The sequence below is a fragment of the Esox lucius genome, chromosome 12, assembly GCF_011004845.1.
Source record: "Esox lucius isolate fEsoLuc1 chromosome 12, fEsoLuc1.pri, whole genome shotgun sequence".
NCBI classification, from domain to species: domain Eukaryota; kingdom Metazoa; phylum Chordata; class Actinopteri; order Esociformes; family Esocidae; genus Esox; species Esox lucius.
Window position 1 is genome coordinate 900,701 of NC_047580.1, and position 72,089 is coordinate 972,789.

Genomic DNA, 72,089 nt, shown 5'->3' on the forward strand with positions numbered 1-72,089 from the left:
TTTTAGGATTTATAACCTTATATAAGATTTGCCACAACTATGTCAAATTCAACTGTGGCCACATTGTTTGAGTTTTTTTTCCAACTTTTTTCCAGACTTTTAGAGATAATGGTCCAGAGATCCTTTACAGCAAACAGCATGCCTATCCATTCAATGGTCTCGGAGGTGACCCATAAAGTCATTCTATACTTGACTTCTGCAGTCCATTTGTGGCAGAGATGTTAATGGGCATGATTAGTTTGGTAGCTGTCGGATATTCCCATGTGGATGTATGGCCTTATATAGTCATAGACCCGCCCACATCAATTTCTGTCGCTGATTTCAGCCATATTATTAAGATACCAACTTTCCGTAAATAACTTAAAAATATTATGGTTCAAAGGTCCATCACACCCAATAGCATGCAAATCTGTTCAGCAGTCTCAGAGATGTCGTTAATGAGTTTTTCACAGATGTCAAAATGGAGGCCATATTGTTTGAGATATCAACTTTTCCTAAATAACTTTTAAAGACAATGGTCCAGTGGTCCTTTACATCGATTGTCAACCAAATCTGTTCAGCGGTTTCGGAGGAGATGTCGTTTAAGTGTGTTTTAATTAACAGCAAAATCGTGAGAAACATCCGTAATATATATAGCGCCCCTTAGAGGTATTTCTGTATGAGACTTTTTCTGTCTATTCCTGACAGACACATGTACGAGTATGTTTCGTTTGGTAGCTGTTTGATTTTCCATTTGGGAATAATGGACTTCTAAAATCATAGACCCACCCAGCTCAATTTCATTAGCTGATTTCTGCCATACTATTTGAGATATCAACTTTCCTTATATAACTTTTAAAGATCATGGTTCGAAAGTCCTTCACACCAAAGGGGATGCAAATCCGTTCAGCGGTCTTGGAGAAGATGTCATTAACAAGTTTTTCACAAAATTCAAAATGAGGGAAAATCCAAGGGGCAAATTTGAAAGTCCCCAGAAACGTTTTGGTCAGCATGAGAAGGGGTATATCTGGAACTTGTTTGCGTGTCTCTATGACATTCGGTTCATGAGATCTGAGCTTCACTTTATCCATTTTCAACTTTTTCCACCATGAAGAGTATGGGTACCATGATGGGTTTGGCGCATTTTGAACCAGAGGGGATCGAGCTATGGACCTCTGAAAATGGCCCTGGAGAATAATAATAATAATAATAAAACAAACATAAGAGGGTTCCAGCAACTTTGTTGCTTGGCCCCCTAATGAACCGGAGCAAACACAATAGGGTTTCACCAGAGAACTGCTGAAACCCTAATAATGAAGTGGAACAAACACAATAGGGTTTCACCAGTTAACTGCTGAAAACTGTGATGGCAATTTCATCGATCAGAACTTTTAAAGGAGTAAGGACACAGACAAAATTCTCTTACACAATCAACAGTTTATTTGCAAATAGAGAGAGGTGTCAAACCCTTACAAAAATAATTATCAGAGGAGTTTCTAACTTAATACATGAACAGTTCGTATTTATTACAGTTAAAAGGGGTGTGTTAAGATGTTGCCCATCTTGTCAATAAAACACATTCCCTTTGTTCTGTCAATACCTAGGCTTCACACAAGGGGCAAGCTGTCCTTCCCTACATGGGTAACCTCTTGAACTCTAAAGAGCTCTTACAGCATCCGGACAGACAATAGATGCCCTGATGAGTTATACAGATGGGCAGATTTACGAGTAACCCTTTAATCTGCTGATACCAGTCAATGATGCCCCCTAGGCATATACCAGATCCCCCTCTTTTCTCATCCAAACATGGGTACCTTTAACTAGTAACCCATTTATACATGTATAGGACCAAGTATACATCAGTTCAAGAATTTCCACAACAATCCATCGTCTTGATACCAAATCAACCCTTGGTATCAATCCTTAAACAGTTTACTCATTAGGATGTAGACTGCAACAAAACAGTACTCTTTAACAACATGACCCTGTCAATATCATTACCCTGAAATGTCTGGATCCTCATTTACATGCCTCTAGACCAGGGGTGTCAAACTGGTTCCACAGAGGGCCGAGTGTCTGCAGGTTTTTGGTTTTTCCTATAAATTGGTTCCCAGTTCAGACCTACACAACCAGGTGAGGGTAGAAACTAACCAATTAGTGACCTAATTAATCAATCAAGTACAAGGAGAGAGCAAAAACCTGCAGACACTCGGCCCTCCGTGGAACCGGTTTGACACCTCTGCTCTAGACCATTACCTTCGTATTAACTCCAAGACCACATTATCTTTACACAGAACTATAACATAGTACAGCAAAACCTTTTATATTAAAATCATTGGTCAAAGGAAATGAATTCAAGTGACACATATATTGACAGTATGGGGTTTGTAGCATCGAAACGTGGGTGTGTGTAAACACCTATCACCGAATACATCCTTCAATTTGTTACTGGTACAAAGTCTTCTCATGCCAATTACTCGATTCACTGAAAAGTCCTCTCGTGGTTCTAATTTGATGTACTTCCAAAGTCATCACAAATGTTCTGCTCCTCCAAACGTACAGTCAGTTATAAACCATTTATTGGCAGACCATTGTAACAGAATGTGAAAGTCAGATGTATATTCCAAGGTGTTGTCCTTCATAGCTCAAATGCAGGTTACCAAGACACAGCTCTAGTTGTCTTCATTCTAACTGCTTAATCAGCCAGGTCAGGAGAATCTGTGTACTCTCCTTTGTAAATGCCAAAATGACCAGTTTTAGCTTCAGGCCGGGTCAGAAGTGATGGTTACTAGCACCAGAAAACTCACTTTTCTCTCAGTGACTTCAATTCACTGTGCCTTATCTTTAAACATCGAAGCCCTCCTGTAGCATGTGTCATCGTCCCCAGGTTCCTCTCTCAGCTACCTGGACAGCAGATGAGATGTACCTGGCATGGACCCAATCAGCATGGCATGATGTCATGCAGTTGGTCTTCTGCGCCCCAATAAATGTCCAGAACCGGAGCTTTTCTTAGCCTCCATCCTCTCAGTTGGAGGTTGCCTTCTCCACCTCATGGCAGAATCATCAGGACTAGAATTAGTCCAGCTCACAGTTGTCCTTTAAGCCAAACTCAGTCTCTGGGCTCCAACCAGTCCTCTATCACTGAATTGCTTTCAAGTGTCCTGTACCTGTCACTGAATTCTCCTTGAAAAGATTAGTTGCAACTGCACAGTACACAACCAGAAATATGTCCATTACATTAGCATGTTGCTTATTGTTAATGCATTAGAACCCAGTCCTACCAAACACTTAAACCTATATTACCAATGTCTTTCTGCTTCCTATGTCTAAATAGAATAAAACAGTTGTAAACAGTAACAGTATAGTTAAAACATTAACATTTCTGGTGCTTCTGTTCTGCTACTGTAGCAAAATGTAGCAAAATAACAATTTCAATTATTTTCTATAGTTGGTTTAACAACCAACAGATAACAAAACTACAAAAAGAACAGAAGAACACAATTTTAAATTTCTGTTCCAATTACTCATCATCAGTTAAGATTATATTGAAGTATCATTCTCAAAGAGTAGTTCATGAACAATTCTCAGTTCACCTAACCAGATCTCAGTTGATATATAATTACATCTGATTGTGTTGAATCGGAACTACAATCAAATTCACTATTGTTTCACATAAATGATCAAATACCTTATTGCAAATCAAAACATTTCACACCATCTTGACGGTCAGCTAACATAACTGTTATTTAGCCTAATTTCTCTACAAGATGAAACTAAGTGTGAATTTCTCTAAGACTCTTCTTATTATCCTAGCACATCAAAGACACTCTATAATCCTGTCATAAATCATGACCCCCCCCCCCCCCTTTCATGCCCTATCACCCCAGAGCTCACCCTGGAGTGGGTGGGCTGATTTACTGACCTAAGGATAACGAACCCTAGTCTTGAAGAATGGACCCCTTATCAATTAGGGGACATATTGCTGTTATCTTGAGAAAACTAGATAAAATTGCTTATCTTATCAACACAGTTACAGCAGGGAGAAAAACTCTCAAGAAAAGCCAAGTTAACAGAAAACAGATGCATGATGTCACGAAAATCAAGGTACAATCAGTAAATGATCCCAAGGACACTAAATCTAGAGCTCTAAACACTGTAACATCAAACCACCCCATTTGTCAGTTTACCAATTTAGAATGTAAACTCCAGTAACGAGTATCAGGCAAAGGTCTTAAAACACAAGTAATATCCCACAAAGTAAATAATTTAACCAAACCCAATTCAACATTTAAAATAGGACGCCTAATTTTACGGGCTTCGGCCATTTTGGGGAATAAACGGGCTTTGGCTAATTTGCCCTCCGTTGCAGGCCATGACTATATTGGATGCAAATCCAGTCGACATGAGAAACAGTGTGTGTTCTCAATGTTAAAGACCATTGACATGTGGTTCGTCATTGTACTCCATACAAGGAGAGAGACACACAATATTTAAACCCATTATAATGAAACCACAAGATCATATTTTACCAAATTAGAAAAGCATCATTGTACCAATTTCCAATCTATCCCTCTAATAAAATTTAGGACATTATTCCCATATATAATCCTAAATTATCAGGCGAATACCACCATGTGTGCCAGTCACCAGCACAACACTAGAAAACAGATTTCAATTTCTCGGATTCGGCACTAAGGTAAAGGCCGAAAGAGTGGGCCCCGCCAAAGAATCACAACAACGACGCAATGAGTGCGTTCACCCAAGTTTACGCAAAACTAAGCAAATTCAAAACTTCCAGGTTTACAACAATCTTGGTAGACGAGATCAAATATTCCATCTAGGAATACACAATGCAGCCAATCGAAACCCTTGTGCACAGGGAATACCAAAATGGACAAATGCATTTACTAGTTCGACCATAACCAGATATATTCACAAATGCCCTGGACTGGGGCCATGACCGTATACGGAATCGGTGCGAGCAAATATACAGCAATAAGGCACAACCATAACTGCATATTTTAACGATAAGGTCCAACCTCAACTGCAGATTTTGACTATAAGGTCTAATCTTAACTGCATATTTTAACGATAAGGTCCAACCTCAACTGCAGATTTTGACTATAAGGTCCAACCGTATATGCATATTTTCCAGCAGTCCAACTGCCGCAGTCCCTACTGCTTAAAATCCTGTACGAAACGCCCCACAATAGGCTAACTGCATGTGAATTGTTGTCAGGACATGGAACAAAAACAACTTTTTCCTAACTACAGTTGCTATAACTGAAATACCCTAAGAATAACTTATAGTTACCAAACTTTCTCAAATCCATCAATCTTGACATTCTGAAACCAACCACCTAGTTTACTAAAGCCTAAGGTATAAATCCTGTATAATCTAAATATGTCAGAGAAACACATGCTCATCTTAGCTAGTGTGTGATCCTGTGCACCTACTTAATTCTTCTCTGCATGCTCGGGGTCATGTCAGTGAAATCAGTTATTATTAATCGCTGATATGACTGGTCAAAAGACCAATGAAAAACACCGGAATAAATGCAGTGAGAGTAACCTGATTTTAAATTAGCGGTAAGGCTCAATTAGTTTTTTCTGCAATTTAAACCTGCTGCCAATTCAGTATTCATGAGAAATATTCCAAATATACCAAACTTCCATAAGATGACTACAAAAATACCGTACAATTTGACGTCATATTATGGTGATGATGTGACATCTATAATCACAGTCTTGAAGTGGACATGTGTTGTTCTGGTCTCGGTCTCGACTCGGACTCGATTTGCTTCGGTCTTGGTCTTGCTTTAGGTGGTCTCGAACACAGCTCTGCTAATTGCTAATTCATGCTAATTGCGCAAATTAGCATATGTTAAATCGATAAAGGTTTCCTAATTTGAAGTAAGGATGGCCTAAACTGGGGTAAAAATGTTGGTTTCGTGTCTGGTTCAAAAGATACAGCCTTATAGTAAATGAACGGTAATCACGCAAATTAGCATATGTAAAATAAATTACAGTTTCTTAATTTGCATTAGGGATAGCTTAAACGTGTAAAACAAAGTTGGTTTTGTGTCTGTAGCACGAACGGTTCAACAGAAACAGCCTAATAGATAATTAATGCTAATTACGCAAATTGCATACATAAAATGAATTATCATGTCATTATATGTACAGGGGATAGCTAAACTGGTGAAACAATGTTGGTTTCATGTCTGTAGCTTGAACGGTTTGAAAGATACAGCCTAATTGCTAATTAATTCTAATTAGACAAGTTAGCATATGTAAAATCAATAAACATTTAAATATTTGAAGTAGGGATAGCCTAAACTGGTGTAACAAAGTTGGTTTAGTGAATGTAGGTTGAACGGTTTAAAAGATACAACCTAACAGTTAAATAACTAAGTACGCTAATTTGCATTTGTAAAATCTATTTCCGTTTCATAATTTGCAGTGGTGATAGCCTAAACGTGTAAAACAAAGTTGGTTTCATGTCTGTAACTCAAATGGTTCAAAAGATACAGCGTAATTGTTAATTAACGGTAAATACACTTATTAGCGTACGTAAATTCAATAAAGGTTTAGTCATATGAACTCGGGATTGTGTAAACTTTTGAATGAGAGTCAGTTTTTTTTCTGTAGCTCGAAAAGGTTCAAAAGATATAGCCTAAAACAAATTAATGCTGAATACTCTAATCAGCATAGGTAATCATACAGTCTAATAGTTAATCAACACTAATTGTGCTAACAAGTTGGTTTCATGTCTGTTGCTCGAACGGTTCAAAATATACAGCCTAGTAGTTAATATTAACTAATAACGCTAATTAGCATATGTAAAATTGCTAACTGTTTCTTAATTTGCAATGGGGATTGTTGTGTGCCTATCTTAATACTGAATTAGATAGTGCATTCTGAATTTAATCACCACATGGAGCTTCTTCGTTTACTTTCTTTATTGTCCGAACACGACTATTACAGCCACATGCCGTCAGGCAATTCCCTTACGTTACTCTGTCGTTACGTCCTGTTTATTAGACCTCTCTAATCCAATACGTGACCTCTCTAATCCAATACATGACATCCCTCCTTTTCTTAAAAGAACTAAAACATCTACTTCAATCAGCTCTGTACTGTCGTACATAAGTGGTTGGTAACTTATTGCTTCCTTTTCTACATTAGCTCTTGTCTTAACAGCTACCTTACAACTTGTGTCTTTTCAACAACATACAACTATTTCACAATATATCCCCACAGTGTATATCTCACTTTAACACAAAATCACAAAGTCTGTCAGGTGCCCTTTTGACCCTCTGAGGTCTGGAGTTTCAATCTCCTGAGGTAGTGACATTAGTCTGTGCATGCATGTCTGGATCAAGTCCACTGTCCTCAGCTCCCGGTTTGTCGTCCTGTGTACTGTGCATTTTCTTAGGCTTGTTTATCTCATATCTTTTCACATGTGTGGTGTTCCTCCAATAACATGCTCCTGTTAGAGATTCAACCACAACTTGATTTCTCGTTTTAATCACAACTTTATGTGGTGTTGCTTTGAATGGCGTGGTAAACTTGTCTATTTTGTCCTGCTGTATGAATACTGTGTCTCCAATGTCCACTTTTGAGTATTGAGCTTTCCTTCGTTCATCAGCATATAGTTTTGCTTTCCTTTCTGCATCTCTGTCGTGTACCTCCAGTTCTGTTGTGCTTGATTTAAAGAGCAACTGAGCAGGGCTTTTTCCTGTGGTGGCATGTTCTGTGCTCCGGTACACAGTCACATACATTCCTAGTTCACGTTTCCAGTCTAGTCTTTCAAGCAATCTTGATTCTTTTCATCAGCGATGCATTTTGGCGCTCCACTTCTCCATTTGCTTGAGTCCATTTTGGTGTCATCCTCACGTGTTTGATTCCATTATTTTCACAGTGTTTCCTGAATAAGTCAGATTTGAACTGTGGTCCATTGTCCGATTTGCAGGTAACAGATAGTCTATGTCTGCTGAAGATTGACTCGAGACTTTCAATGATTTTCTCTGTAGTTGTAGAGGTCAGAACATCATACTCATAATAGCGACTGTAATAATCTACTGCTACAAGTATGTAGTGATTGGTTGGTAGTGGTCCTAGCAAATCTATAGCAAGATCCTGCCAGGGATGGTCTGGTAGTGGTGTTGTTCTCAATGGTTCTAGTGGGTCGGGTTTGGCTACAACTTGGCATCCATGACAAGTCTTACAATATTTCTAGGCTTCTTTATCCATGCCAGGCCACCAAACCTTGGTTCTAAGGTATTGTTTGGTTCCCACTATTGCCAAGTGTCCTTCATGAGCTAGTTCAAGTGCTTGTGCATGTACAGGTGCTGGTCATAAAATTAGAATATAATCAAAAAGTTGATTTATTTCAGTAATTCCATTCAGAGAGTGAAACTTGTATAATGTATACATTCATTCCACACAGACTGATATATTTTGAGTGTTTATTTATTTTAATTTTGATGATTATAACTGACAACTAATGAAAACCCCAAATTCAGTATCTCAGAAAATTTGAATATTGTGAATAGGTTCAATATTGAAGACACCTGGTGCCACACTCTAATCAGCTAATTAACTCAAAACACCTGCAAAGGCCTTTAAATAGTCTCTCAGTCTAGTTCTGTAGGCTACACAATCATGGGGAAGACTGCTGACTTGACAGCTGTCCAAAAGACGATCATTGACACCTTGCACAAGGAGGGCAAGACACAAAAGGTCATTGCTAACAAGGCTGGCTTTTCACAGAGCTCTGTGTCCAAGCACATTAATAGAGAGGCGAAGGGAAGGAAAAGATGTGGTAGAAAAATAGTGTACAAGCAGTAGGGATAACCGCACCCTGGAGAGGATTGTGAAACAAAACCCATTCAAAAATGTGGGGGAGATTCACAAAGAGTGGAATGCAGCTGGAGTCAGTGCTTCAAGAACCACCACGCACAGACGTATGCAAGACATGTGTTTCAGCTGTCGCATTCCTTGTGTCAAGCCACTCTTGAACAAGACACAGCGTCAGAAGTGTCTCGCCTGGGCTAAAGACAAAAAGGACTGGACTGCTGCTGAGTGGTCCAAAGTTATGTTCTCTGTTGAAAGTAAATTTAGCATTTCCTTTGGAAATCAAGGTCCCAGAGTCTGGAGGAAGAGAGGAGAGGCACAGAATCCACGTTGCTTGAAGTCCAGTGTAAAGTTTCCACAGTCAGTGATGGTTTGGGGGGCCATGTCATCTGCTGGTGTTGGTCCTCTGTGTTTTCTGAGGTCCAAGGTCAACGCATCCATCTACCAACGCATCCGTCTACCATTCCTTTCTCTGACAGAAGTATCCCCATGAATGTCCATGTTGAACTGACATTCAGTGTTAGTCCACATTCTGATAGTCTCTTCATGACAGTGTGCAGGCACTTGTCACGTGTTTCCTGGTCTGGTGCGTGTACTATCACATCATCTGAAATGTTTTCCACACCCTCAATGTCAGCTATGTTGGTATTGTTCACTGGCTGACGAATATCAGTCTCTTATACCTGTATACTCCGTTGTGTACTGTAAATGTAGTTCTCTCATGACTCTGGAGTTAGTTCTAATTGATGATAGCCCCATTTCAGGTCTAGCTTGCTAAATATAGCGGTGCCATTAATGCCTTGGAGTATCTCATCCACAGTAGGCATAGGATATCGTTCCCTCACGATAGCCTCATTAATCCTTTCTCATATCTAAACACATCCTGATATCCCTGTCAGGTTTTGGGAGTATCACCAATTGGTTTATGCAGGGGGTGGGGCCTTCAACACATTCTACAATGTCCAAGTCCATCAGTTCTTTTATCTTTTTCTCTACAGCCTCCTGGAGGTTGTATGGTATACGTCTGAGTGGCTGCGCCACAGGTTATACCTTTGGGTCGATGTATAGGCTAATCTGCTTAGTGTTCAATTTTTCTACTCCCTTGAACACATTTGGATATTGCTGCTGGAGTGTGTGTTTGATGTCTGTAACAGATGCAACATTTTCACCTATTTTCCACACACCTAGCTTCATGGCTGTTCTTTTCCCCAAGAGTGGTTCACCGTTGCCTTTTATCACAATGAATTCTGCCTTATCAGTCCTATTACCGATTGTGATTTCACACTTAAATGCCCCCTTAGCTGACAATGACTGGCTGGACATTTCTCTGCTCTTTTGGCAAATTTCTGTTATGCCTTCAGTCTGTCCCATACGTTTTCTCACATCACATTACTTGTAGTAGCTCTCTGACATTTCATCCTCTTACAATAAATGCAAACTATTTTTGGTCTACCTCAACACTGTACCACATTTTCCTTCTTTGGTCCTTTTGTGCGGCACATTTTCGAGAAATGGTCTTTTCCATTACAGTTGTGACATGTCTGTCCACGTGCAGGGCATTTGGGATCTTTTCCCATGTGATCAGTTTATCCACATCTGTAAAAAAAAATCCAGTTTAGTCATCATCTTTATCTCTCATTTTTCCTCTTGTTTTCATGTATTTTCCTCATTTTTGTTTGACATGATGAACAGTTTGTCTGCCCCTGTTGTCCATTCAGAGACATAGTCACCATCTGCTCCTCATAGTTAGGAGGCCAGTTCAAAAGTGCGGGCCAGCGTCAGTCAATGACCTTCCTCAAGTAATTTTCTGCGCATATAGTCTGATGTACATTTACTCAGGATTGCGTCCCTTATCTGGTTATCTGTAACAACTCGAAAATCACAGTCTCTCGCCTTTTGCCCAAGACGTCTAGAAAATTGTTGCACAGTCTCACCTTGTTTCTGACACAACTTGTGAAACATCTGGTGGGCAAATGCTGTATTGACTCTGGGAATGAAGTATGTACAGTGGGGAGAATAAGTATTTGATACACTGACGATTTTGCAGGTTTTCCCACTTACACAGCATGTAGCAGTCTGTCATTTTTATCATAGGTACTCTTCTGTGAGTGAAGGAATCTAAAACAAAAATCCAGAAAATTACATTGTATGATTTTTAAGTAATTAACTTGCATTTTATTGCATGACATAAGTATTTGATACATCAGAAAAGCAGACTTAATATTTGGTACAGAAAGCTTTGTTTGCACACACTGCAGCAGGGATTTTGACCCACTCCTTCATACAGACCTTTTCCAGATCCTTCAGGTTTTGGGTCTGTCGCTGGGCAATATGGACTTTCATCTCCCTCCAAAGAATTTCTATTGGGTTCAGGTCTGGAGACTGGCTAGGCCACTCCAGGACCTTGAGATGCTTCTTACGGAGCCACTCCTTAGTTGCCCTGGCTGTGTGTTTCAGGTCGTTGTCATGCTGGAAGAACCAACCACAGGGTTGTTGGCCAAGATCTCGTGATACCTGGCCCCATCCATCCTCCCCTCAATACGGTGCAGTCGTCCTGTCCACTTTGCAGAAAAGCATCCCCAAAGAATCATGTTTCCACCTCCATGATTCACGGTTGGGATGGTGTTCTTGGGGTTGTACTCATCCTTCTTCTTCCTCCAAACAGAGCAAGTGGAGTTCAGACCAAAAAGCTCTATTTTTGTCTCATCAGACCACATGACCTTCTCCCATTCCTCCTCTGCATCATCCAGATGGTCATTGGCAAACTTCAGACGGGCCTGGACATGCGCATGCTTGTGCAGGGGGACCTTGCATGCGCTGCAGGATTTTAATCTATGACGGCGTAGTGTGTTACAAATGGTTTTCTTTGAGACTGTGGTCCCAGCTCTCTTCAGGTCATTGACCAGGTTCCTCATGATCATTGATGCCCCATGAGGGAGATTGCATGGAGCCCCAGACCGAGGGAGATTGACCGTCATCTTGAACTTCTTCCATTTTCTAATAATTGCGCCAACAGTTGTTGCCTTCTCACCAAGCTGCTTGCCTATTGTCCTGTAGCCCATCCCAGTTTTGTGCAGGTCTATAATTTTATCCCTGATGTCCTTACACAGCTCTCTGGTATTGGCCATTGTGGAGAGGTTGGAGTCTGTTTGATTGAGTGTGTGGACAGGTGTCTTTTATACAGGTAACGAGTTCAAACAGGTGCAGTTAATACAGGTAATGAGTGGAGAACAGGAGGCTTCTTAAAGAAAAACTAACAGGTCTGTGAGAACTAGAATTCCTACTGGTTGGTAGGTGATCAAATACTTATGTCATGCAATAAAATGCTAATTAATTATTTAAAAATCATACAATGGGATTTTCTCTCACAATTGAAGTGTACCTATGATAAGAATTACAGACCTCTACAAGCTTTGTAAGTAGGAAAACCTGTAAAATCGGCAGTGTATCAAATACAGTGGGGAGAATCAAATACAAACCCGATTACAAAAAAGTTGGGACACTGTACAAATTGTGAGTAAAAAAGGAATGGAATAATTTACAAATCTCATAAACTTATATTTAATTCACAATAGAATATAGATAACATTTTGAATGTAGAAAGTGAGACATTTTGTAAAGTCATGCCAAATATTGGCTCATTTCAGATTTTATGAGAGCTACACTTTCCAAGAAAGTTGGGACAGGTAGCAATAAGAGGCCGGAAAAGTTAAATGTACAGATAAAGAACAGCTGGAGGACCCATTTGCAAATTATTATGTCATTTGGCAACATGATTGGGTATAAAAAGAGCCTCTCAGAGTGGCAATGTCTCTCAGAAGTCAAGATGGGCAGAGGATCACCTATTCCCCCAATGCTGCGGTGAAAAATAGTGAAGCAATATCAGAAAGGAGTTTCTCAGAGAAAAATTGCAAAGAGTTTGAAGTTATCATCATCTACAGTGCATAATATCATCCAAAGATTCAGAGAATCTGGAACAATCTATGTGCGTAAGGGTCAAGGCCAGAAAACCATACTGGATGCCCTTGATCTTCAGGCCCTCAGACGGCACTGCATCACATACAGGGATGATACTGTAATGGAAATCACAACATGGGCTCAGGAATACTTCCAGAAAACATTGTCGGTGAACACAATCCACCGTGCCATTCGCCGTTGCCGGCTAAAACTCTATAGGTCAAAAAAGAAGCCATAAACAGGATCCAGAAGTGCAGGCGTTTTCTCTGAGCCAAGGATCATTTAAAATGTACTGTGGCAAAGTGGAAAAGTGTTCTGTGGTCAGACTAATCAAAATTTGAAGTTCATTTTGGAAAACTGGGACGCCATGTCATCTGGACTAAAGAGGACAAGGACAACCCAAGTTGTTATCAACGTTCAGTTCAGAAGCCTGCATCTCTGATGGTATGGGGTTGCATGAGTGCGTGTGGCATGGGCAGCCTACACATCTGGAAAGGCACCATCAATGCTGACAGTTATATCCAAGTTCTAGAACAACATATGCTCCCATCCAGACGTCGTCTCTTTCAGGGAAGACCTTGCATTTTCCAACATGACAATGCCAGATCACATACTGCATCAATTACAATGTCATGGCTGCATAGAAGGAGGATCCGGGTACTGAAATGGCCAGCCTGCAGTCCAGATCTATCATAGAAAACATTTGGCGCATCATAAAGAGGAAGGTGCGACAAAGAAGACCTAAGACAGTTGAGCAACTAGAAGCCTGTATTGTACAAGAATGGGACAACATTCCTATTCATAAACTTGAGCAACTTGTCTCCTCAGTCCCCAGGCATTTGCAGTCTTTTATAAAAAGAAGAGGGGATGCCACACAGTGGTAAACATGACCTTGTCCCAACTTTTTTGAGATGTGTTGATGCCTTGAAATTTAAAATCAACTTATTTTTCCCTTAAAGTGATTCATTTTCTCAGTTTAAACATTTGATATGTCATCTATGTTGTATTCTGAATAAAATATTGAAATTTGAAACTTCCACATCATTGCATTCTGTTTTTATTCACAATTGTACAGTGTCCCAACTTTTTTGGAATCGGGTTTGTAGTTCTCCCCACTGTATTCAGTGCTCCCACCGTGGCTGTGTAGTCTGTTGCTTCTCCAGTGTGCGGTAAAGTCAAAAATATATCCTGAACATCTGTTCCAGCAAGGTGCAAAAGTAGAGCCAGTCTCCTCTGTTTTGTGACATCTGTTGCATCATCATTAATAGTTAGTCCTTTTCCATCCACATAACTTAAATTATGTCAGCCCCCGCACCCATCTTGGTCCTAGCGTAGCATGTAACATGCGAACAGCTGAAGTCCCAACTTTTCTATGCTAGCGTTAGCTCACTCACGTTCACTTGGCTGCACTTTTTATTTTTTCTTCAAAAGTCCGACATCCTCGTCACCATTGTTGTGTACCTATCTTAATACTGAATTAGATAGTGCATTCTGAATGTAATCACCAGTGAACTGCTGAATCCCTAATAATATTAATAATACTAACAATAACAACAGGGTTTCTCCTACCGGTGAACCCCTAATAATAATTTTTATAATAATACTAACAATTACAATAGGGTTTCTCCTATCAGAGAACCCCTCAATATGCAGTATTAAAGAAAATCTATTTACCTTAAATGTACCATAACAGCATCTGTAAATAAAATGTATCTATGATTTCCAGCCCACCCCCTGATTAATCTACATTGCACAATGGAATTATATAAAATATTGAATGACACCACTTCAAACCAGATAACAGTCTTGAGAAATTTACAACTTTATTGAACTGTATATTTTGAACACATGGTAGAATGAACATAATTTTACAACAAGTAAATACTGTGTATGTATACTTTTCCAGACATGAATTGTAATAAGTATGTGGACTCCATTATAGCAATTTATATTTTGCAGTGATTTGGAAGATAATGGCTGACAAACAGAGCAAGGTGAAAGCTTTTGAACAAGTTTGAATCCTGTCATGCAATACTGCGTATAACTTTGGTATTAGGCCAAAGCTAATGGCAGCTAATGGTAAAGCTCTTTCACAATACACAGTCAAGCGTGCATTTATAGCAGTTTTTGATATATATTTTACTTATCCAGTCAAAATGTAATCGAATGTCAATTGTTATTTTACCAACAATACAGTTTATCTTATACCACCAAATTAGGAGTAAATAAATATATAATTAACCTACACAACCAAATGCTGTAATTAAACCTGTGGTTTATATACTTTGAACTCTTAAATTGAATTCCTCTTCATCGATGCATATGATCCTACAGTCATGCCTTTCATCTAGATTTGACAAAACTGCTAAAGTTGTGAAATTACAAGTCAGTCAATCAAAATAATCTCTCTACATATCTAGATCTGTCTCACAGGTCAACCTCACAATTCCGTACATTGATCTAATGTACATATGTATTAATCAATTACTACTCAAAATGGCATTATTTCTGGATATGTGTTTGCAGTAATGTGTTGGCAATCATCATAATTTCTCAAAGACTGAACAAAAATAGGTAAAAAAATGTATTGGCCAATGACTGGAAATATTGTATGCTTTTTTCAATTAAATTGTTAGACAAAAATGATCTAAAACCATTTGCATGAATTCTCTTGCAATTATCAAAGCGTTGTTGCTGTATTTAGACAAGACCTGGAAGACTGTGTTGCTAGCCAGATGGGTGCTCTCAACAGTCAGTCACTTGATAATTTACACTGTACTCCATTCCAAACTCTTGCTTCGATGGGAAGATTCTATTGATGCAATCTAAATGACTTTGGATGATATTCATATTCTATATCCCATGTGTTTTAGACAGTGGATGTAGCCTATCAACCAAAAACATTCTCTTTACAAAACATCTTTATCTTTTACATCCACAATGGTATTCCTGAAAACAGGATTCATCACCTAAGTGAGCCAGGTCAAGTTGTACCAATTGCGCTACAAGTAAATTTTTTATGTATTTGTTCTTGATATTAGGGTCTGCAGTCTTTCATGATGTTCCTAGCAGCAGATAAATTATACATTATTGATAAATGTCAAAGGTTTCAAGATTATTCCTAATTCTAAAAGATTTCAACTAAAGCTGTAACTTCCTGCTCTGCCACACTCCCTCCCAATCCTCTCCACTCACCGGATTATTCAAATTTGTAGAAGCCTGGATACTGTTAACTAAACAATCAGCACAATGGCTTGTTATATTAATTTTAAGAATTCATTTTTGAAAGTGATCTTACATTCTGGTATTTAACCATACAGTGGGTATGGAAAGTATTCAGACCCCTTTACATTTTTCACTCTTTTTGTTTCATTGCAGCCTTTTGCTAAAATCAAAAAAGTTCATTTTATTTCTCATTAATGTACACTCAGCACCCCATCAGAAAACAACAGAAATGTAGAATTTTTTGCAAATGTATTAAAAAACAAAAACTGAAATATCACATGGTCATAAGTATTCAGACCCTTTGCTGTGACACTCACATGCTGTCCATTTCTTCTGATCCTCCTTGAGATGGTTCTACTCCTTCATTGGAGTTCTGCTGTGTTTAATTAAACTGATTGGACTTGATTAGGAAAGGCACACACCTGTCTATATAAGACCTTACAGCTCACAGTGCATGTCACAGCAAATGAGAATCATGAGGTCGAAGGAACTACCCGAGGAGCTCAGAGACAGAATTGTGGCAAGGCACAGATCTGGCCAAGGTTACAAAATAATTCCTGCAGCACTCAAGGTTCCTAAGTGCACAGTGGCCTCCATAATCCTTAAATAGAAGACGTTTGGGATGACCAGAACTCTTCCTAGACCTGGCCGTCCAGCCCAACTGAGCAATCATGGGAGAAGAGCCTTGGTGAGAGAGGTAAAGAAGAACCCAAAGATCACTGTGGCTGAGCTCCAGAGATGCAGTAGGGAGATGGGAGAAAGTTCCACAAAGTCAACTATCACTGCAGCCCTCCACCAGTTGGGGCTTTATGGCAGAGTGGCCCGACGGAAGCCTCTCCTCAGTGCAAGACATATGAAAGCCTTCCTAGAGTTTGCCAAAAAACACATGAAGGACACCCAGACTATGAGAAATAAGATTCTCTGGTCTGATGAGACCAAGATTGAACTTTTTGGCGTTAACTCTAAGCAGTATTTGAGGAGAAAACCAGGCACTGCTCATCACCTGCCCAATACAATCCCAACAGTGAAACATGGTGGTGGCAGCATCATGCTATGGGGGTGTTTTTCAGCTGCAGGGACAGGATGACTGGTTGCAATTGAAGGAAATATGAATGCAGCCAAGTACAGAGATATCCTGGAAGAAAACCTCATCCAGAGTGCTCAGGACCTCAGACTGGGCCGAAGGTTCACCTTCCAACAAGACAATGACCCTAAGCACACAGCTAAAATAACAAAGGAGTGGCTTCGGAACAACTCTGTGACCATTCTTGACTGGCCCAGCCAGAGCCCTGACCTAAACCCAATTGAGCATCTCTGGAGAGACCTGAAAATGGCTGTCCACCAACGTTCACCATCCAACCTGACGGAACTCGAGAGGATCTGCAAGGAAGAATGGCAGAGCATCCCCAAATCCAGGTGTGAAAAACTTGTTGCATCATTCCCAAGAAGACTCATGGCTGTACTAGCTCAAAAGGGTGCTTCTTATGACCATGTGATATTTCAGTTTTTCTTTTTTAATACATTTGCAAACATTTCTGCATTTCTGTTTTTTTCTGTCAAGATTGGGTGCTGAGTGTACATTAATGAGAAATAAAATGAACTTTTTAGATTTTAGCAAATGGCTGCAATGAAACAAAGAGTGAAAAATGTAAAGGGGTCTGAATACTTTCCATACCCACTGTACATGTTTGAACCGGTTTGGGCAACTGTACAACAGATTTGAAGGACAGAGGTAGCTGGATATTGTGATTTTTTTCCTGCCTGGTGAAACACGTTCAGTATCAACTGAAGAATGTATTTACTAATCATATTTGGACTATAGCAGTTTAACAAGATCAATGAGGCAAATAAGTAAGTTAATGCTATTCATTAGTTAATGCTATTGCTAGTAGTTACTGTCAATTTAATGGCAAATGGAGAGTTGAGAAAGCATGAATTCTCAGCTATTTCTACTGGTAAACATGGGGTTTATGTTCCATTTGGGGTCACTTCAAAATGTCCTTGTTTTCCATGAAAACATACATAAAATGAGTCTGAATAGGAAATATAGCAAAATTAATAGGAAATATAGTCACTGACAAGGTTAGAAATAATTATTTTTAATGGAAAGACCTTTGTGCATTCTAGCTGACAATTTGCAGATTTTTAATGAAGAGATTTCACCCCATGCTTCCTGAAGCACAAATAAAAACAAAACAAGAATACACTGACGAGTTTCAGGATAAAGTTCTGTTTCTGGCCATTTTGAGCCTGTAATTGAACCCAATTGCTGATGCTTCAGATACTCAACTATTCTAAAAAAAAAAAGGCCAGTTTTATTGCTTACAGTTTTAAGCTGTGCTAACATAATGGCAAAATTATTTTCTAATGATCACATAGCCTTTTGAAATGATAAACAAAGCAAACACAACGTGCCATTGGAACACAGGACTGACGGTTGCTGATAATGGGCCTCTGTACGCCTATGTAGATATCACATTTTCAGCTGTTTCCAGCTACAAAAGTCATTTACAACATTAACAATGTCTACACCGTATTTCATCAATTTGATGTTATTTTAACAAGAATGTGCTTTTCTGTTGAAAAACAAGGACATTTCTTAGTTGGTCTGTCCTTGCAGAAAATCCTGGAAGAAAATATCTGAGAGTAAATTCAAAAGTGACATGGCATTATTTAACTATCCAATAGGACTACACAAATGTGGGTGATTATTCATCATATTACTTTATTGCACCGCTTATGATTTTTGTCAAACCTATAACCTAAATTGTATCAGCCTACATTATGACACTATTACAATGGTACTGTAGGTCCATTGCATAGCCAATACAGGAATGTTTTATTGTGTTTTATGTGTTTGTTTTATTCAATTCATGAAGTGTTTTTCATAACACTTGTATTCTATAGTTGTAACTCAATAGTAGCAAAAACCATCCTGGCGTCTGGTAAAACTAAATATAATTAGATACAAATTCTTCTGAAGAAAACATCTACATGATTATTGCAGGCAGAAACAATAATTTCTTGTTCCAAACCACTAAAATAGTGTGCTACATGTTTTACTTGTTGTGATGGACATGATGCACATCAAAAAGGTTTGTCATTGTAATGAGGACCGTATAAATGTTGAGAGCACGTGCAAGTTGTCGGATCAACTAATTGGTGCTTCACTTAATGTAATGATTTAATCAAGAACCAGCTCTTCTGTAACAAAAACTCGCTATTCCCTCATCTGGATATTTTCAGGGAGAACCTGAGTTTTGCTGGATATGTTCAGGGAACTCTGAATACAGGTGCTGGTCATACAATTTTAATATAATCAAAAAGTTTATTTATTTCAGTACTTCCATTCAAAAAGTGAAACTTGTATAATGTATACATTCATTCCACACACACTGATATATTTCAAGTGTTTTTTTCTTTACATTTTTATGATTATAACTGACAACTAATGAAAACCCCAAATTCAGTATCTTAGAAAATTTGAATATTGTGAAAAGGTTCAATACTCAAGACACCAGGGCCCGGTTTTTCAAAAGTTATCCACTAGGATTTTGGATAACGGATTGGATCAAATCTTGAAAATGGGTTTTTCAAAAGAAAAAACGGATTACATAATCGGATTAGATCCCGTAATCCAATCTTGGTTTTGATCCGGATCAAACCTTTAGTTTGGGTTTTTCAGAACTTTTTTGTAGGATTTGGATCACTTTGATCCAGAAAATCTAGATTAAACTGATCCCATCAGAAGGGTGGATTCAGGGTGGATTTCATGCCCAAAATGTAATGAAAACATTAAAAATGTATCAAATAATACTATATTTGGATCATGCAGTATCTTACAAGATATCCTATTTATTCATAAGGTTTTAATTTTATATTTTCATCCGTCAGGCTACAGTGATTAGCTAGGCTTTAACGTATTCAGCCTTTCAGTATAGGCCTACAGCAAAGTAGAAAGAGTTTGGCCTCATAAAATAATCCCCCAAACAGTTGTCAAAATTGACCAAAAACAAAAAAAATATATTCTGTCACTTATTGATATATATATATATATATATATATATATATATTCATCATAATCGAAAATAGTTTCGTTTTTAGAATATTTATTAGTGATGCATGCAATGATTACAGAATAACCAAAAAAATGCAAAGAATGACAATCACCGATTTTTGAAATCCAAAACAAATCCAAATCAGAAATAGCGTCCCTTGTTGCAGGTCCTGTTTGCTCGTTCTGGCAGAATGCAGGAGGTTGGTTAGGGTCTCCAAGGGGCTCAGGTGCATCATTGTCAGCACACAGAGGGACATTGCGCTTAGTAGCGATGTTGTGCAGTACAATACAGGCAAGGGTTATGTTGCATGCTTTCTGTGGTTCCGCTCTCAGGTAGTTAAGGCATGCAAAGCGCCTCTTAAGAACTCCATTTAAACGCTCAATTGCACATCTTGCTCTGCAATGAGCAGTGTTGAAGCGTGCCTGCGCCGGTGTATTTGCTGTTAGAAAAGGAGTCATCAGCCATGGTAGGAGTGGGTAGGCACTGTCTCCTAATATTATGCCATCCGGTTGGTTGGTTTGGAGGTCTCTATATAGAGCGCTCTCCCTCAGGATGCGTGCATCATGGACAGACCCAGGCCACTTGACAAAGCAGTTGGTGATGATGAGGTCAGGATCACACACAAGTTGGACATTGATGCTGTGCCTCCCCTTTCTGTTTATAAACTCCCATTCATTCTCACAAGGTGCTTGTATATGCACGTGTGCAGTCGAATGCTCCAATAGTATTGGGCATATTCCCCAAAAGAAAAAAGCTGCGCTTGGCCTGGGCAATCTGGTTGTCCTTTGAAAAAGAAACAAATTCATTGACCAGGCTGGCCAGTGCGATTGACACATCTCTCACCACATCACACACAGCTGATTTCACCACTCCCATATAGTCACCAACAACTTGATAGAAAGTCCCACATGCATAAAATTGGAGAGCAATGAGGATCTGGTCTTCCACAGACAGGCCGTGACTCCTTTGGGTTCTGTGTTGAAGTTTTGGCCTGAGAAGGTTCACAAGGTACTCTATATCAGCCTTCCCAAAGCGAAACCGGACATACAGCTCCTCAGTGGTGTATTGCTCCAGTGGCTTGGTACGTTCAACATACACCCTTTGACGGTATCCTCTCCTGGCAAAGTGGTGGTGGCGGTGGACAACACCTGCCATCTCACTGTCTCTCTGTGAATCCTCTGAGGAAGGCTGATTTATATGGCTGTGTAGTTGGTCGTTTCAAACACACCTATTACAACTGATTGGTTTAGGTTTGTGTTCAATTGAGGCAATTGGACCCAAGGCCTATAATTGATGAACAATGTTCACTATAGTAAAGCAACGGAACCATGGACTCAAGAAGCTGTAACTTCACTGCTGCTGAAACCAATGCACTACTAGAGGGTGTTCGGTGCCATTATGGAACAATAGTGGGAAGTTTTAATTCTGCTAAGGATACCAACAAAAAGAAAAATGATGTTTGGACTTCAATCACAGAAAATGTGAATTCCATAGGGTCTGGCCAGAGGAGGACCACAGACCAAATCAAATTGCGGTGGAAGAATCTTAAGGCCAGGGCAACAAAGGACCATGCTGAAGCCAAAAACCCACAAACAGGCAACAAGCCATTTAAGAGGGGAGATTACACAGATGTGGTCCTCGACATCATTGGAGGTGAGAAGTCGCAAGCTCTCCATGGTATTCAAGGTGTTGTAGGGGATGGCGAGCCTTGGATTAAGGAGGAGGAGAATCTGCCAGTTCCTCCTGAGGCTGATCCAGAGACAGTATTTATATTGGATCTCAGCTCTGTTCCTGAGGAAGAAGCTGGATCCCCATTGGTTGAGCCAGTGGTAGTTGCCACAGGATCTCAGAGGAAAGGCTTGAAGCGCCCTTCATCAAACAAAGATGATGATTACAAGCCACTTCTGCAAAAAGAGTCTGAAAGGGCAGAAGCACAGCTTCGTCTGGCAGAGGAACAACTGACTCTGACCAAACTGCAGCAAACCAAGGCCAGACTTGAGATCCGCCTCCTAAAGGCTACGCTCAGACAAGCTGGTCTCTCCACATCAGATGAGGAAGTCTGAAATTATTGTGGAGTATTTGACATTAAGTATTTTTTTCAAAATTCAATACATCTATACTTGAAACTGGTTATTAATATCCTCAATGTACAGTGTTTGTGTTGTAGGTCTCAGATGAGCGGACTGCTGGAAGAGGATGGGGTGGGGTTTTTCTTGTTTTTAGTTTTTTTTAAATGTGTGTGTTTTCATTTGAAATATAAATAAACTTATATTGACCCCACACTGGCTATTCTACTTGTTTTCTTTACATATCTATAGTTCTACATTGTGATTTCCTATCCTGTTTGAGCACTGGTTATCCAGATTTGGTGATCCTGAAAAGTTCCTATCCGGATCAGATTGATCCAATCCGATGTTGCTTTGAATAACTGCCTCAAAAGTAAGCTGGATTACGTGATCACGGATCGCAAAAAAAAGGATTACTAAATCCGGATTTTATCCGGATTAAACCTTTTGAAAAACTGGACCCTGGTGCCATACTCTAATCAGATAATTAACCCAAAACACCTGCAAAGGCCTTAAAACGGTCTCTCAGTCTAGTTCTGTAGGCAACACAATCATGGGGAAGACTGCTGACTTGACATGTCCAAAAGACGACCATTGACACCTTGCACAAGGAGGGCAAGACACAAAAGGTCATTGCTAAAAAGGCTGGCTGTTCACAGAGCTCTGTGTCCAAGCACATTAATAGAGAGGCGAAGGAAGGAAAAGATGTGGTAGAAAAAAAGTGTACAAGCAATAGGGATAACCGCACCCTGGAGAGGATTGAGAAACAAAACCCATTCAAAAATGTGGGGGAGATTCACGAAGAGTGGACTGCAGCTGGAGTCAGTGCTTCAAGAACCACCACGTGTCCATTTTCCAACAGGACTTGGCACCTGCACACAGTGCCAAAACTACCAGTACCTGGTTTAAGGACAATGGTATCCCTGTTCTTAATTGGCCAGCAAACTCGCCTGACCTTAACCCTATAGAAAATCTATGGGGTATTGTGAAGAGGAAGATGCGATACGCCAGACCCAACAATGCAGAAGAGCTGAAGGGCACTATCAGAGCAACCTGGGCTCTCATAACACCTGAGCAGTCCCACAGACTTATCGATTCCATGCCACGCCGCATTGCTGCAGTAATTCAGGCAAAAGGAGCCCCAACTAAGTATTGAGTGCTGTACATGCTCATACTTTTCATGTTCATACTTTTTAGTTGGCCAACATTTCTAAAAATATTATTTTTATATTGATCTTAAGTAATATTCACATTTTGTGAGATACTGAATTTGGGATTTTCATTAGTTGTCAGTTATAATCATCACAATTAAAAGAAATATACATTTTAAATATATCAGTCTCTGTGTGATGAATGAATATAATATAATATGAATATAATATAATAATTATAGAATTACTGAAATAAATCAACTTTTTGATGATATTCTAATTTTATGACCAGCACCTGTATGTTAAGCCATTTTTCGAGAATACCCCTCAGATCTTTTACATATTCAGTGGTGCAAACATGACCAACTGGGCAGTTAAAAATCAGAAAAACATATGGCAAATGGAAAACTCAAATGTGTGAGAAACCAGCTCCATGGGCTATGTTCAGTTTCATCAGCAAGTTTCTATAGTGTCATGCATGTTGTACAGACGAACAACAGGAGTACTCAACTCTTACCTTACGAGGTCCGGTGTCTGCATGTTTTCTGTTCTACCTTATCATTAATTACACTCACCAGTAAGTCCCTGTTTTGAGGGTTGCAATGAAAAACTGGCTTCGAGGTTCAGAGTGGAGTTTAAGGGAACTATAGGATAAACTTTTAGCCCCACCCCATATACAACACTGTTTCCAAAATAGTTGGGACACTGCATAAAATGCAAACAAAAATAGAATGCAATGTGCAAATCGTTTATCCCTATATTTAATTGAAAATAGTACAAAGGCAAAACGAAGAAATGTTTATTATTTATGGAAAAATATTTGATGCCAAACAAAAGTTGTGACGGGCATGTTTACTACTGTGTTGCATGACCTTTTCTTTTAACAATACTCTGTAAGCATTTGGGGACTGAGGAGACCAATTGCTGTGGTTTCAAATTCTTGCTTGATATAGGATATTCTTGCTTGATATAGGATTGAAGCTGCTCAACAATTTGGGGTCTCCTTTAACATATTTTTATTTCATAATGCGCCATTATGTTTTCAATAGGGGACAGGTCTGGATGGGAGGCAGGCCAGTTTAGCACCCAGACCCTTTTACTACAGAGCCATTCTGTTGTGATACGTGCAGAATGTGGTTTGGCATTGTCTTGCTGAAATAAGCAAGGCCTTGCCTGAACAAGACGTAGTCTGGAGGGCAGCATATGTTGCTCCAAAACCTGTATATATTGTTCAGCATTCATGGTGCCTTCACAGATGTGCAAGTCACCCATGCCATGTGCAATAATGCACCCCAATACCATCACGGATGCTGGCATTTGAATTGTGCGTTGATAGCAAGGTGGGTGGTCCCTCTCTACTTTAGCCCTGAGGACGCAGCGTCCATGACTCCCAAATCAAACTACAGGAACGTTTTCCACTCCACCTCAGTCCATCTTAAATTAGCTCGGCCTCAGAGAAGGTGGCGGCGATTCTGGATCTTGTTTATATATGGTTTCTACTTTGCATGTGGATGCACTTGTGGATGCAGTGACATACTTTGGGTTCATAGACAGTGGTTTTCAAGTGTTCCTGAATCCATGCAATGATTTCCACTACAGAATCGTGTCTGTTTTTAATGCAATGCCGTCTGAGGGCCCGAAGATTCCCTTGTCCCTTGCATACAGAGATTTCATCGGATTCTCTGAATCTTTTAATGACATCTTGTACTGTAGATGATGAGATCCTCAAACTCTTTGCAATTTTACATTGAGAAACGTTATTCATAAATTGTTGCACTATTTGCCCGCGCAGTCTTTCGCAGAGTGGTGAACCTCTCCCATCCCCATCCTCACTTCTGACAAACCCATCCTCTCTGAAATGATCTTTTAATACTCAATCATGTTACTGACCTGTTGCCAAGTAACCTAATTAGTGGTGAGATGTTCCACCAGGTTCTTTTTTGTATTACACAACATTTTCAGTGTTTTGTAGCCCCTGTCCCAGCTTTCTTTCTTTTTTTTTTTTTACATATTGCTGGCATCAAATTCTAAGTGGGCATATATTTTTCAAGATATTTTTTTTAAAATATCTCAGTATCAATATTTGGTATGTTATCTTTGCAACATTTTCTATTTAACATAGAGTTTAAATGATTTGCACATCATTGCATTTTGTTTTTTTGCCAGACTGCCTAAGCGGAGCCGGCCAAGGAATGTCTCTGAGTGAGTGAGTGAGTGAGTGAGTGAGTGAGTGACTGACTGACTCTTGTTAAATAGCGTCGTGGTTAGATAAGTGGCCCTTCAACAAATAGGTCCCGCTTTCCAATCTTGTCATAGTCAAAACAAATGATTAATTAGGATTTGTTCTGGATAGACAAAAACGTTGCTGACTACGACCTTCAGTAGCTACATTATAATAAGCCTAAAAATGTTTATGGTTATACAACATTGCAACTATTTCTAGTGGATTTTCAAAGTACACATCTGTGCATGCTTTTTGGGGTAATATAGGCATTATGAAACCCCTTGGGCAGTAAAAGACTAGGGGTTTCCACGATTCTCTCATCTTTTCACTCGACGAAGATGTAAGTTATCACCTAAATTGATGTATCAATGTCATTCACAAATGAAAGAAAAACAAATGTTTTTGTGCCAGGAAATGAAATTCAGTAGCTTTAGCAGTGTAATCTTTAGTCTCACTAGCAATTGCTAAATTCTTATGGCAAAAGCCATACAGTTCATAGATGCTGTTTGTGGTGGCGCTAAACTTAATAAGAATACATATAATAAGAAACGTTAGTTATTTTAATACAATGCTTAATTGTGTCTAGCGAAATTTGGTGTGATGTTAATGCAGACACTCTGCGAACAACATTTGTCACTTAATTGCGAGCTGGCTGAACTAGGCTTGCCTGGTTCCTTTTTCTGGTTTTACATTTTACTGTTTTTGAAAATAGGTTGTAGTACAGTGTCATTTTTGAATACCATCAAAGCATAATCATGTTAATACCATCAAAGCACAATCATGTTTGACAGACTTCTGCATCAAATATATATATAAAAAAAATTGCTGGTGTCTGTGTGTGTTAATCTTACTTTTCAATTGTATGATTTACACATACAGTGCATACATACTGTGCATACCCATGTTTACAGTACATACACCTTTTTAACTTTAACTTTAAGTTCCATGCCAATTAGATATGATGGCAATATAGTAAATCTTTGTCATAGTAAAGAGTTAATTGCATTGTTCACTTCTGTAATCCAATTCTATTCTTTGCAAATTAATTCAAGAAACTGAATAAACCAACACACTATTCCTAATGATTTTTCTCTACAAAGAAATGTCAACAGTTTTATCCATACTGAAAACTACAAGAAGTTTCTTGTTTCTTGGCTCAGTAAAAAAAGCAGTTCCAGAACAGTCATATCAAAATCGCACTATTCAAATCCAAATGTAACAATGGGCAATAAAACTGCCTCCATCATTTGTTTCCCGTACTTGAGTTGTGACTTTCTTTTTGTGTTAAATGCAAAGTATTCACTGGCGAATTTGGATTTAAATTGTTATTGCAAGCTAGAGCGGTTATTGCGGTAAATGATACAGGAGGCAACTTCACAACCACAACCTATTAACCCTTCCATGGCAACACCATGCTTCTCACGAGAACATATTAGGAAGAGCAAAGAATAAACATCAAATCCAAATATCTACACTGATTATATACTCTATAAACAAACTTTCCATTAAAAAAAATAAGAACACAATAATAATATTCTCATCGATGATCATAGTACGAAAAAAATATTCTCATCTTTAAAATTACATTTTGAGAAGAGGGCCCTCTCACTTTCTGTCCAATCTCACACAGTCCTCAGATTTTTGCCATAAAGTATATTTACAATATATCAGTCTTCGTCCACAATATATGATTGCCATGCATGACATATTGTGCATATCCTCTGTTTAGATCACCTGTCTTTCACTCTCACATACATGCATCCAGAAAGAAATCACACAATTGCTTTTACACACTAAGTTCACAAAATTATTGATCTCTTCCAGGTTCACAACCCAAGCCACCAAACTAACTCACTAGTTTTGAGATTGTGAAACTTCATAGCAAAGTAATACTTCCTCAATCAAAAATAGTATACATTGGTAATTTGAGTGTTGAAACATCATCTATCCCCACTCAAAATGGCAAGCCTGATATTTTGGGAGTTCACTTTGGTTTTCAAAGATTCAACATATTTAAGTGATTTAGGAAAACCATTTTTAATAATTGGGGTAACCACATCAGTAGTTGATTGCATAATACTAATGATGCACCCAGTCAGTGTCTGTTTCACCCTAATAGATGGAAAAACATACATCATTGTACTAAGTTAGCAAAAAATTCTGCAAAATTTAAATCAAAACAGGGCAAGATATAAACACAATTACACAACAAATTTAGTTTGTACTCTGTGGCCTAAAGGACATATCAGAGTTGTGGAGTTTCAATATGGAAGCTCAATTCGTGTTGGGTGTTGCATGGCTTTATCAATGAACATAACTCAATGACCAGGTTCATGGAAAAATGGTTACTGAAACTCCAGAAATGTTTTCTTTTTCAATCCATTGTACCAGTCAGCAAAGCACAGCTTTATGAAAATAAATAAATAAATACAACATGAAGATTTCCCTAGAATGCTGCCATGGCACTGTATGCATTTAATTTACATGAAGAGACTGTAATTTCTTGCTGTAGTGGAGATAGGAGGTTGGAAGACTAAGGTGAGACACTATAGCCTCACCATGTTTCTCCACTCTCAGAACACAACTCTAATAAACTAATCACTTATTCAAGCTATTTCATTTTTCAGATGATTCCTTCAACAAAAACAAAGCCCCAGGGTATTGCAATATCAATGTGCATAACTGAAGTGAGTCTAAAGATTTGGTCCAAATCCATTGAAATCTACGGGTGATGATTATTGCATTCAAAGAATGATGTGACATGTATGTCTTGATTTATTGTTACAGGATTTCAATCTGTAAACTAAACAACACAGTAGCTAGCTTACTATGTACAATGTAGTGAAAAAGTGTTTGCCCATTTGCTTTTGCATACAGGGCCAGTTCATGTTGGACAACTGTTCCTTAAATTAATACAATTATCATTTAAACACTGAATTTTGCATTTACTTGGGTTCTCTTCTTCTAATATTACATTTGTATTATGATGTGAAATCTTTCAGTGACAACTATGCAATTACAGAGGGAGTCAGAAACGTGGGAATTTTTTTTTCTTCACTGTACTGTATACTAAGGCTGTCTTTCCCTGTCAGCATTTATGGTAAACTTAATGGTATGAGTGTATATAGTCAATGTTTCTATGGAGGAGAGAATGCTTATTGAGAGCAAACAGAATAAGATAACTTATCCTCCTCAGCCTCATATTACATGTAAACAGCTAGTGACCCCTCTCAATACTAAATGCCACAGGACCAACAATGATACAGTTCAAAAGGTATAAAGAAGAAAAATATGTTTCCCTTCATTGCACAGAAATGACTCAGCTCCTGCTCCCTCCCTCAATATCTCTCACTTCACTCAGAAGAGCAGGCTGTGTTGTCGAGATATGCTGTTCACTGTGAGGAAAGAGAAAGCAAAGTGAGGGACAGTGAAAGGTAAGAAAAATCATGTGAGAAAGAACACTCAGTATCATCACAGATAGTTGATCAGAGGCCAGAGGGAGCAGGTTCCATTAGGGTTGCACACAGGGGTAGTAAAGTTTAAAATGACAATCAACAGCTTGGAAAAGACATACTGTACAGGCATTTGAATGGTGATATGGTGATCTATATATTTCTCCTGAGGTTACCTGTGGGTTTTTCTTTGTATCCTGAACAATTCTTCTGGCAGTTTCTCTTATGATCATATTTTCAGAATCAATGTCAAAATTCAGAATTTTCTGCCGGGGCATGCAAACTTATGAGCAGAATTGTATGTGTGTTTTTGGGGAACGCATTCCCTTGCCAAAATCCACCGATTGGGATTTTGGCCGCCCAACCAACCAAATGGACGTGCAGCAGAGTGACAAGACAATGCAACTCTGTCTAGCCCAGCACACATTTAATTTCTACTTGAAATGAACCATAACACATTACCTCTGTACTACCTGTTGTCTCTAATTGGGGATCCTATTTAAGTTGCCCTGTGCGTTCCTTAGTTGTCTGTCATTGTTTTGAGTCAGTTATTTGTGTTGCTGCTCTTCAGTTCACGCTCATACTCTCCTTTTGTTGTTTTTTTCGATTCAGTTTGGTTAAAAGACACATTGAAGGGATGTATTATACTCTGCACCTGTGTCCTGTCCTCCCGGCCCAAAATACAAAGTCTGTGTTGTGTCAGACAGTGAGCCAAAGAGCAGAAACAAAAATGGTTTTCATATAAGAGAACTTCTTCAGTCACACAGGACCACTCAGTGGGTTACATTCCCACAGACAATCAGCTGAATAGAGCTCCATAGAATTTCAAATTAATAAACATACATTTCTCTGCAATTACAACAAATACACCAGAGGCAGAAAAAGTTGAAAAAATATCATAGTAGACTGTACTTTTTTCCTCTTTACTGTCAGTAGCCTTAAAGGAGATAGAATAGCAATGGTGTGGTAAATGAGAAGGATAGAATGAGTCAGAGAACCAACACCTATCATTAACATCCCACTCCTGACTTCTAAAGCTAAAACAGGAGTAAGATTAAAGGCCAGTTAACCCTACAGCTGTGATATAACAGGAACAAGTTTGGAATGAGCAGAGCAGTGAAACTTGAGTAATGTTGGAAATTATGTTTTCATTATAGATGTGTTACAAAACAACTCTCGCAAAATGTGTCCATGTCAGCTAATTGGATATTGATTTTCATTCTTGTGCAGAGGTCTAGAAGTGGGTGTTTTTATTGTGTGTAAAAACCAATACATTATGTAAACTTCAATGTCTTTAGTAAAAGGCTGCTCATGTTTACCATTGCAATAAAGAGAACCTGAATGATTATCTGATTGTGTTGTTCCAATAAGATCATTTTTCGTTTTTTCCCAACCTGATGTTGGATGGTTCTTCACCCTAAAAGTCTATGGGCCAAAAGAAAACATAAAAATCACATGCCAAAGCAAATATTGAAATATACAACCCTGTTTCTAAAAGCATTGTGACGCTGTGTAAAATGGAAATAAAAACAGAATACAAAGATGTGCAAATCATTTAAACCCTATATTCGATAGAAAATAGTCCAAAGACAAAGTTATTGTTTCTGGAAAAATATATGCCTACTTTGAATTTGACACTAGCAATATGTTAAAAAAAAAAGCTGGGGCAGAGGCAACACAAGACTAGAAAGGTTGTGTAATACAAACAAGAAACCAGGCAAGCCTAGTTCAGCCGGCCCGCAATATGTGTTGATTGTGGCTACCCACGTGAAGGGAAGCGTCATACCCACTACGCCACCAAACAGTACACTTGTTGTGTATTAGTAAAGCCTCTTGACATTATATAATTTCACTCATTAACATCATGCCAAGATTGAATATTTTGTTAGATATTAACTACTATTAAACTAAGTAACGTTTCTTATTAAGTTTACCTCCACCACAAATAGTATCTATGAACTGTATGACTTTTGCTGCTGGCCGTTTAAAAAGCTTATTAGCCATTCGTGAATGACATTGATAAAATAAATACTGTATCAATATAGGTGACGAGAACTGACTTTTTCGTCAAGATGAGAGAATCATGTAGCCAGGGAAGTGTCTGTCTATCCTGAACAAACCTGAGACATCATTGGAAAATCTACCAGAAATAATCGCAATATAACAGTAAACAGTTTCATTTTAGGCTTCCCATAACGTAGCTACTCAAGGTTGTAGCCAGCATGGTTTTTGTCTATCCTGAACAAATCCTCTTTGGCCACTGGATGTTTTAACAGCTAATTAGCCATTTGTGAATTACGTAGACACCCTATCTATCAACATAGATGATGATAACTAGTGATGGTCATTCAAGGTTTCATTAGCACTGCTAGCATAATATCCTGCTGCTAGAAGAACGGTAATGAAGCCTTGAATGGCCATCACTAACGATAACTGTATTTTTTGTCAAGTGAAAAGACAAGAGAATCGTGAAGCCAGCAAAATGTTTAGGTTTCCTATTACATAGCTACGTAGGGTTATAGCCAGCAAAGTGGCCTCTGCCGCCTGAGGCCGAGGAGGAGTGGCCTCTGCCGCCTGAGGCCGAGGAGAGGTGGCCTCTGCCGCCTGAGGCCGAGGAGAGGTGGCCTCTGCCGCCTGAGGCCGAGGAGAGGTGGCCTCTGCCGCCTGAGGCCGAGGAGAGGTGGCCTCTGCCGCCTGAGGCCGAGGAGAGGTGGCCTCTGCCGCCTGAGGCCGAGGAGGAGTGGCCCGCACCGTCTGAGCTTGCCGGGGTTTGGCCGCCACCGCCCTCTCCTGTCCCGGCCCCTCCTTCGGCTCTTCCGGCTACCGACCCCCCTTCGGCTCTTCCGGCTATCGACTCTCCTTCGGCTCTTCCGGCTACCGACCCTCCTTCGGCTCTTCCGGCTACCGACCCACCGTCGGCTCTTCCGGCTACCGACCCACCGTCGGCTCTTCCGGCTACCGACCCACCGTCGGCTCTTCCGGCTACCGACCCACCCTTGGCTCTTCCGGCCTCTGACCCTCCGCCGGCTACCGACCCTCCGTTGGCTCTCCCGGCCTCTGACCCTCCGCCGGCTACCGACCCTCCGTCGGCTCTCCCGGCTCCTGACCATCCGCCGGCTACCGACCCTCCGTCGGCTCTCCCGGCTCCTGACCCTCCACCGGCTCCTGATCTGCAGCCGGTTCTGCCTCCCCGGCCTGTCCCGACGTCTCCGCCACCCTGGTTAGTCTCGGCTGTTCCGCCCCCTCGGCGGATGTGTGCCGATGGGGGTTCTGCGCTGCCCCGCCCCCCCTCCCTTGGGCTGGGGTTCGTCTTGGCCCGTCCGGTGGCCGGGCCTTTGGGGGGGGGTACTGTCATGGTGCGGTGAGCAGCAGCGCCACCGTGCCATAGTTTCTCAGTTCCCATACCTCACAAACACATCCCGGACTGTCACATGTTTCCAATCTTCCACACCAGGTCCCAATTTGTATCGTTTGTAGGTGTATATATGTTTCCCCTCTGCTCCCCACATTGTGGATCATTGTTGCTGTCGCTGTCATTGTTGCTGTTTGTTCATTTAATCGGTGAGTGTTGTTGAATGTACTGTTTGAATGTTAATTGTTAAGATGCATGTTGCGCACTTTTATTTCATTCAGTCATTAGTATTGTTTTTCCGTTCGTTTTTGGTTTGTTTGTTGTTTTAATAAAACCCACGAACGAGAGTACTGCCTGCGCCTGGTTCCTAACCAACACGACACCAACGACAGTCGTTACATCCATAGTAAAAGTGTCTTGGTGCTAATGTGGCCTGCCTGCAGTTCAGACCTGTCACCCATTGAAAACACTGGCACTTTGTTAAACTAAATACGACAAAGGAGACCCTGAACTTCTGAGCAGCTGATATCCTATGTCAAGCAAGAATGGGAAACATTTCTCTTTCAAAACTACAGCAATTGGTCTTCTCAGTTCCCATACACTTAGTGTTGTTAAAAGAAATGGAGATGCAACACAGTAATAAACATGCCCCTGCCCCAACTTTTTTGAAACGTGATTCTTGCATAAAATTCAAGATGTGCATATATTTTTTCCAAAAACAATAACATTTAATAAGATGCCTTTGTACTATTTTCAATTAAATATAGGGAACAAATAATTTTCACAACATTGCATTCTGTTTTTATTAGCATTTTACGCAGCATCCCAACTTTTTTGGAAACAGGGTTGTTATTAATTTGCACGTTTTTCCATATATACCCACATCAGTGGAGCTCAATTTGATATTTGCATTCATGATATAAAACTGATTTAGAATTTTAAAATAAACATTGTCACCTGCTCTCATTATGTCCATAGATTTTCAGTAGTGGAGGCTACATTTAGCTGAACTTGGGGTGAAAAATCTTGGCCCATGGGCTACATTCAGAGTGAACAACTGCCCATTAGCAAGTTTACATTTTGTTTCAAAACTTTAAAGAGCTCTTTGTTCTGACTTTGAGATGAGCAGACAACAATACAATATGAACAAGGGTCTGAATGCTCCTGAGACATAGCTAAGGGCAAGCATGTCAAGTCAGAGTGATGACGTCAACCAAAGAAACACAACCAGGAAGTACAGAGGACCAAACATGGACAGCTTTCTCCACAAATATAACCATTCACAGAGGTGTTGTGTCTTGTGCACCAGCCTTTTAGTTGTGATGTGACTGTGAAGACTGGATGTAGTTTGTTCTAGGATGTTTTCAAGGTGCTGTTCAGGGATACATACTCCTTGAACTTAAGCATCTCACAGCACCATTATAACAACACCTTGCTTTAAGTGATTGTCTATGAGTTTGGAACACAACATGACATTCAAAAAGTAGGCTAGTAGTTCTTTTATACCTGGGTATAAACCTGGGATATTTACACCTGGGTTACTTACCTTTATTTGAATAGTCTTATTACCCTCTGTATATGCTCTACAGATTTGCATCATATAAAAAATGCTGTTTAAGGTACATGTTAGGTTCTGAATAGTTTAGGTGTATAGGTAAGTGTTAGGGAAAGGGTTAACGTTAGGGATAATGTTGGTAGATAGTTAATTTAAATGTTATTGATAGTCTGTAAAGCATCTACAGATTGTCTATACAAATAAATGTTACCTAGACATGTAAATACTTTGAACTGCTCTTAACTTATAATAGTGTGATTGAAAATGTTAGACGGTTTGAGAATGGTTACATTTTCACTGTTAAAAGCCAGGGTTTTTATAGACTGACACATATTGGAGAGTATCACATAGGAAAATAGGGGGATGGTTCGCAGCCTCTTCATGAGAGAAGTGAACTGAATATACCTAAGGTGTGGCGGAACCTTAAGCATCTTTTTAAGAGCTCTGAAACACAGCGATGTTGCCATTACATTTGATTTTAAGTATTTAAATAAGTTGTAGTGTGTAATGAAGAATTATGGTAAACATAAAAACTTACCTGAGTCAGACAAGGAGCTGGTTCTATTCCCTGGCTCTTTTTCCAGCTGAATATCTTGAAGTGCAAATATTGATGTAGCTAGGAAGAAAAAAGTACATTATTATATAATGACATGAGACTACATTAAAGGCAATAATCTTCCATGAGAGCACATGTGTCATGTGTGCAGTACAGGCCAACTCACTGTCAGGCAGTGTGGTCACTCGGTGACCCAGCGTGTGAAAGTATGGACACTTCATGGCCTCCTCTGCTGAGATACGCTTCCTTCCCTCAAACTGAAACATAGAGTGAAAGCCAGATTCACTCTGTTTTTTGCTGTTGAGGACTCATGAAGATAATCAGAACAAACGCCTACACAACTATTGGGATGAATATTAAAAAGGTGCGATGATGGAGCTTGTGACTTGCTACAGGAGTGGTCTCACCTGGAGCAACTTAGACAGCAGTTCCACTCCTTCATTGTCCAGTCTAGGAAGACAACATATGCACAACAATTTAAAGGAACTGTCCAAGCATGTTAAGAAGTCACAGTGAGGGCCACTGCATCACCTGGGGGTGTGGTTCTGTAGACAGTCTGCTCTGTATCGCGGGTAGTTGTACGAGATGAATTCCTCGTTGGAGGTAATTCCAGGCCAGGTGGACTCGTTGGGTGTACCTGAAACAGATAAATACACACATTTCAAATCCAAAGACATTGACAGACATTGTTTTATGTGATTCCATTTCAAAAGTGCCAAATGCCACCCTCTTTTCTTTGCAGATAAGGCCAACAACATGTACATTAACTGGTGGGATGTGACTGGACTACGGTCTCACCTAGCAGTTTAAAGATAAAGTGCAGCTCCTCTTCCACTGTAGAGCCAGGGAACAGAGGACGGCCTGTAGACATCTCATAGAAAATACAACCAACGCCCCTACAAAGGCAAAATATTATTATTCAAACAGAATTTTCAGACCAAACATCCATAAAATTGAGATGAGAATACTGTATTCTTACCACATATCAATTTGTGTTGAGTAGTCTGTGCATCCTAGGAGAATGTCAGGGGGACGGTACCACAGCGTCACAACCTCGTTTGAGTAAGTCTTGGTGGGAATAGACTTTGCCCGAGCCAGGCCTGAGACAAAAAAAACGTTTCTGATCAGCAAAACGCTTGGGAGTGGAGCTTAACATTTCAGTTTAAGGGAAATTATCTTGGGGCACATCGGCTTATTAAACCAGCATAACTATTTTCACATTATGTGGTACAAACATCTAACGGTTGTCCTATTTTATGATTGCATTATAGTTCTAAACATACAATGATACACAAGTGATACAGATAACAGCCTCGTTCCAGAAACTCCTCTGCTGTGGTGATAAGACTTTGACAGAGTTCTAGCTGTAGAGCTAATGGACACACTGACCAAAGTCAGCCAGTTTGAGCTCGCCGCGGTCATTGATGAGCAAGTTCTGTGGTTTGAGGTCTCTGTGGAGGACCTTGCGGCAGTGGCAGTAGTTGAGGCCACGCAGCAGCTGGAACAGGAAGAGCTAAGAAGACACACAGACATAGATAAGAATCCTACAAAAAAAGAACACTGGAGCAGTATTGGTATACTGTATATGGTGGGACACTATGCACAAGGCAAAAAATCCTTATAAGACCCTACATGTTTATAAACCATTAGATTACCATACTATTATCAACATACCAATTATATTGCCACGGAAATGTAAAGTATGATTTAATTCTCTCTTATGACACATACTAAATAATATATTGTATATAATATTACAGCGTCTGTGCCTCACCTTCACATTATGCATGTGGATACAGTTGCCACAGTCATCCAGATACTGCTTGAGGTCTTTATCCTGATTGACAAATCATATATTGTTATGTTCACAACCTTGGGACACTGGCACAAATTTAGATTTTTTTCTTTGGAAGTGTATGTACTCAGTGGCTGTTGGTGGTCTAGTAGTCTAAGCCTTTTTGACTCCGGTGCACAAATATTGCTGAATCATGGCTTCTATCATCTGGCTTTCCTCTATCCAATACAGCATAAAATACACTTAATAAATAAATAAAAAGTTATACAATTACATACACCAACATTTGGGGTCCCTTAGAAATGGTCTTGTTTTCTATGAAAACACATTAAATTAGTTTGAATAGGAAATATAGCAAAATGAATAGGAAATATAGTCATTGACAAGGTTGGAAATAGTGAATTTCTATTGAAATGTGTCCTTCAAACTTTGCTTTCATCAAAGAATCCTCAATTTACAGCAATTTCAGCCTTCCCGACCTTTGGCATTCTAGCTGTCAATCTGTTGAGGTAATCTGAAGAGATGTCACCCCATGCATCCTGAAGCATCTCCCATAAATTGGATTGGCTTGATGGGCACTTCTTACGTACCATTCAGTCATTAATGTTAACCAAGTCAATGATGCATACTATTATTATTAGGATAATTTCTGCACCCCCTCTTTTTTCCCTTCTTTTCTCTTTTTCTAATGTCACACAAACTCACAAAACCAGGCAAACCTAGTTCAGCCAGACCACAACAGGAAACATTGCCCTTGAGACTCGAACCCGGGTCACCAACATGAAAGGCTGTATCGCTAACCACTACACCACAGAGCTCTATGTTTGATGGGTGTCTATGAACAAATCCTCTTTTTTAACAGCTAATTGGCCATTTGTGAATGATATTGAAACAGTTAAACTGACTAACGTTTCTTACTAAGTTTACCTCCACCACCAATAGCGTCTATGAACTATTAGCTTTTGCCACTGGCCATTTGAACAGCTTATTAGCCAGTAATAGGCTTTGCCAGTATCTACTAACTTACTGGAATAGTCATAGGAATTGTGCAATTGCTAGTGAGTCTGCCAAAGCTATTTCATAACAACACACTTTTTTTCTTTCATTCATGAATGACATTGATACAATAACTATCAAGAAAGATGACGATAACAAACATTTTCATCATGTGAAACAACGAGAGAATCGTGGAAATAAAATAAATGTTGTTCACAATAGATTTGAACTTGAGCCTTCCACATGAGAGGCACTGTCTTTTAACCACAACGCCACAGCATTATGCATTTCACCAGTCGCTAAACACTATTTAGCATTGTGTTAAACTGACTAACGTTTCTTATAAGGTTTACCTCCACCACAAATAGTGTCTTTGAACTGTTAGCTTTTGCCAATGGCCGTTTGAACAGCTTATTAGCCAGTAATAGGCTTACTGGTATCTACTAACTTCTTAGGAATAATCACAAGAATTTAGCAATTGCTATTAAGACTGAAGAACTTTTCTATGCCAGAAACAGTCGCAATATAACTGTATACAGTTTTAGTTAAGGCTCACTGTAACGTAACTACTGTAGCCTATGTTGTAGTCAGCAAATGTGTTTGTCTATCCTGACCCAAAACGTATGCAAGGATGCGTCCTTCGAAAATCCATCAGAAACAGTTGAACTATAACCGTGAACTTCAGGCTCATTATAATGTAGTCACTGGCAGTGGCGGCTGCTGGTCTTTCAAAGAGGGGAAGCTCATTTTCAGCCTACATTATAACCCTCTGATGGTCTTCATTTGTAGTGACACTCATGGTCTTTGGGGTCTTTTGGACCCCAGACAATAAAATAAAATTTTGTAACCGAACAATATATATATTTTTTAAAAAATATAATTTTACTCCGTTTATTAATGGTTTCGCTAAAATTTGGTTGACAATATTAGCACTGTCTGCCATTGTGTGCAGTTTCACCTGCGTACGACACTAGCCTACTACTGTATATGAATGAATGAATTATATAAAAAATATATATTAAACTTTGTAAAACTGAAACAAGGATTGTGGTGTAGATTATTATTGAGTGCAATGTATAATGCAAATCGGCTAGCAATTTCGCCAAACAAATATCAAGAAATATTGCAGCAGTTTGTCTTTCGAATACACTTGAGAAATCCGCGATGGGACTGAGTGCAAAATAGCTTCAGAGACTTCTTATAGTACTGACCGCTGTCAGTCAAAAGGAGATGCAGTTTGACAGATCGTCAGATCCTCCAATCATCATGCGGAAGCCCGGAGTCCGGGCCAGCCCACTCCTCATTCACCCCCAGAGACGCTGAGCGTCCGTGGGTGGGACATTATCGCAGCATTTATCCAATCACCGTCTACTTTCGGAGCACTGAAAAATGTTCTAAGCAGCCCCATTGAAGTCAATGGACACTCAGCTTCAACAGGGAAATGCACTGTGACGCTGCAGGATTGTATGAGAAGAAAATCGAGTTAACCGACCTGTAGCTGATTCTGAACTAACTCGTTTTAGAGATTAATGTGTTTTAACGCATTTTTTGTCAATAAAATGTTTACACAATAGTACATATTTGACCATAAATTTTTTGGACATTATAGGGGAAGCCGAGCTTCCCTTTCAGTCTTAAAGAAATCCCCACTGGTCACTGGAGGTTTTAGCCAGCAAAGTTATTGTCTATACAGAATAATTCATAATGCATCCTTTGCTTTGCCTGTGAGGAGATACGAACTCGGGACCTATAGTTTGCAGACCCGCTTCTCTAACCACTACGCTATTTAACAAGGGGAAGTTGGGAATCCAGTGAATTTGTCCAAGTGGCACTCGTCAACCCCACTGGACCTGGAAAGCACCACATGTCAGAGTTGGTGAATCAAGTTGCAGACTTGGACTCAAGTCGCACTTAAGTCACCAATAAATTGACTTGCGACTTGACTTGCGATCTGTTTAAAAGACTAGACACTTGACTTGGACTTGTAGTCATTGGACTTGTGCCTTGGAAGGCCTTTTATTGTGGCCAGCCTAAGGCACACCTGTGCAATAATCATGCTGTCTAATCAGCATCTTGATATGCCACACCTGTGAGGTGGATGGATTATCTCGACAAAGGAAAAGTGCTCACTAACACAGATTTAGAACAGAAGTGTGAACAATATTTGAGAGAAATAGGCCTTTATAATTTGGCCTTTATAGTTTATAATTTGTTCAGTGTAGTTAGTTACAGTAGCTAATAACTAGTTAACATATACAGCTCCGGAAAAAATTAAGATATCACTGCACCTTTTTCTTTCCTTTCCAAAAAAGTCGAAAAGGACGGTTTTGAGTGAGTAACAGAAGGGTTCAAATTAAGAGACCACTGCAAATTGAACGCTTCTTTTCCTTACTCAAAACATACCTTTTCAATTTTTTTGGAAATAAAATAAAAAGGTGGTCTCTTAATTTTTTACAGAGCTGTATAACTATACAGAACACAAAGAGCTGTTAGCTCATGGCTAACCAATGTAAAATAGTCAGACAATTTGACTAATGGCAGATAGGCCGGCCCCTCAACATGATCATACTTCAATTAAACATACAATGCATGTTTGCTATAATAAATTAAATGTTGCATTTCAGTATTAGTGTACTAGATTATCAACTGCTGATTTAAAATAAATAAAAATAATAAAATAAAATAATAGTCATCCCCAAAAAGTGCAACTTGTGTTGAAAGGACTTGCTTTGGACTAATATATTATAGCCTATAGTGCTTAAAAGACTTGACTTGGACTTGCAATGCTGTGACTTGACACTTGAAACGGACTTGCTTGCAATGACTTGAGACTTGACTCGGACTTGCATGCAGTGACTTTAGACTTGACTTAGACTTGTCTGAAGTAAATTAAAGACATGTCTGCCACATGTTCTTGGTCTAGTCATTGTGCTCTTTGTTCAGCACATATCCTGTTTCTGGATTACGTACACATATAGCTCAGGTATGTATATAGTGGATTGTGACCAGATGCCCAACTGTGCCTGTCTTAGGTTGTCCTGAAATCACAGTTGGGATCTTATCAGTGAAGATTGACTAATCAGCCTTCTTCACTGGCCACACATACTGGGGAGGATTGGAGGATGTAATCTACAGTTGTGCCCAAAAGTTTGCATACTCCTTGGAGAATTGTTAATATATGTACCATTTGTAAAGAAAACGATGATTGAGCAGGCAAAACACGTCTTATTTCTTATGGGATTTCCATTCAACTGTAGGTCATAACAGAATAGCACAATCATAAAACAGAACAAAAAAATCTTGGAGTTGTCTCTTAGCTGTTGACGTTGAGACTGGGGGTACTATTTCATGAAGCTGGCAGTTGAGGACCTGTGAGGCATCTGTTTCTCTAACTAGACATTCTGATGTATTTGTCCTTCTATGCAGTTGTGCACCGGGGCCTCCTATTCCTCATTCTGTTCTGATAGACAGTTTCTGCTGTTTTGTGAAGGGAGTAGTACACAACGTTGTACAAGGTCTTCAGTTTTTTGGCAATTTCTCACATGGAATAACCTTCAATAGACTGACAAGTTTCAGAAGAAAGTTATTTGTTTCTGGCCACTTTCAGCCATTTAGATTTTACATGAAAAATCTGAAGTTTCCAGCTACAATAGTCATTTACAAAGTTAATATCTGTATTTCTGAAAAATTTCACTTTTTTATTAAAAAATATTTATTTTAATGGACAGAATGTGCTTTTCTTTTGAAAACAAATACATTTCTAAGTGACCTTAAACTTTTCACTGGGACGTGGTAAGTGTCAGATGCTCTCCCTTATTCCTAAGTGGATGAAGACTCACCAGATATTCAAAGACTAGTGTGAGAGACTTCTGTGTGTGGATGATGTCATGGAGGGTCACTATGTTGGCGTGTTTCAGATCCTTCAGCAGAGACACTGTGGGTTAGAGATAACCAAAGCGTGATTTTAAGCAAGGATTTTGTAAAACCTGGATTAATAGCCCAGGAGTTTATTTGCTCACAAAATTTAAAACAGGTAAGTACCTAATGCACAAGTAAAATGTTGAAGGGACATCCACCCTACACTGTTAATATTTAACAGAATTACCAGTATAAACATTGAAATAATACATTCAAAGATCAGACACTCATAATGTGCGCTTCAGCACCATTCTCAAGTTGATTTGCCCCATCTTGAATGCAATTTTGTTGAACCCATTATGTTAAACTACACTAGTGTCTAATTCAATGTAATAATGTTGTTTTTCTTTTATCTTTGTCAAGCTTTACAGCCCTCACTGAAGTTCACTAATTTTGACATAGCAATAGTTTTAACAGGGGTTTATTTGATGAGATGTACCGATGCCCATTAAAATAAACAGGCAGCAAATTTAGATTGTGTTTAATGGAAGTCTTACGGTATACGGCACATGTTAACTCCAAATCAGTCCAAATCAGAGCCTGTCAACTGTGGGTGTCTGAGGCAAACCCTATAAATAGCCAGCCTTGCTCTGGTTTCTACTTTCCAATCTGTTGGGTTTTATTTTTAGCTGGTGGCCCAGGACCAGACCCACTTGACACAAAGATGTTTGGGCACTGTTCCCGGTGTCTCACCCTCTCTGATGGCAGTGCAGGGAGCCCCCTCTTCATGCTCCAGCCGTATCTCTTTCAAGGCCACCAGGTTGTCTGTCAGCTTGCTGCGCCCTTTATATACTGTTGCATAGGTTCCCTGTGAGAGACATACAAAATATATATAAAGATTCAAGTGGGACCACATAATGTCAGCAATATGCACTTAGATACAGTACATGTGAATTGCAGAAGCAGCAAACCTCACTGCCTTTCGGCAGTGAGGATAACCGCAAATCACTAATTACTAAGAACTATGGGTTACGTAAAATGTATGAGTGTAGCATACCTCTCCAAGTTTGTCCAGCTTCACATAGGTTTCTAGCTTTCCAAAGCCAATCTCAGACTGAGCAAGAAAACAAAAACAGTTTATTTTAAGATGATTCTGTAAGTCTTGCAACATGTAAAATAAAATTGAATGAGAACAATGAAAGTAAATCAGAAATATGACAGACTGCATGGTGTACAATCAGGACACTAAAAATCATTCTAATCCAGGAATGATGACACAATTAACCTAAATCGTATTTTGACACTTGCAACACCTTCTGTTAAAATAGTTACAATTGACTTCAGATGCTCAGTTGTAACATCTTACAGTGACTTTTAAAAGATATGAGTGAAATAAAATAATTGAGGAACAGGATTGCAAGGTTAATTTTCAAATTTGACTTGTGCGACAGACCAGGCATCATGTAATATTAAAAGGATCAGTCTTTTTATTTTTTTACGAGGCGGCAAGAAAGCTAGCTACACATTTCTAGTAGACACTTCAGAGAAAAATAAGATCTGTCATTTGAAATACAAATAAAAAGTTATAATGTAATTCCACAAAATAGTAAGGTGGCCAAGAATTGGGGACAGTGGCCAATAATAGGGGGTCATATTTTTTAGCTACTTCACTAACCAATTACTGAAAAAATAATCATCCCATTAATGACATGCTAGATAACATTTGGATGTCACTAATATACATCATAAACAAATGATAAAAAAAATATCATCTTGTATTGAGTTATGTTGTTAGATATGCCGATAAAAGGAGGTAAAAGATTAATTGTTGAATTAGATGTTGAATTATTCCGTTCAACGGAACACAGTTGCATAACTGTGCGTGTTTCACTAATTCATGTTTTTTTGGGCTTGAAGTAAAAATATTGCAACATATTCTGTTCAGAGGAAGGGAGATCCAGTAATTAAATATTTTTTTTAATTATGATAGATATTTTTTATGACTTAATTCCGAGATGAATGGGCTAATGACCAAATCTGTTTTGAAATTATTCAGAATTAATCAAAAATCTCGTTTAGAAACAGAATTGTATGTATATGTTAATTCACTATAAAACAGACCACGGGCCACATACGGGTTCCGTTGAACCTGACCGGCCTGCGTAAGGTTAATTGGAAATGACAAAATAAACATTTTCCACCCCTCCATGAACGTGGTGGACGGGTTTGAGTACCCGAGTGACCCTAGGAGCTATGTTGTCTGGGGCTATATGCCCCTGGTAGGGTCTCCCAAGGCAAACAGGTCCTAGGCGACGGGTCAGACTAAAAGCGGTTCAAAACCCCTTAATGATGAGGAAAAATTGAGGTCCGTGACGTCGCCCGGAATGGCGCAGCCGGGGCCCCACCCTAGAGCCAGGCCCGGGGTTGGGGCTCGTATGCGAGCGCCTGGTGGCCGGGCCTTTCCCCATGGGACCCGGCCGAGCTCAGCCCGAAGGAGCGACGTGGGGCCACCTTCCCGTGGGCTCACCACCCATAGGGGGGACCATAAGGGGCCGGTGCGTAGAGGATCGGGCGGCAGTCGAAGGCGGGGGCCTAGACAACCTGATCCCTTGGCATGGAAACTAGCTCTAGGGACGTGGAATGTCACCTCGCTGGCGGGAAAGGAGCCTGAGATCGTGCGTGAGGTTGAGAGGTTCTGACAAGAGATAGTCGGGATCACCTCTACGCACGGCTTGGGCTCTGGAACCACACTCCTTGAGAGAGGATGGACTCTTCACCACTCTGGAGTTGCCCATGGTGAGTGGCGGCGGGCTGGTGTGGGTTTGCTTATAGCTCCCCAGCTCTGCCGCCATGTGTTGGAGTTTACCCCGATGAACGAGAGGGTCGTTTCCCTGCGCCTACGGGTCAGGGATAGGTCTTTCACTGTTGTTTGTGCCTACGGGCTGAACGGCAGTGCAGAGTACCCAACTTTCTTGGAGTCTCTGGGAGGGGTGCTGGAAAGTGCTCCGACTGGGGACTCTATTGTTCTACAGGAGGACTTCAACGCCCACGTGGGCAACGACAGTGACACCTGGAATGGCGTGATTGGGAGGAACGGCCCCCCTGATCTGAACCCGAGCGGTCTTCAGTTATTGGACTTCTGTGCTAGTCACAGTTTGTCCATAACGAACACCATGTTCAAGCATAAGGGTGTCCATCAGTGCACGTGGCACCAGGACACCCTAGGCCGCAGGTCAATGATCGACTTTGTTATCGTTTCATCTGACATGCGGCCGTATGTCTTGGACACTCGGGTGAAGAGAGGGGCGGAGCTGTCAACTGATCACCACCTGGTTGTGAGATGGATCCAATGGCGGGGGAGGAAGCTGGACATACTCGGCAGGCCCAAGCGTACTGTAAGGGTCTGCTGGGAACGTCTGGCCGAGTCTCCTGTTAGAGAGATCTTTAACTCCCACCTCCGCCAGAGCTTCGACTGGATCCCGAGGGAGGCTGGAAATATTGAGTCCGAGTGGACCATGTTCTCCACCGCCATTGTCGAAGCGGCCGCTCTGAGCTGTGGCCGTAAGGTCTCCGGTGCCTGTCGAAGCGGCAATCCCCGAAACCGGTGGTGGACACCGGAAGTAAGGGATGCCGTCAAGCTGAAGGAGTCCTATCAGCCCTGGTTGGCTTGTGGGACTCCTGAGGCAGCTGATGGGTACCGGCAGGCCAAGCGGACTGCAGCCCGGGTGGTTGTGGAGGCAAAAACTCGGGCCTGGGAGGAGTTCGGTGAGGCCATGGAGAATGAGTATCGGCTGGCCTCGAAGAGATTCTGGCAAACCGTCCGGCGCCTCAGGAGGGGGAAACAGTGCCCCACCAACGCTGTTTACAGTAGAGGTGGGCAGCTGTTGACCTCAACTGGGGATGTCGTCGGGCGGTGGAAGGAGTACTTCGAGGATCTCCTCAATCCCGCCGTCACGTCTTCCATTGAGGAAGCAGAGGATGAGGGCTCAGAGGTGGACTCATCCATCACCCGGGCTGAAATCACTGAGGTAGTCAAGAAACTCCTCGATGGCAAGGCACCAGGGGTGGATGAGATCCGTCCTGAGTACCTCAAGTCTCTGGATGTTGTGGGGCTGTCTTGGTTGACACGCCTGTGCAACATCGCGTGGCGGTCGGGGACCGTGCCTCTGGGATGGCAGACCAGGGTGGTGGTCCCTCTTTTTAAGAAGGGGGACCGGAGGGTGTGTTCCAACTATAGAGGGATCACACTTCTCAGCCTCCCCGGGAAAGTCTATGCCAGGGTACTGGAGAGGAGAATATGGCCGATAATAGAACCTCGGATTCAGGAGGAACAGTGTGGTTTTCGTCCGTGCTGTGGAACCCTGGACCAGCTCTATACCCTCTACGGGGTGTTGGAGGGTTCATGGGAGTTTGCCCAACCAATCCACATGTGTTTTGTGGATTTGGAGAAGGCATTCGACTGTGTCCCTCGCGGCATCCTGTGGAGAGTGCTTCGGGAATATGGGGTCCTGGGTCCTTTGCTAAGGGCTGTCAGGTCCCTGTACGACCGAAGCAGGAGCTTGGTCCGCATTGCCGGCAGTAAGTCAGACTTGTTCCCAGTGCATGTTGGACTCCAGCAGGGCTGCCCTTTGTCGCCGGTTCTGTTCGTAATTTTTATGGACAGAATTTCTAGGCGCAGCCAGGGGCTGGAGGGTGTCAGGTTTGGGGACCACACGATTTTGTCTCTGCTCTTTGCGGATGATGTTGTCGTGTTGGCCCCTTCAAACCAGGACCTTCAGCATGCACTGGGATGATTTGTAGCAGAGTGTGAAGCGGTGGGGATGAGAATCAGTACCTCTAAATCCGAGGCCATGGTCCTCAATCGGAAAAGGGTGGCTTGCCCAATTCAGGTTGGTGGAGAGTGCCTGCCTCAAGTGGAGGAGTTTAAGTATCTAGGGGTCTTGTTCACGAGTGAGGGAAGGATGGAACGGGAGATTGACAGATGGATCGGTGCAGCTTCTGCAGTAATGCGGTTGATGTATCGGTCTGTTGTGGTGAAGAAAGAGCTGAGCCGCAAAGCGAAGCTCTCGATTTACCGGTCAATCTACGTTCCTACTCTCACCTATGGTGAGAAAGGACAAGATCCCGGATACAGGCGACTGAAATGAGCTTTCTCCGCAGTTTGGCTGGGCGATCCCTTAGAGATAGGGTGAGAAGCTCGGTCACCCGGGAGGAGCTCAGAGTAGAGCTGCTTCTCCTTCACATCGAGAGGGGTCACCTGAGGCTGGCCTGGGAACACCTCGGTGTCCCCCCGGGAGGGCTGGAGGAAGTGTCTAGGGAGAGGGAAGTCTGGGCAGCTCTGCTTAGACTGCTGCCCCCGCAACCCGGCCCCGGATAAGCAGAAGACGATGATGAGGAACATTTTCCAATTTTACCTCAGTCATGGGCTGCTTTTGTTTTGAAATTGTTTTTATTCATGTGCATAATGACGCAATACGTAAATCAATACATGCGCATGACTGAATCTATTCAAGCAGGTCACAAGGCGAATTTAGCCCTCAAAAATGTTCGCTCATGCTAAAAAAACAAAGGTAGATGCCGAATGCAGGGTTTTCAACAAAAAATTTACTGCTAAGTATTTATTTACTGAAGTTGGATGTAAAGCCGTGGGTTTAGTTAGCGGAGAGCAGATTAAGGATTAGAATGAGTCGGCATTTTGAGAAGAAACACGCAGAGAAATACAAAAACTTGACTGATGCTGAAAGGGCGCGGACATCGGAAGTTTGCTAGCTAAGCTATAACAGCAGCAAGGCTTTTTTACCAAGCTTCACACAGCCAGGGATGCAGCAACCAAGACCAGCTTTGTGATATCCCTCTTGGAGGGGGGAGTTTGTCAAGAGTGCTTGGTGGACTCTGCAGCACTAATATGCCCTGAAAAAAAAGGAGCATTTGAGCAAGTCTCAAATTTGGAGCTTCAACTGCAAAGTGAGTTGAGAAGATTAGACTTTTTCTCCTTGGCTTTAGACGAGAGCGTTGATGTTCATGACACCGCCCAGTTACTCGTATTTGTCCGTGGGATAACGGAGAATACGGAGGAGCTGGCAGCAATGTGGCCAATGAAAGGGAGCTAATTTTTTTTTATAACAATTTTTATTATACAAACAAAAGTTTACATTAAACATTAAAGAGACAAGCATCAAAGAAAAAAAAAACATTGTCTGCACTTGTATCATTCTACACATTCCTTTCCAACATATAACTAAAAGAGGAAAGAAAAAAGAAAAAAAGAAACACAGCAACAGAATAACCACCATCCCACACCCTCCCACCATGGAGGATTAGAAAACATCGGCAGTCTCTACAAGCGATTATACTCTAGAAAACAAAAAAACAGTAATTGTATGTTATCTATTGTATGAAAAACATACCTAGATAAAAAAATTAATAAAAACTTTAAACCCATTATATATATAGTCAGAATCTAGTGAGGACACAGAGTCGTATAGATTTAAAATAGGGTTCTAAGTTTTATAAAATGTATCCGTTGAGCCCCGAGACGAATATTAAAATGTTTCGAGTGAAAGGAATGACATCAGATCCACACTTCCGATGCAACAAAGATGCACCTTCTAGCAATAAGAGAAGCAAACGCAATAACCTCTGCTTTCTGTCTCGTGATGGATGACACCAAAGGCGGCGACTAGAGGACATGGAGATAGAGAAATTTGCAGAGCTCTAGACATGAAGTCAAAAAAGGAAGACCAAAATTAGGTCAGTTTTGGGCAACTAAAGAACGTGTGGGTGTGATCGGCAGGTGAAAATGAGCATCTGACACAGGAGTCCTCTGTTTCTGGAAACAATTTATGGAGTTTAGCTTTGGTAAGATGAATTTGATGAAAGACTTTTAGACTTTTAGCTGAACCGAGTACATACAGAAGTAGAATTAACTCTAGCAAGGGCCTCAGACCATAGCTCTTCTGAAAACTTAATTTGCAGCTCATTTTCCCAAGTCATCTTTAGGCAGGAGAGAGAGGACTTATTAGATGAGAGTAACATGGTGTAGACAGAGGATATACACTCACCTAAAGGATTATTAGGAACACCTGTTCAATTTCTCATTAATGCAATTATCTAATCAACCAATCACATGGCAGTTGCTTCAATGCATTTAGGGGTGTGGTCCTGGTCAAGACAATCTCCCGAACTCCAAACTGAATGTCAGAATGGAAAAGAAAGGTGATATAAGCAATTTTGAGCGTGGCATTGTTGTTGGTGGCAGACGGGCCGGTCTGAGTATTTCACAATCTGCTCAGTTACTAGTATTTTCACACAAAACCATTTCTAGGGTTTACAAAGAATGGTGTGAAAAGGGAAAAACATCCAGTATGCGGCAGTCCTGTGGGCGAAAATGCCTTTTAGGGCCGACTGATTCAAGCTGATAGAAGAGCAACTTTGACTGAAATAACCACTCGTTACTACCGAGGTATGCAGCAAAGCATTTTTGAAGCCACAACACGCACACCCTTGAGGCGGATGAGCTACAACAGCAGAAGACCCCACCGGGTACCACTCATCTCCACTACAAATAGGAAAAAGAGACTACAATTTGCACAAGCTCACCAAAATTGGACAGTTGAAGACTGGAAGAATGTTGCCTGGTCTGATGAGTCTCGATTTCTGTTGAGACATTCAGATGGTAGAGTCAGAATTTGGCGTAAACAGAATGAGAACATCATGCCTTGTTACCACTGTGCAGGCTGGTGGTGTAATGGTGTGGGGGATGTTTTCGTGGCACACTTTAGGCCCCTTAGTGCCAATTGGGCATCGTTTAAATGCCACGGCCTACCTGAGCATTGTTTCTGACCATGTCCATCCCTTTATGACCACCATGTACCCATCTTCTGATGGCTACTTCCAGCAGGATAATGCACCAGGTCACAAAGCTCGAATAATTTCAAATTGGTTTCTTGAACATGACAATGAGTTCACTGTAATGAAATGGCCCCCACAGTCACCAGATCTCAACCCAATAGAGCATCTTTGGGATGTGGTGGAATGGGAGCTTCGTGCCCTGGATGTGCATCCCACAAATCTCCATCAACTGCAAGATGCTATCCTATCAATATGGGCCAACATTTCTAAAGAATGCTTTCAGCACCTTGTTGAATCAATGCCACGTAGAATTAAGGCAGTTCTGAAGGCGAAAGGGGGTCAAACACAGTTTTAGTATGGTGTTCCTAATAATCCTTTAGGTGAGTGTACATCAGCATGTGTTGTGCAAGTCAGTGCAAAAATTAACCATGTCATTGATGTTGTCACTAAAATAGTTGAGCATGAGACTGAACATAGTGGTGTCGGCTACTACACAGCTGTCAGATGGCTCAACCTGGGCAAAATGCTAAAAAGAGTTTGGGACCTAAAAGCAGAGATACAAGAGTTTTGTGAGAAGAAAGGCAAAGGCATCCCAGAGCTCTCAAATGAGGACTGGATGGCCGATTTTGCATTTGCTGTTGATGTGACTGCACTGATGAATGAACTACACACCAAACTGCAAGGTAAGGGCCTTTTTGGTCATGAAATTCACAGCCTGGTGAAGGCTTTTATGAGGAAGTTGCAGTTTCTTTCAAGCCAACTGGAGAGCAACACTCTCACTCACAAGCAAACCCTGAAAGAAGTCACACCATCAGCTGATCACCTCCGCGGGTACTCATCCATGTTAGGAGCACCGCATGGTGAGTTTTCAAGGCGATTTGAAGATCTCAGAACAATCGAGGATGAAATGCACTTGATTTACTCTCCCTTTACCTGCAGTGTGGATAATGCACCCAGTGATGTTCAGCTGGAACTCATTGACCTGCAGTCTGATGCAGTACTAGCAGAGCACTTTAACCTTTTCACGCGTAATACTTTAGTTTGCGTGATCGGTTCGCTGCTAGATCTGCCAATTTAGCAATTGTGTGTAAACCCTACCAAAACAAACTGACTGGATTAACGCCACGTTAGCTACATGTATTGAGTGGCATTCAGACGGTTGACATGAACAGTCACTTTGCCAGGTAAGGAACACTACATACAAAGCATTGCAAGCTTCTCTCTTTGACTCAAATTCAAAGAGCTGCAAAAGCTGGTTGATATGTAACTGTAGCTAGCTAGCAAACGTCAGCTAATTAATTAATGCTTAATACCTGGTTAATATCATAGTGTGGTCTTGAAACAATTACAATCAGGAAATAGTTATAAACGCTGTTTGAGCTCAATGTGATTAAATAACAGCGTGGTATGACCAGCCATTGTTACGTCATTCTTACCTAGGCGTTCTAATGATGCGTTCTAAACAATACGTTCTAATCACACCGGTGTGATCGTACGCTTCAGGGACCACTCTAGCCTGAGCACACCGGTGTGATCGTACGCGTCAAAGGGTTAAGTCAGGATCACTGCTGGATTTTTACTCTTCTCTCAAGGAGGATAACTTTCCAAACATGAGGAGACATGCTCAGAAGATGTTGGTTCTCTTTGGCTCTACCTACATATGTGAACAAACATTTTCAGTGATGAAGTTTACGAAATTCAGGTATAGATCCTCTCTCACTGATGCTCATCTATCAGCTGTGCTTTGCATCTCCGCCTCAGACATTCAACCTGGCTTTGATGCACTCGTTAAAGGCCAACAGAGACTAGATTCCTCTCATTGAACAAGAAAAAAGAACTGAAAAACTACAAATGGTTAGACTACAAATGTAGGCATTTAAAGGCACCAACTAGCAGCGAACTGGGACATTTTCTTTGGAGGCCTTTTTCTCAATATCACAGTTCAGTGACAATCATTATTATAATATGATGTATCTTGCTTAATATTTGGAGTACAAAGACAATGTTATGTGTTTAGTAAGCTAAGAATCTCTTTCCAACAGTATATGAAACTCAAAATGTTTTGGGGTGAATATGACTGAAAATGATCACTAATAGAAGTCACAAATGGTAAATAAAAAATGTACATTTTGTTTACCATTGTTTTGGGAAATTTGATTGAATACCTCACTTTTTCATTGAGTAATCAAACTCTTACTAAACTTACCAGCTTGTCAAAACAGTGCCATTTACTGCTTTTTATAAAGAAATACAATTAATATTATGCAGAATTGAGTTCAGCCTTTTGGTCCGGCCCATCACAATATTTTCTGTTTCTCATGTGGCCCCATGGAAAAAATAATTGCCCACCCTTGCTATAAAATATAGTTGACAAAACTAATTTGGCTACATACAGCCATTTTTGTGCCTTTTGGTGTTGGATGGATGAGGACAGAGAGGACTTTCTTTATTTGGATAGAATTTAAGTCATATTAGATCAGTGTCTAAAACAAACTATGAGACCGGTATACTTTTAGCCAACCGTGACCAAAAATAACATTATTTAGAAAGATTTTACACCCGTTGTTACTCTAAAAATACATGATGAAAATATGTTTTGGGCCCCCCAAAACGAGGCTTAGCCCCCCATCCATTAATTTCTAATGACGTCCCTGCTATAGACTATAAATAAACTATCCAGGAAACCAATAAAATCTACTTGAGAGAATTTATTACAAGCATGTAGGTGATACAACAGTTGTTACACAAAGTGTTCAGCAACGTATGACGTCAGTGTACAACCTCAGTGCAAGACAAAAGTGTATGACAACGAAATACAGTTTAGGAATCCTTTTGTAGGGTCTGCAAACAGGTTCTAAGGTCATGCCTTAATCAGCCTTGAACCATGAGTAGATCTCTCTGTCTTACAATAACATATCGGGGTTACATTTGATATGAAAAATAATGTAAGATTAGATTTGATATGAAAAAGAACAAAAACAGTAATGTAACATTTACAAAATCTTGTACAGGAGTGAACAAGTACATAGGAAGAACTCAAAAGCACTTTAATGAACACAAACACAAGGATTAGACAGACAGCTCATGAAAGAAATCATGGGCTAGACAGTGAGCACAAGGACATGGAGGAGGTTGAAGAGGGGCAGTACAGTGACCTTACCAGGGAGACTCTCCTGAGTCGTCGACTCAGAGGCTTGTCAAACAGAGGGCTGTTCAGACAGAATTTTTCCAAGTAGCCATCTGGGAGACGGATGTCCGCAGGCAGAGACAACCGCTTGTTTATATCCTGACAAAAACATACAATGCCATACAGAATGGGTGAGATAGTGAGTGAGTTAGGGAGTGCGTTTGTGCGTATAACTTTTAGTGTGTGTACCTCGGTAGATATCTTGCGTCCAGGATTGTTCCTCAGACGGACTCTGACAGGACTGTGTACCCCCTCAGATGAGGTGGCTGAGGCCTGGTCACTCTCTCCATCAGAGCCCATCTTCACATCTTCATGGACTATCTCTGTACAAACACATAGCAGCACTCAAATCCTGGACCATTCGGTTGAGTGCTAGGGTTTCCAGCTTTCAAAATTCCCTTGCCATCTGTCTGTCATAATATTAATATCATAATATTAATAACATTATCCTATTCTGTTACCTTTGTTTTGTTCTGCTGACTAGGAAACCAGAGGAACTATTTTGGTGCAAAGCCACTTGTTTGAGAGTGTGCATATCTGCTATGGCTACCATTAAAATTTAAGCAATAAAGCAATACTTCCCTGGTGTGTTATAGTTTATTTCCCTCTCTCCTCTCTTACAAATACTATTACAGGTTACACGGAAAGTTGTTGAAAGATAAATTCTCTATTTTTGAACATGGGGACTATTTACAGATTATCTTGCATGATTATAGTCTGTAGAGATATTTCTTTTGTAAATTATTTCAGTTTTGAGTTTCGTTTATTTTTCCAGCAGTCTTTCTCTGGGCTAGAATGGAGGTCAATGGGACAACAGTTACATGATTATAAATTTGTGTTTTTTCAAATGGGAAGGCAAGGGTGTATTGATAAAGGTCTCCGTATGTTCTCCTCAAAAGAGACTGCAGGAAAAATTGAAATATTTATGAAAAAGATTTCTTGATAAACTAGGATCAGGCTAGACAATCTGTAAATTGGCACAAAGTTCAAAAACGGTTAACTTATCCTTTAAGCTGCAACACAGCACAGGTGATGCAAACATCAAATAGTATATTTACATTCCACAAATGTTTGAAATGTCAAATTTTATCCCATACAATGAGAGATCATGTACCTAAGAATGTGTTTATAGCATGTCGGTAGCATGACCATTCCTAACGTAATACAAACCTCCTTAACACTCCCAAAACTTATCTTCAGAAGTAACATATTGTTTTTTTCGGTATTTATTAAGAACCTTTCAGGGAGAACTAAACCAACCCTAACACTAACCCAGAAACACAAATGTTAACTCTAAGCCTAACCCCAAACAATAATTCTAAACCTAACCCCTTAAAAAGCCTTTGTCCTGGTGAGGACAAGCTACATTTGTTTTACTTTTGTACTCAGTGTATTTAAACAAAAAGACACACACAAAGCAGTTTGGGCAAAGCAGTTTGTACCCAGACGTGTGGTGTGGTTGAGATAGGAGCTAAGGCTGCGGCCCAGGCTGCGTGGTCGGCGCAGGGCAGAGCCGTACGACTGGAGCAGGGAGTGCATGCTGAATGAGCCTCCACCACCACCGGCTCGCACAGAGCCCCGCAAACTGCCAGTGCTGCCGCCGCCCCGCACTGACATGGTCTCTGGGAGAGAGAAGGGTGGGGAGACACGTGGAGAGACACAGGAGGTAGGGAGTAGTGCGGCACAGTTGGTGAATGGGGGAACAAAGGACAATACAGGTGGATTCAGTTGTGAAAGGGGACATAGAGCATGGTGCCATCGGATGAGATTCAGACCCAAAAAAGCCAAGCAAATTGTAGAAGAAAGGGAGATTGGATGGGATGAAGATATGACAGCAAGCGGAAAGGGGAGAAAAGAGGAAAAAAAAGAGAAAAAAATGTAAGTGCAGTTTTGGGAAGAGTGTAAATGTTAGACATTGAGAAAATCAAATAAGCAGAACATCAGTAAAGAGGTTTATCATGATGGTTGTTAGGATGAGAACAAACAAGGAAGGAGAGACAAAGGAGGAAAAGAGCAGGTAACTACACATTTAAAAAAAATAACCAACTAAATAACATGGGAAACAGGTCACATTTCCATCTTTCAGAGCATGCAAATAACTTTCCAAAAGAGGTTAATACACACTGGAAATTAAAAAGGAACATCTTCAGTGTTAAATACTGAGAAGTTTCTGGGCTTCATTAAATTATTTCATTGTTTTGCACAGGCCAAATGTAGCCCTTGCTTTTTTATAGCTTGTTGATGGTAAATTATACAGAACTTTATTCTGCCAAATCAAGAAATTCAGGGTGTCCCCAAGCATCTGCATTGGTGTTTATATACATAAAGTTCATTAAAGCCGATTCAATTTATTGCAAGATTACATAATGATCACAGTATTCTACATAACAGAACACAATATAATAGCCTAGTGTAATGTCTCTGTAACAAGAAAACACTACAGCATTTTTCTCCTGTGAGCAAAACTCAACGGAGCCTGCCACTACTGTATTCAAAACAAACAAGCAGGCAATGCTAGACTATGACACCATACGATCTAAAATTCATTCACATTTTATGATTCAAAACTACACTGAAAGGAACTACAAAAATGTAAAGCGTAAGAACATCTAAATGCATCTACAGTATATCTCCTTGTTATTTTCAAACAATTGAGATGAAATGGTTACTAAACAGAATGATCTTGCATGGGTGTTTCATCAGTAAAACGTACAATAAGTCATTTTTTTAATTAGTAGATGGTGCTTTTCACTTAGTAAAGAATATAATGCTATGCTATTCCATTACATACAAAAACATTTATTTTAACTGTCCTGGAATCTAATGCCCTCTCTTCCTCATCCGGAACACAGACAAATTATCTTTTAATATTACCCTTACCTGTGTCACTTATCACTGTGTTTAAGTTCCAGTTTCCCTTGTGTTTTTGGTCGGTCATTATTTGTTTCTCACATCATTGTAACATTTATGTTTTGGTGTAATTTCTATTTCCTTCAGATCTTATTTTAAAAGCCCTTTGTGTCCTGCCTCATACCTGTAGTGTTACAGAATGACCGACCACAACTAAGGACACAGCAGTTGGACAGAAGACTTGGGAAAGAGGGCAAGTGACTGGTTTGAGGATAGCTCCTCTCCCAAAATTTTTGGTGGGGGGCTATGGCGGTGGGTGTTGCAACTGGGTTAGTCAGATGGGGGGTTGCCCACATTGCACATAGATGAGTCTTCCCACTCTGGAAGCGACCTCCGTGGACACAGATCTGGGAGCACAGAGAATAGAGGTCAAATCCAACAGCTGATAGTGGAGAAAACGATCGACAGGGTTTATCTATCACGGGGAATACCCATAGTCTTTGGAGCCAACACATTTCCGTCTCCGGTGTGGTACCCTCGTGGAAGCGGATCCAGGAGTAGGACAAGATCATTTGTCCCAGCAGTTGTTTGGAGAAGAAGAGCGACACTGAAGTCCTGCCCTGCTCCACTCCCCGGTCGTCGGTTCCGGGGCTGCGTCTCACCTGGCCATTCTTGTCTGTTTCTCTGTTTTTGGAACCAGCTATTCTTGATTGCCTAAGCTCTTCTTTAGTTTTTTATTCCAAGTTCTCTGTTCTCCATGCGCTCCATGTGTCCTGTCTCATCCTGGCAACTTTAAATTAACATGAATCTAAGGGATGATCCCCAAAGTACGTAAGGCTGCACTTGTGCTCGAACTACATACAGGAGAGGAGAGTGATGATTTATATAACTACAGACCCACATCAAGACTTCCATTCCTTAGAAATTTTAGAATCTTTAGTCAAGAAACAACTGCAATCATTTATATTTTCAAACGGTATTCTGTATTCTGATACTTAATTTGGCTGGTTTCAGACTAATCACCACCACAGCTATGATGCTTGTAGTAAATATACAATCACCTAAAGGATTATTGGGAACACCATACTAATACTGTGTTTGACCCCCTTATGCCTTCAGAACTGCCGTAATTCTAAGTGGCATTCTATGTGGCATTGATTCAAGGTGCTGAAAGCATTCTTTAGAAATGTCGGCCCATATTGATAGGATAGCATCTTGCAGTTGATGGAGATTTGTGGGATGCACATCCAGGGCGCAAAGCTCCCGTTCCACCACATCCCAAAGATGCTCTATTGGGTTGAGATCTGGTGACTGTGGGGGCCATTTCAGTACAGTGAACACATTGTCATGTTCAAGAAACCAATTTGAAATGATTCAAGCTTTGTGACATGGTGCGTTATCCTGCTGGAAGTAGCCATCAGAGGATGGGTACATGGTGGTCATAAAGGGATGGACATGGTCAGAAACAATGCTCAGGTAGGCTGTGGCATTTAATCGATGCCCAATTGGCACTAAGGGGCCTAAAGTGTGCCAAGTAAACATCCCCCACACCATTACACCACCACCACCAGCCTGCACCGTGGTAACAAGGCATGATGGATCCACATTCTCATTGGGTTTACACCAAATTCTGACTCTACCATCTGAATGTCTCAACAGAAATCGAGACTCATCAGACCAGGCAACATTCCTCCAGTCTTCAACTGTCCAATTTTGGTGAGCTTGTGCAAATTGTAGCCTCTTCTTCCTATTTGTAGTGGAGATGAGTGGTACCCGGTGGGGTGTTCTGCTGTTGTAGCCCATCCGCCTCGAGGTTGTGCGTGTTGTTGCTTCACAAATGCTTTGCTGCATACCTTGGTTGTAACGAGTGGTTTTTTCAGTCAAAGTTGCTCTTCTATCAGCTTGAATCAGTCGGCCCATTCTCCTCTGACCTCTAGCATCAACAAGGCATTTTCGCCCACAGGACTGCCGCATACTGGATGTTTTTCCCTTTTCACACCATTCTTTGTAAACCCTAGAAATGGTTGTGCGTGAAAATCCCAATAACTGAGCAGATTGTGAAATACTCAGACCGGCCCGTCTGGCACCAACAACCATGCCACGCTCAAAATTGCTTAAATCACCTTTCTTTCCCATTCTGACATTCAGTTTGGAGTTCAGGAGATTGTCTTGACTAGGACCACACCCCTAAATGCATTGAAGCAACTGCCATGTTTAACAGGTGTTCCTAATAATCCTTTAGGTGAGTGTACATTGCAAATACTTGAGATAATAGAAAACACTGTGCTGCCATGTTTGTTGATCTGTCAAAAGCTTTCGATAAAGTGGGTCATGTAATTATGTTAAATAGATTAACATCACTTGGTCTGTGGTCTGATGTTTGTGGACTGTTTCGTAATTATCCTCAGTACAGAATACAGTATATTATGATAGATGGGGTCAAATTGGAGTTCCTTAAGTTACACAAAAAGGTGCTTTAAGGTGCATACTCAGCCCCCTATTGTTCACTCTTTATATAAATAACATTAATAGTGCTGTAAACATTTTGTATAATTCATTAATATACAGATGACACTGTGTGGTATGTCATTGCTCCTACTATTGACCAAGCCTTGTTACATCTCAAGACTGACTTTCTGGCTCTGCAGAAGATACTCTCTAATGTTAAGCACGTGCGAAATGCAAACAAAACAAAATGCAAGGTTTTATCAAGGCCACATACGTCTGCTTAAACCCCATAATGACATTGCAAAAACACGTTTTTAGGCCAATTTATTGAAAATAAAAATAATCTCAGGTCTAGAGTGTCTAGTGTGGTCCAGGTGTGTGAAAATTAATGCAAAGGCATTGGATTTACAAGCCACCCTTGCTGTCTTTGCCTGGCGGGCTCTCATCTCCACTGGAATGTCTTCTCTCCAATGCTATTTGGGGTGGGATCACAGGCTTACAGTATTTCTCCATTTCTGTGTTGGTGCAATGGGAGTGAACTCTGTAGGAGATTGCCCTTTTTCATGGTTGGTTGGTGTTCCTTCTGGTTGGATGCTAGGAAAAATGTTACTCAGCTCCAAGGTTTTACATTAGTATTTTATTGTGCCAGGGGAGTAGGGTCAGTCCCTTTGTTAATCCAAGGAATGCGCACACTAACTTTCCTTGTGTCCTGTTCTGTTTAAACTTAGGAGGACATATAGCCCTTAGGCCACGCATCAGGGCAACCTGGCCTGAATGGCTTGTAGCTGTTCCTGTGCAAAGTCCTCCTGGTTGTATTGCAGATCAAGTTGCTGCCTGATGATTCCTGCTGCCATCGCTTTCCCTCCACCTGATTGTCCCTGTCCTTGTCCAGCAGACTTGGATTCTGTTTACAGACTCAGTCCACATACATTTATTAATTATTATTATCTTGTTCTCTTTTTTAGAAATAATTTTCAACCAGCACAGCCAGAAGAGGACTGGCCACCCCTCAGTCTGGTTCCACTCAAGTTTTTTCAACTAGATTTTTTTCCTAGCATTTGCTCTTGATGTTTCAGGCTATCTGTAAAAGCATTTTGTGACAACTGCTGATGTATAAAGGGCTTCATAAAATATGTTTGATTGATTAATTTGATATTCAGAAACTTTATTCAGTACAGTAACGATCACAGCTTTGAGTCTTATTGGTAATTCCTCTACAAACTGCACACCTGGATTTGGGCAGTTTCTCCCAATCTTCCTTGTAGATGGAGAGATGGATGGAGAGTGTGAGGGAACTGCAATCTTCTGGTCTCACCACAGATGTTACATGGGGTTCAAGACCAGACTTTGGCTGGGCCAGTCTAAGACATTCATAGACCCGAAACCACTCTATTGTTGTCTTAGCTGAGTGCTTTGTATCATTCTTGTGATGAAAGATGAATCCTCCACCAAGTTGCAGGTCATTAATGGAGAGGGGGGCTTTAGGCTTGTAGTTGGTCATCTGTTAGAGATCGTTTCAAACAGAAGCAGAATTGTTGGCTGAGAACTGTTAATTTCTCTCCATACAGACACTTGGCTTCCTTCACAACCTTATCAAAGCTGTATATAGCCTGTCTGTATCTTTCCCTTTCCCCGATCCTGAACGCCTCCTTTTCCAAACGCAGCCATCTGAGTTTGGCTGTGAACCAGGGTTTGTCATTATTGTATCTCACCCTGGTCAGTGTTGGTATGCAGCTGTCCTCACAGAAGCTTATGTATGTCACAGCATCAGTGCACTGATACAGACCATTAGCAGCAGTCCTAAAAATTTCCCAATCAGTCCACTCCAGACACGCACACAGATCCTCTGTTGCTTCAGTGTTCCACATCTTTGACCTTCGCACAACAGGCTTAGAAAGTTTTAGTGATTGTATGTGGGTATTAGATGGACCATGACGTTATCTGAGGTTCCTAGAGCAGCGCAAGGCACAGTGTGATAGGCATTGTTGATTTTAAACAGTTGGGATTTTAAACAATTGTTTATATTTAAGTCGCCAAGAACAATAACTAAGGAGTCTGGGTATGACTGGAGAATCTATTAGGACAGTTGCCGTTGTGTCTCGTGCACGCTGGCTGATGGTGGAATGTAGACATCGACCAGGATAAATGATGAGAATTCCCTCGGGCAGTAGATTTGCCATTGATAAAAAAAATTCCAGATCAGGAGAACAGAAGTGTAGAATGATAACTACTGTCACATCGCTGCGCCAGACATAATTAGTGTAGAAACATATACCTCCTCCATTTTTTTTGCCCGAGAGTTCTGGTAGCCTGGTAGCAGTGTCCGTATATACGCCCCAGCCCGTTTACCTCGCCGTTGGCTTCTCACTGCTTGACAGTGCAGATGTAGCTATGACGAGAATTTCCAGTATTTCAACGGATGTTGAAAGACAATCTGGGAATAAATCCACAGGAATTGTTTCCCTTATGTTCATGATCTCCTCTCTTGAGAAAAGAATCAGAGAATTGTCGCAGAACACTGAATTAACACACAAAATAAGACAGACAATTACGCACCACCTAACCGAGGAGGCCATCTGCGGCTCCATCTTGAGCTGAAGACCTCAGGCTCCTTTCTTCAAGGACCTCTCTGTATTTTGCTTCCTTCCATCAATTCTGTCCAGTGTTCCAATCCCTGTCAATGAGGCTGCCACCACTATGCTTCACGGTAGAGATGGTGTTTTCAGAATGATGTGCAGGTTAGGCTTGTGCCAAGCATAGCGCTTCGAGTTGAGGCCAAAATGCATAGAATGTTCATGTGCTTGTTCTCAGGGACTCCCACATGCCCTTTGGCAAACTGAGATTTGATGTGAGTTTCCTCTTGTCACTCTCAATGAAGGCCAGTGTCTCCTAGCTCAGCCATGGAAGACTAACACCTTTAGAGTTGTCATAAGACTCTTGGTGGCCTCTCTGAGTAGTGCCCTTCTCACTTGGAAACTCAAATGTACATACAGTATCTCACAGGAGTACACCCCTCACATTTTTGCAAATATTTGATTATATCTTTTCATGTGACAACACTGAAAAAATGACACTTTGCCACAATGTAAAGTAGTGAGCTTACAGCTTGTATATCATTGTAAATTTGCTGTCCCCTCAAAATAACTTAACACACCTCCATCAATGTCCAAACCACTGGCAACAAAGAGAGTACACAAATTTACACTGTTATACAAGCTGTACACTCACTACTTTACATTGTAGCAAAGTGTAATTTCTTCAGTGTTGTCACATGAAATGATAAAATCAAATATTTACAAAAATGTGAGGGGTGTACTCACTTTTGTGAGATACTGTATTTTCTAAATTTCTAAATAACCGAAAACCTATGCAATGAAGTACTTTCTGTTTAATATTTATAACTAATTTAGAGCCTTTGCATATTTTATTTTGACATTATTGACTATTTTGTGATGATCAGTGGCAAAATGTCCTAATTATATTGATTTCAAATTAATGTGGAAAAGTCCAATGGAGGGGAATTCTTTTGAGAACCACTATGTAGGCTTTTTTGAAAGTGAGACTCAATGTGATTATCTCTGTTGAAATAAAGTACAATATGAAAAAATTATAAAGTATAAATTAATTAATTCAGCTTTGATATAACTTTATTAAACAAGCACCATTCTTCTGAGTACCTTGTTCCGAAGATTTGGTTCTCTTGGCCTGGCAGACCAAAGATCACAAAAAAGTTGGATCTACATACACAGCCTTCGGCACTAAATAGTGTAAATATTCTCGTAAATAAGATGTTGGGACTTAAACGGAAAGCCAATTTAAAAATAATTGTTGGTCCTAATCATGAAATGTTCAGATAATGAAGAGGGATTTTAAAAGTACACTGCTCAAAAAAAAAGGGAACACTTAATCGGGTCTTGAACAAAATATATTAAAGATCAAAATCTTTACTGCACACAGTGTAATTAATTGAGAACAAAATGACTTAACAATGGTCAATGAAAACCAAAATCACCAAATGATTGAAGGCTGGATTCAAACTCATCCCGATCAATCAGAATAAAAAAACAAATAAAATTAAACAATTGAAATCACAGGCTGTTCCAACTTGCGTCAATTTCATCAAGGCAACTCATGTGACTCAGTAGTGTGTATGGCCCCTACGTGCCTGTATTCACTCCCGACAACATCTAGGCATGCTCCTGATGACATAGCAGATGGGGTCATGGGGGATCTCCTCCCAGACCTGGATCAGGGAATCAGTGAGCTCCTGGACAGTCTGTGGCACTACTTGGTGGCTTTGGATGCACCTTTACATAACGTCCCAGAAGTTCTCAATTGGATTCAGGTCTAGGGAACGTGAGGTCCTGTCAATGGCATCAATGCCTTCATCATCCAGGAAATGCCTACACACTCTGGTCACATGAGGCCGGACATTGTCCTGCACCAGGAGGAACCCAGGGCCCATTGCACCAGCATAGGTTTTACAATGGGTCTGAGGATTTCATCCCAGTACCTAACAGCAGTCAGGGTACCGTTGGCTAGCACGTGGAGGACACCACGGCATCTCTAGACTCTTTCCCGTCTGTCACATGGGTACTGTGTGAACCTGCTCTCATCTGTGAAAAGAACGGGGTGCGAATGGCAGACCTGCCAATTTTGATGTTATTTGGCTAATGCCAATCAAGCTGCATGGTGCATGGCTGTGAGCACAGGTCCCACTAAAGTATGTCAGGCTCTCATCCCACCTTCATTGAGTTTGTTTCTGACAGTTTGGTCAGAAACATGCACACCAGTAGTCCGCTAGTGGTTATTTTGAAGAGCTCTGGCAGTGCTCCTTCTGTTCCTCCTTGCACAAAGGAACAGATATCGGTCCTGCTTCTGGGTTGATGCCCTTCAACGGCCCTGTCCACCTCTCCTTGTGTAATGGCCCGTCTCCTGGTATCCCCTCTATGCTCTTGAGACCGTATTGGGGGAGACAGCAAACCATGCAATGGGACGTATGGATGTGCCATCCTGGAGGAGCTGGACTACCTGTGTAACCTGAACGGGCTGCGGGTACCGCCCCATTCTACCAGTAGTGACAAGGACACTAGCAAAATGCAAAACTAGAGAAGAATCAGTCTGGAAGGATAAGGAGAGAACAATTATCTGTGGCTAACAACTGCAAAACCATTCCCTTTTTGGGGATGGTCTTGCTGTTGCCTCTCCAGTGCACCTGTTGTCACTTTGTGTAATTGATTCAAAATCACTTATGCTTCCTAACTGGACAGATTGATAAGTTTTATTGAGTTAGTGATATACTGTAACGATTGTGTTCCCTTATTTTTTTTGAGCAGTGTATATAAAACTGTAATAACGTTTTTAAATGCTTTTCAACCGACAGCAACGACATTCAGGAACAGTACTTTATTTATTTGGATTGATTTTGTAGAAGTATATTAAACAGAATCTACCAGAAGGAATACTTGCTGAGATGAGTAAACTGAAGTTGTTTGATGCCACTGAGTACAAAAGTAATACAGCCAGTATAGCCTGTGAAATAGTGACGTGTCATAATCCCCATAACAACTTGCAGCAAAATCTGAAAGGGGCTCTTTTCATTAATCCACAATAAATCTTTTCACAGACCTTATTTGAAGTGGATCCAAAAATCCCCTACGGAAAAATAATGAATGGTGAAATAACCCAAGGTGATTATGTTGCATTGACTATTTCTCTCAATTAGAGCACACGGAGACATGCTGGAAGAGACATGCATCTGATTAAATGAATAGCAAGGATGAACATTTAGCTCCCTTATCGAGCACACATGCACACACCCTCATCCTATCCCATCCCAATTATCTGCAGAGCCTTATCAAGCCATATACAATCTGGAATAGTGTAGCTCGGCTACATGGTGTGATTGATCGTATTACATAATTTAGGGAAGTGATACAATACATGTATGTATGGACTATTGCAGAGGAATCCAAAAAGAGCATAATGTAAAAGCATTGTGTTATTCCTCACAAATATCTTAAAAATCTATATATGCTTTGTTGATTTATTGTCTTTTGAAGGTATTCAGACCCCTTCACTTTCTCCACATTTTCTTGTGTTATAGACTTTAGAATGTATTAAACATATTTTTGCCACATCAATCTATACACAATACTTGTAATGTTACAAGTAGGGGGCAGGACAAACTGCAGACTTGTGATATAAATAACTACGCCGTAACAAAACTAAACAGGGGTTAGTCCAGAGGCTTCTTTTTTACTGAGAATGTGCCTTACTGCTGATTTTGCCACTCCTAATGTTCCTGCTGTGGCTGTGAACCCCTTGCGCAGAAAAAGATAGATTTTTTACAGCCTAAAGATGTCCTGTTTGACTTGCATTGAGAGCTCCTTTGACCACATGTTGTGGGTTCACTGCCACAGCTTCCAAATGTGAAGGCCACACCTGGATTCAACTCCAGACCATTTACCTGCTTAATTGATGAATAAATAACAAATAGCCAGCACCTGTCTATGAAACTGTTTGAGTCAATTGTCCAATTACTTTTGGTCCCTTGAAAAAGAGGGGGCTGCATATTGAACTAATTCCTAAACCCTTCCTCCAATTTGGATGGGAATACTCAAATTAAAGCTGAAAGACTGCACTTTAAGCCCATATTCATTATGTAACTGCAACTTGAATATTTTTTCATAAACAGCAAAAGTGTTTCTGGACCTAAATGTAATCAATTATTAGTATATAACAACAGAATGTAGAGAAAGTGAAGGAATCGGAATAATTTAATAGACACTGTGCATTGTGTGTATCATAAAGTGTGTATTGGTAGTCCTAACTAACCATAAGGATATAAAAAAAATATCCTATTTACACTTAGTAATTACATTTGAACACTGGAATAAATATTTCAATCTCATGTTGATGACAAACGGTTTTCAAAAGGAGACTTACATTGGTTAATTTTGTGAAAATCTCCAAACTCCCTTGTCTTTTTTGTCTGTTTATCAGCTTTACACAAGAGAAACTTTCAGTTATCCCACAAGTGATATTGAGTATTTGTTAGTTTCCGGTCACCCTGTAACATGTGCCATGCTTTTGTAATGACAAAATGTGCCTAGACTTAAAATCCATGAGTTTAGTTCGGAATATTAAGAAGTGACATTTCTGTCTAAAATAAATCTGTTGAGTCACAAAATATCTGGGCACAGTACTATAATGTTAACACTCAAGCAGGTGCATTTTTATTAGGGGTGTAATGGTACTGTAACATGCTGAAAAGGGGGAGACCCAAACGCAGGTGGAGAGAAACCCGAGGGTTTTAATGAGCACTGCTCTTGATCAAAAGTAAACGCCACAAATGCTCCAAAACGCCATGTGAAAAAACTGTATTTTCTGTAGTGATACAGCACAAGGGTAACAAAACAGACTAACTTAACAAAGGACATCGAACCCAGTCATATACAGGTCACAAATAATGGAAGACAGGTGCTGCATGATTCAAAGGAAAAAACAAAAACCAGACATGGAGAACATGGGACGGTGGCAGCTAGTTGGCCGGTGATGTCGACCTGCTGAAGCGCGACACCCCAGGTAGGGGTGTAGAGGAAGGGGGACTCGTCACAGGTACGCAAAAGTCACGGTTCGGTACGTAGCACAGATTTTAAGCCACAGTTCAGTACGAATTCAGTACAGTGGAAAAAAGACATGCAAAACGTAACATTTATTTTAATTTACAAACAGGAGACCAGAAGGATATGGGAGGGTCCTTAAGATCTGGCTTGTCATTTGTCATATTTATTTTTGAGGCTGTATATATCATGTGCTGAATCTCAAATCACATACTTGCATATATTATAGTATGCCAGATTAGCATGTGAGAAATGTCCCAAACCATAGAAGAACACTTAAAATCCTATGCCAAAAGTTCCCAGAGGGTCTGCCCTTTCTGGTGGACTTTCGAAGTATGCATCCGTGACTGCTTTTTGGGGTAATATAGACCTCAACCCCTTGCGCAGAAAAAGAGGGTATCCACGATTCTCTTGTCTTTTCAATTAATGAAAAAGTCAGTTAACTAGACTTGGAAATTTTCACCAATGTTGATATCATTCACACATAAAAGACAAAGGAACGTTGCTGTGCCATGAAATGAAATAGCTTTGACAGTGGAAAGTTCGTCTTTAGTCTCGTTAGCAAATGCTCAATCCTTATGACAATTTCAAGAAAGCTTCTAGTATGACTGGCTAGTAAGCTATTAAAACGGCCAATAGCAAAAGCCATACAGTTCATATATGCTATTTGTGGTGGAATTAAACTTAATAATGTCAGAAACCAGCTGTTCATATAGTGTTGAAATAATGATTGCGTACCCGGTCATCAAAGGAAAGGGTAATTAGGGGTTTTCTGAAGGAGAACTTTATATATAATGGCAAAATTATATTAATTGGAAAACCTAATTCCCCAGGAGGTGCAACGCTGCATCAAGGACCAATCATGTCTGTCATCTTGGATATTTTGTACAGTGAAAATCACATGAAATATATAAAATCTACATAAAATCAACGTATATGTGTCTAATAGATGTCTCCCTATAGGGTGTTTGAAACTAAGAAACTACAAGATGGAGAACAATATGGCTGACCACAGTATAAAATATATGAAAGTATTTACCTTGTGATTTTTTCTGCTGCGGTATACTTACATGTTTATATGACTGCTTCCCTATGCTCACCAAGTCTCAGGAGAACCCCGTCAAATGGTTGCTTGAAACTATATTTTTTATTAGGCGTTCTCTGGTAGGAGAACTTAAAAACATTTTCTTGAAACTACTAAATAACCCAGTGAAAAATAACAAATTGGACCACTGAAAATATAGACCATGTATACCTACCACAAAGAGACCCAACTGCTCCATAGGGGGCGCCACAGGACACATCCAAATTCAGTTTTTTCACAATGATGCCATATCGACCCTGATAGACCTAGAATGCTGATTCTTTGTGTACCAACCTTATTTCTCACAAAGAAAAAAAAAGAGCCTATAAACCTCATTAAATCCACCATCTTGAATTTTTCTTTATGGTGAACATTTGGCAAAACCTATGAAAATGAACTTAAAATACACAAATTCAATTGACCTGACATTTGGCTTAAAAGTGTTTCATACATGCCTCCCTATATGGTGATAAGGAATTAAAGATGCATTGCAAGATGGCAGACAAAATGGCTGATCAGTGTAAAACAAATGCATCCATACACTTAATATGTGCATTACATAATGGCAAAATGAAATATATTGGGCCATTGAAAATATTGACCACGTATACCTACCACAAAGAAACACGACCGATTCCTCCACATGGGGTGCCACAAGCCATGCCCACATTCAGTTTTTTTTTTACAATGGGGACAATTCCACCCGGATTGACCTATAATGCAGATTTTTTTTGTGTACATGCCTCACTCCCCAGGAGGTACAAAACTGCATCAAGGACCTATCATGTCTGCCATCTTGGATATTTTTACAGTGATAATTTCATGACACCTATAAAAATCAACATTAAATCAACAATAACTCCAGGCCAGCGGCATATATGTGTCTAATAGATGAGTGTTTGACCAGGCCAGCAGCATCTGTCTAATATATGTCTCCCTAATAGGGTGGTTAAAGGTAAGAGAAATAATACAAGATGGCGGATAATATGGATGGCGACAGTAAAAAAAAAAATTAAGTGCTTACCATGGGATTATTTCTGCTGCCATATGCTTACAATATTGTTATGACTGCTTCCCCACGCTCACCATGTCACAGGAGAACCCCATCCCATGGTTACTTGCAACTACATTTCAATAATTTATTGCAGTATTCAGTAGTCTATTGTTCAGACTCAATCTTAGAAACTCGATCTAAAGGAAACTTCTGGTCATCCTCTACTATATAGATATCGAAATCCAGAATACCAACACAGTACTGTAAGCCCATTGGTTGATTGCTGTCGCGCTTTGACTGAACGTGACTTCCTGTGTACGGATAAACTGATGTTCTGTTGTAATCTAAACATAAGCATACATTCATACAATTCTGCAATAAGAAATGTCAGTCAGTTTAACACAACGCTTAATGGTGTCTAACTAAATATTCAAACTTGGCGTAATGTTAATGCGTGACAAAATTCTCATGTTGAGACGCAAGGTAGTAAGTTCCTATCGGTTCCAATGCTGGCATACTAGCTTACTATACATTATCTCACAAAAGTGAGTACACCCCTCACATTTCTGTAAATATTTGAATATATCTTTTCATGTGACAACACTGAAGAAATGACACTTTGCTACAATGTAAATGTAAATTTGCTGTCCCCTAAAAATAACTCAACACACAGCCATTAATGTTTAAACCGCTGGCAACAAAAGTGAGTACACCCCTAAGTGAAAATATCCACATTGGGCCAAAAGTGTCAATATTTTGTGTGGCCACCATTATTTTCCAGCACTGCTTTAACCTTCTTGGGCATGGAGGCCACTGGAATCCTCTTCTACTCCTCCATGACGAAATCTCACTTTTGTGAGATACTGTATACTAAACAGTACATACTTGTAGTATGCATTATGTAGTATACGATTTGAGATTCAGCCCTAGGCAACTTCAGTTGCTAAATTATGGCTCCAAATTCTGTCTCCGGGGGAGTTTCACATTTTTCCCCACACAAAAAAGTAACATGCGTAGTTAAAAATTTTGTGTATTCATCTGGATCACATTGTGTACCAAACCTAACGTCCTGTACCAAATGGTACGGTATATGGATATGTACCGTTATACCACTAATATTTATATCACTGTAGTTTCACTTACCAAGATCATAAAAAGGAACTAAATATTTCTAGGAGTTCAAACTAAACTACATATTTTGCACACTGAACTACAAACCTGTTTGTAGTTTTTTGGTTATAAAAAGTAGGCCTACTTTGTCAAAGATACTGCACTTGTAAAAGTATAATAATTAGGGGGTGAGGCTATGTTCAACAATACAAGTTTAAAACAACTTGATAATCCATGCAGAAGCTTTAAAAAAAAAAAAGTTAAGTACATTATTGAAATCATTACCATAGATTAAGAAGTCCATGTACATGTAATAATGTGTAATTAATAAAATAAATTAATAAAAAGACCGTAATTCTATGATCTGTAGAGTAATTAGCTGGAATTCATTATGACTGCATTGTATAAAAAATTGTGTTTGGCTTAAGTTCACTCCCAGTCATACAAGTGAGGGAAATGGTCTCTAGATGTATAGTGGAGTACACAGTTATGGGATATTAGTGTCGCTCTTCTCTTAACCATCTATTCTTAAATGAAAGTTTTAGTAACTTGTTAGATATGGGTCAGTCTGTGTCACTAACTGCATACAGTATTGTAATTAAGTGTTTCAGCCACTGTACCAGAGTCACTGTGACTGTGGGTTGTGTCCTGAGGGCTGATGGTCTCGCTGATCTTGTCCCCACTGTTACCCCGTCTCAAGGTGAGGGACAGCTGCCGTTTGATCTTTCTCATGCGGTCCATCAGAGGGGGCAGTGGAGGGCGAGATGCTGTGGGCGGAGGGGCAGCCACTGTTGAATCTCTCTGAGGGCACAGACAGACAAACAAACACTCATTCCTTGTTAAATAATAGTTAATCTATCTCACTATCATAAATACTGACCAGTCAAATCCTCTATAATAGATAATGAAAGGTCATACACTGCAGAAGTAAAAAAAGATAAATATTAAGGCCTTGAGAGTAAAAGCTGCTTCATTGGGATTTACAAACTGCTGAGAAAACGTAGTCATTGGATTATTCTGAATATTGCTATTAAAAGAGATTTCAGCATTTACAGAGAGTGGCCATCACAACATGTTAATATGCCAACATCAATATCCCAAAACCTTTTTGATATTCTTGATATGGAAAATGTGGCTTTTCCTGTAGAAATATATAATTAGTAAGTACATAAATTCTCATTTATTATTAGGCATTTAGCAGTGATTATATACTGGTTATTAAACTTGGACCTCTGTCTTGGTGGTTTTGCACACATAAGCAAACTTCTCCAATACAAGTCATGGTATAATAGAACTGTACATGGGGGGGTGGAAGGGGTTCAAAAGAACCAAAATACCAACCAACACATTAATTTCAAGGACCTAATAATGGGAATGGACCAGCGTAGGAATTTCACAATGGCCTCAGCCGTCGTTGCCCTTCCCTCTGGCTATGAAGCCCCGAAAATCATTGTATACCCTACGGCCACCATGGCCTTTGTGCCCCTGCGGTCATCAGTCAAATGTTTTGTTTGTAAGTTTGTTTGTAGTTCGCAACTGAGAACAACCGCAAGAACGCACTACATACAGGTAGCAAGCTAGCTAGTTTTCGATAGATATCAGACTTATTTAGTGCTTAATTAATCAAACCTCACCGTTTTCAAAGGTGCGTTCACGAGCAACCGGGAAGTGGGAAAGTTCAGAACACCGAGTGGGAGAATACACCTGAACGCTTTTTGAGAGCTCAGAGAAGTAACATTGTCTTTGGCATCACTAGACATGGCTGCGTTTGTGGCGAAAGATAAAAAAGCTAAAATAACTTGCTCCGCGCACAAATAAGTCACTACATTTGTTTATTTAAGTTGTACTCATTAGCGCAGGTTATTGTGATGTCAAAGAATACTTTGCAGTTTACTTTTGTGTAACTAAAGTAATTTTAGCCTTCTGGCTATCTAGCCTTAACATTACTTAACTGTCAATACTTAACTGTCAATATCATCATCATGTGAATGCATGGAATTAAACAAATTCCAGAATCTATAAAACATTTGAGGGAGGAGTAGATGTAACTTCAAGGACTAAAACATGATAATTGAACTTTTTATGTGGAAAGACCATATCAGTTATAATAAGTTATTATTCAAAAGTATACTAATTCAAATTGTTTATTTGTAAGCTCAAAATCCTATTTAACTCAATGGCCTTTGTTCCCTGGCATGTGCCATTGTTGCCCAAAACATTTTTGTGACACCGAAAGCCAAATAGCATTGTCCCTAAAATGACAAAACATCAAGGCTGGTATGGACACACTTTACCTTCAGAACAGATTCAATGCAAAGGACAATTAAATAATTTATCCTTAACTTAAATAGTCTTCTACTTACTACATTAAAAGACAATTTAACTCAATTGTAAAACAAGTGCTAAGAATATACATTCATTTGTGCACCAGCCTAGTATACTTGTAAAGATAATTACATCAACTCATGCCATTGGAAAGGATATGGAAAACTGTTATAACATGTGTAACACAACTTGATACCTAACATTAGTTTATGTATTCACGTTACGAAACCTGGTATTTACATTTTCTGTGATCAGCAAATCTTTTTGTTTCACAGGTGACAGGATACTTCTCTAACAACTGAGCCAAAACAAATTTACTCAACATCTCTAACCTCATTGGCGGCAGGGTTTATATTAGATGCCAGCTTTTCACCGGTATCAGGCCTAGTTGTCTCTGTAATTGCAAACAAAGGTTTCTGTACCAAATATAAAGTTCTGCTTTTCTGATGTATCAAATACTTATGTCATGCAATAAAATGCTAATTAATTACTTAAAAATCATGCAATGTGATTTTCTCGATCTTTGTCTTAGATTCCGTCACTCACAGTTGAAGAGTTCCTATGATAAAAATTACAGACTTCTACATGCTTTGTAAGTGGGAAAACCTTCAAAATCGGCAGTGTATCAAATACTTGTTCTCCCCACTGTATGTAGATGTAGGATGTGTGTTGAAACAAACACACTCATCAAAAGTATCCATAAGATAGTGAACATTGTCGGGAATGGCTACAATGTTCTCCAGTGATCCTTAGACCATTCTTTTTCAAATCGCCCTGTAGTTGTATGAGCAATGGGAATTAACACTTCAGGGACATCCTCCGCCACATTGAATAATTTAAAGTACAAACATTACGAAGAAGTTGGCAAATGCTCAGATTCGATGGCCTCTGGCACTTTGGAGAGGTGTTCTCTTCACGGATTAATCTCAGTATTTACTGTACAGGGCAGATGGTGTCGTATGGGTGAGCGGTTTGCTGATGTCAACGTTGTGGATCGAGTGGCCCATGACGGTGGTGGAGTTATGGTATGGGCAGGCGTGTGTTATGGACAAAGAACACAGGTGCATTTTATTGAGGGCATTTTGAATGCAATGAGATACCGTGATGAGATCCTGAGGCCCATTGTTGTGCCATTCATCCACAACCATCACCTCATGTTGCAGCATGATAATGCACGGCCCCATGTTGCAAGGATCTGTACACAATTCCTGGAAGCTGAAAACCTCCAAGCTCTTGCAATGGCCAGCATACTAACCGGCCATTTGAGCATGTTTGGGATGCGTATACAACAGCGTGTTCCAGGTCCTGCCAATATCCAGCAACTTCGCACAGCCATTGAGGAGGAGTGGAACATTCCACAGGCCACAATCAACCACCTGATCACCTCTATGCGAAGGAGATGTGTTGCATTGCGTGAGGCAAATGGTGGTCACACCAGATACTGACTGGTTTTAGGACCCCCCCCCCAATACAGTGAAACTGCACATTTTAGAGTGGCCTTTTATTATGGCCAGACTAAGGCACACCTGTGC

At 40.3% G+C, this 72,089-nt stretch overlaps 1 protein-coding gene across 2 annotated transcripts; it reads right to left on the reverse strand.

Moving 5' to 3' along the window:
• Positions 1-27,540: 27,540 nt before the first annotated feature.
• Positions 27,541-56,087, reverse strand: cdk16 (cyclin-dependent kinase 16). 2 transcript variants are annotated; one of them, XM_034295907.1, is made up of 17 exons: positions 55,156-56,087; positions 53,564-53,743; positions 52,311-52,444; positions 52,095-52,220; positions 42,141-42,197; positions 41,837-41,951; positions 41,065-41,159; positions 36,209-36,271; positions 35,824-35,947; positions 35,414-35,534; positions 35,233-35,330; positions 34,966-35,071; positions 34,842-34,884; positions 34,601-34,691; positions 34,417-34,494; positions 34,284-34,322; positions 27,541-28,914 (listed from the first exon to the last, which is right to left on the reverse strand). In XM_034295907.1, the coding sequence occupies exons 1-17, from the start codon at positions 55,541-55,543 to the stop codon at positions 28,877-28,879; spliced, it is 1,896 nt and encodes a 631-aa protein (XP_034151798.1). In that variant the 5' UTR covers positions 55,544-56,087; the 3' UTR covers positions 27,541-28,876. The 2 variants fall into 2 exon arrangements, with proteins under 2 accessions (XP_034151798.1, XP_019899935.1); XM_020044376.2 differs by lacking the exon at positions 34,284-34,322.
• Positions 56,088-72,089: the final 16,002 nt, after the last annotated feature.

Coding starts and splice junctions, on each gene's coding strand:
- cdk16 (XM_034295907.1), bottom strand. CDS start 55,543: ATGATCTTGTCCTACTCCTGGATCCGCTTCCACGAGGGTACCACACCG. Junction 35,331..35,413: donor TCAACACAAATTGATATGTG/GTAAGAATACAG, acceptor TTGCCTTTGTAG/GGGCGTTGGTTGTATTTTCT. Junction 34,692..34,841: donor TGCTGTCTAAGTTGCTCCAG/GTGAGACCACTC, acceptor TCTATGTTTCAG/TTTGAGGGAAGGAAGCGTAT.